Source organism: Oncorhynchus mykiss, chromosome 4, assembly GCF_057628025.1.
Source record: "Oncorhynchus mykiss isolate SJ-2025 chromosome 4, ASM5762802v1, whole genome shotgun sequence".
Taxonomy (NCBI): Eukaryota; Metazoa; Chordata; class Actinopteri; order Salmoniformes; family Salmonidae; genus Oncorhynchus; species Oncorhynchus mykiss.
Window position 1 is genome coordinate 88,718,268 of NC_143025.1, and position 72,089 is coordinate 88,790,356.

A 72,089-nucleotide genomic window follows, 5' to 3' on the forward strand; every position below is an offset into this window, starting at 1 on the left:
TCTCCTTGTCCTCTCCTTGCATGTCCACCTTGCCCTCTCTTTGTCCTCTCCTTGTCCTCTCCTTGCATGTCCACATTGTCCTCTCCTTGTCCTCTCCATGTCCTCTCCTGGCATGTCCACCTTGTCCTCTCCTTGCATGTCCACCTTGTCCTCTCCTTGCATGTCCACCTTGTCCTCTCCTTGTCCTCTCCTTGCATTTCCACCTTGCCCTCTCTTTGTCCTCTCCTTGTCCTCTCCTTGCATGTCCACCTTGTCCTCTCCTTGCATGTCCACCTTGTCCTCTCCTTGCATGTCCACCATGTCCTCTCCTTGCATGTCCACCTTGTCCTCTCCTTGCATGTCCACCTTGCCCTCTCTTTGTCCTCTCCTTGTCCTCTCCTTGCATGTCCACCTTGTCCTCTCCTTGCATGTCCACCTTGTCCTCTCCTTGCATGTCCACCATGTCCTCTCCTTGCATGTCCACCGTGTCCCCTCCTTGCATGTCCACCTTGTCCTCTCCTTGTCCTCTCCGTTGCATGTCCACCGTGTCCTCTCCTTGTCCTCTCCATGTCCTCTCCTGGCATGTCCACCTTAACCCTCCGACCAGAGAGCTGCTGCAGGAGAGGGAGCAGGACAAACACAGGGATAATCTACGAGGAGGAGCTGCTGCAGGAGAGGGAGCAGGACAAACACAGGGCTAATCTACGAGGAGGAGAGGCCTAAGAAGGCACACCGGGTTTCACTTTCACAGCGACAATCAGCAGTTTACATCATAGCAAAGCGTTTTCCTGCCCCTGTTTTGGTGAAAAGCCGGGGAGTGGGGCTGGGGAAAAAGAAAACTTGCACACCCTAGCTATCTTGAAGGATGGTTGCCACCCTGATATAAAATATTGCAACATTACAACCAAATATTTAGTCTTTACAAAATTATTCCCTCATTCAATGAATCAGGGATCAGCTGGATAAGGTAGACTACTTCAAAGCAAGGTATCTAAGACTAGACATATTTATACAGTTGAAGTCGGAAGTTTACACACACCTTAGCCAAATACATTTAAACTCAGTTTTTCACAATTCCTGACTTTTAATCCTAGTAAAAATTAGGTCAGTCTTAGATCAGTTAGGATCACCACTTTATTTTAAGAATGTGAAATGTCAGAATAATAGTAGAGATAATGATTTATTTCAGCTTTTATTTCTTTCATCACATTCCCAGTGGGTCAGAAGTTTACATACACTCAATTAGTATTTGATAGCATTGTCTTTAACTTGGGTCAAACGTTATGGGTAGCCTTCCACAAGCTTCCCACAATAAGTTGGGTGAATTTTGACCCATTCCTCCTGACAGAGCTGGTGTAACTGAGTCAGGTTTGTAGGCCTCCTTGCTCGCACACGCTTTTTCAGTTCTGCTCACAAATTTTCTATAGGATTGAGGTCAGGGCTTTGTGATGGCCACTCCAATACCTTGACTCTGTTGTCCTTAAGCCATTTTGCCACAACTTTGGAAGTATGCTTGGGGTCATTGTCCATTTGGAAGACCCATTTGTGGCCAAGCTTTAACTTCCTGACTGATGTCTTGAGATGTTGCTTCAATATATCCACATAATTTTCCTGCTCATGATGCCATCTATTTTGTGAAGTGCACCTCCTGCAGCAAAGCACCCCCACAACATGACGCTGCCACCCCTGTGCTTCATGGTTGGGATGGTGTTCTTCGGCTTGCAAGCCTCCCCGTTTTTCCTCCAAACATAACGATGGTCATTAAGGCCAAACATTTCTATTTTTGTTTCATCAGACCAGAGGACATTTCTCCAAAAAGTACAATCTTTATCCCCATGTGCAGTTGCAAACCGTAGTCTGGCTTTTTTTATGGCGGTTTTGGAGCAGTAGCTTCTTCCCTGCTGTGCGGCCTTTCAGGTTATGTAGGACTCGTTTTACTGTGGATATAGATACTTTTAGCCTATCAGAAGCCATGACATTTTCTAGAATTTTCCAAGCTGTTTGATTGCACAGTCAACTTAGTGTATGTGAACTTCTGACCCACTGGAATTGTGATACAGTGAATTATAAGTGAAATAATCTGTCTGTAAACAATCGTTGGAAAAATGACTTGTGTCATGCACAAAGTAGATGTCCTAACAGACTTGCCGAGTGGTTGAAAAATGAGTGTTAATGACTCCAACCTAAGTGTATGTAAACTTCCGACTTCAACTGCATGTTGTGTCTGTTTTGTGTTATAATCTGTTATATCTGTGCTGTACCTGTTATATCGGTGTTGTATCTGTTATATCTGTGCTGTGCCTGTTATATCTGTGTTAAATATGTTATATCTGTGCTGTAACCGTTAAATCTGTGATATCTGTGTTGTCCCGTGTTGTCCTGTCACCAAAAACTCTGAAATCTCCATCCCTAACTACAAAATTTTCAGACAAGATAGAACGGCCAAAGGGGGCGGTGTTGCAATCTACTGCAGAGATAGCCTGCAGAGTTCTGTCCTACTATCTAGGTCTGTACCCAAACAATTTGAGCTTCTACTTTTAAAAATCCAACTCTCTAAAAACAAGTCTCTCACCGTTGCCGCCTGCTATAGACCACACTCTGCCCCCAGCTGTGCTCTGGACACCATATATGAACTGATAGTCCCCCATCTATCTTCAGAACTCGTGCTGCTAGGCGACCTAAACTGGAACATGCTTAACACCCCAGCCATCCTACAATCTAAGCTTGATGCCCTCAATCTCACACAAATTATCAATGAACCTGCCAGGTACCACCCCAAAGCCATTAACACAGGCACCCTCATAGATATCATCCTAACCAAATTGCCCTCTAAATGCAGCTCTGCTGTTTTCAACCAAGATCTCAGCGATCACTGCCTCACTGCCTGCATCCGTAATGGGTCAGCGGTCAAGCGACCTCCACTCATCACTGTCAAACTCTACCTGGAACACTTCAGCGTACAGGCCTTTCTAATCGACCTGGCCCGGGTATCCTGGAAGGATATTGACCTCATCCCGTCAGTAGAGGATGCCTGGTTAGTTTTAAAAAAATGCCTTCCTCACCATCTTAAATAAGCATGCCCCATTCAAGAAATGTAGAACCAGGAACATATATAGCCCTTGGTTCTCTCCAGACCTGAATGCCCTTAACCAACACAAAAACATCCTATGGCGTTCTGCATTAGCATCGAACAGCCCCCGTGATATGCAACTTTTCAGGGAAGTTAGAAACCAATATACACAGGCAGTTAGAAAAGCCAAGGCTAGCTTTTTCAAGCAGAAATTTACTTCCTGCAACACAAACTCAAAAAGGTTCTGGGACACTGTAAAGTCCATGGAGAATAAGAACACCTCCTCCCAGCTGCCCACTCCACTGAGGATAGGAAATTATGTCACCACCGATAAATCCACTATAATTGAACATTTCAACAAGCATTTTTCAACGGCTGGCCATGCTTTCCACCTGGCTACCCCAGTTAACTGCACTGCACCCCCCACAGCAACTCGCCCAAGCCTTCCCCATTTCTCCTTCTCCCAAATCCAGTCAGCTGATGTTCTGAAAGAGCTGCAAAATCTGGACCCCTACAAATCAGCCAGGCTAGACAATCTGGACCCTTTCTTTCTAAAATTATCTGACGAAATTGTTGCAACCCCTATTACCAGCCTGTTCAACCTCTCTTTCGTGTCGTCTGAGATTCCCAAAGATTGGAAAGCAGCTGCGGTCATCCCTCTCTTCAAAGGGAGAGACACTCTAGACCCAAACTGCTACAGACCTATATCTATCCTACCCTACCTTTCTAAGGTCTTCGAAAGCCAAGTCAGCAAACAGATTACCGACCATTTCGATGCCCACCGCACCTTCTCCGCTATGCAATCTGGTTTCAGAGCTGGTCATGGGTGCACCTCAGCCACGCTCAAGGTCTTAAACGATATCTTAACCGCCATCGATAAGAAACAATACTGTGCAGCCGTATTCATTGACCTGGCCAAGGCTTTCGACTCTGTCAATCACCACATCCTCATCAGCAGACTCGATAGCCTTGGTTTGTCAAATGATTGCCTCGCCTGGTTCACCAACTATTTCTCTGATAGAGTTCAGTGTGTCAAATCGGAGGGCCTGTTGTCCGGGCCTCTGGCAGTCTCTATGGGGGTGCCACATGGTTCAATTCTTGGGCCAACTCTCTTATCTGTATACATCAATGATGTCTCTCTTGCTGCTGGTGAGTCTCTGATCCACCTCTACGCAGACGACACCATTCTGTATACTTCTGGCCCTTCTTTGGACACTGTGTTAACAACCCTCCAGACGAGCTTCAATGCCATTCAACTCTCCTTCCGTGGCCTCCAACTGCTCTTAAATACAAGTAAAATTAAATGCATGCTCTTCAACCGATCGCTGCCTGCACCTGCCAGCCCGTCAAGCATCACTACTCTGGACGGTTCTGACTTAGAATATGTGGACAACTGCAAATACCTAGGTGTCTGGTTAGACTGTAAACTCTCCTTCCAGACTCACTTCAAACATCTCCAATCCAAAGTTAAATCTAGAATTGGCTTCCTATTTCGCAACAAAGCATCCTTCACTCATGCTGCCAAACATACCCTCGTAAAACTGACCATCCTACCGATCCTTGACTTCTGCGATGTCATTTACAAAATAGCCTCCAATACCTTACTCAATAAATTGGATGCAGTCTATCACAGTGCCATCTGTTTTTTCACCAAAGCCCCATATACTACCCACCACTGCGACCTGTACGCTCTCGTTGGCTGGTCCTCGCTTCATACTCGTCGCCAAACCCACTGGCTCCAGGTCATCTGCAAGACCCTGCTAGGTAAAGTCCATCCTTATCTCAGCTCTCTGGTCACCATAGAAGCACCCACCTGTAGCACGCGCTCCAGCAGGTATATTTCTCTGGTCACCCCCAAAACCAATTCTTCCTTTGGTCGCCTCTCTTTCCAGTTCTCTGCTGCCAATGACTGGAATGAACTACAAAAATCTCTGAAACTGGAAACACTTATCTCCCTCACTAGCTTTAAGCACCTGCTGTCAGAGCAGCTCACAGATTACTGCACCTGTACATAGCCCATCTATAATTTAGCCCAAACAACTACCTCTTTCCCTACTGTATTTATTTATTTTGCTCCTTTGCACCCCATTATTTCTATCTCTACTTTGCACATTCTTCCACTGCAAATCTACCATTCCAGTGTTTTACTTGCTATATTGTATTTACTTCGCCACCATGGCCTTTTTTGCCTTTACCTCCCTTATCTCATCTCACTTGCTCACATTGTATATAGACTTATTTTTCTACTGTGTTATTGACTGTGTGTTTGTTTTACTCCATGTGTAACTATTGTGTTGTTGTATGTGTCGAACTGCTTTGCTTTATCTTGGCCAGGTCGCAATTGTAAATGAGAACTTGTTCTCAACTGGCCTACCTGGTTAAATAAAGGTGAAATAAAATAAAAAATAAAAAATGTGTGTACTCACCCAGAGGGCTACAGCAGTACTCACCCAGAGGGCTACAGCAGTACTCACCCAGAGGCCTACAGCAGTACTCACCCAGAGGGCTACAGCAGTACTCACCCAGAGGGCTACAGCAGTACTCACCCAGAGGGCTACAGCAGTACTCACCCAGAGGGCTACAGCAGTTCTCAGACAGAGGGCTACAGCAGTACTCACCCAGAGGGCTACAGCAGTACTCACCCAGAGGGCTACAGCAGTACTCACCCAGAGGGCTACAGTACTCACCCAGAGGGCTACAGTACTCACCTAGAGGGCTACAGTACACAGACAGAGGGCTACAGCAGTACTCACCCAGAGGGCTACTGTACTCACCCAGAGGGCTACAGCAGTACTCACCCAGAGGGCTATAGCAGTACTCACCCAGAGGGCTACAGCAGTACTCACCCAGAGGGCTACAGCAGTACTCACCTAGAGGGCTACAGCAGTACTCACCCAGAGGGCTACAGCTGTACTCACCCAGAGGGCTACAGCAGTACTCACCCAGAGGGCTACAGCAGTACTCACCCAGAGGGCTACAGCAGTACTCACCCAGAGGTCTACATCAGTACTCACCCAGAGGGCTACAGCAGTACTCACCCAGAGGGCTACAGCAGTACTCAGACAGAGGGCTACAGCAGTACTCACCCAGAGGGCTACAGCAGTACTCACCCAGAGGGCTACAGTACTCACCCAGAGGGCTACAGTACTCACCTAGAGTGCTACAGTACACAGACAGAGGGCTACAGCAGTACTCACCCAGAGGGCTACAGTACTCACCCAGAGGGCTACAGCAGTACTCACCCAGAGGGCTATAGCAGTACTCACCCAGAGGGCTACAGCAGTACTCACCCAGAGGGCTACAGCAGTACTCACCTAGAGGGCTACAGCAGTACTCACCCAGAGGGCTACAGCAGTACTCACCCAGAGGGCTACAGCTGTACTCACCCAGAGGGCTACAGCAGTACTCACCCAGAGGGCTACAGCAGTACTCACCCAGAGGGCTACAGCAGTACTCAGACAGAGGGCTACAGCAGTACTCACCCAGAGGGCTACAGCTGTACTCACCGAGAGGGCTACAGCAGTACTCACCCAGAGGGCTACCGTTGTACTCACCCAGAGGGCTACAGCAGTACTCACCCAGAGGGCTACGGCAGTACTCACCCAGAGGGCTACAGCTGTACTCACCTAGAGGGCTACAAAACATCCCCACAGCATCATGCTGCCACCACCATGCTTCACAGTAGGGATGGTGCCTGGTTTCTCCATACCACAAAGGCCTGATTGGCGGAGTGCTGCAGAGATGGTTGTCCTTCCGGAAGGTTCTCCCATCACCACAGAGGAACTCTGGATCTCTATCAGAGTGACCATTGGGGTCTTGGTCGCCTCCCCGACCATGGCCCTTCTCCCCCTGATTGGTCAGTTTGGCCGGGTGACCAGCTCTAGGAAGAGTCTTGGTGGTTCCAAACTTCTTCCATTTAAGAAGTAAGTACAGTAAGTATCATGTTAATGTCATATTGTGAGGTCCCTGGCAATTCCCAGCCCTAGTTCATATGGCATACAGTTTTATCTGTATTCTTTAAAGACCTATTGGGACATCATAGGATCACTGTAGAAAATACATGTCCTTACCGTTTTTTTATTTTAGTTTTATTACCCCTTTTTCCTCCCCAATTGGTAGTTACAGTCTTGTCCCATCGCTGCAACTCCTGTACGGACTCGTGAGAGGCGAAGGTCGAGAGCCGTGCATCCTCCGAAACACAACTCAGCCAAGTAGCACTACTTCTTGACACAACGCCCGCTTAACCCGGAAGCACCAATGTGTCGGAGAAAACACCTGGTGACCTGGTAAGAGTGCATTGCGCCCGGCCCGTCACAGGAGTCGATAGTGCGCGATGGGAGAAGAACATCCCTGCCGGCCAAACCCTCCCCGAAACCCGGACGATTGTGCGCCTTCCCATTGGTCTCCCAGTCGTGGCCGGCTGTGACAGAGCCTGGACTCAAACCAGGATCTCCAGTGGCACAGATAGCACTCGGGAGGCCCGTCCTTACCTTCTGAGATGCTCCGGTTCAGGAAGCAGGCATCACAGACCCGTACGGGGGCGAGCCCCCGGCCCCTCTCAGGAACAGGACGGTTCTTGGTGGAGCAGCCGTCACAGAAGCCCTCTCCACAGGCACGGCAGTGGTGCTTAGTATCGTTGTCCTGGAACACCTCACTGCACATAGAACATTTCTGTTACAGAGACATAGAGACACAGAGACACAGAGACACAGAGAACACAGAGAACACAGAGAGCACAGAGAGCACAGAGACACGGAGAACACAGAGACACAGAGAACACAGAGAACACAGAGAACACAGAGACACAGAGACACAGAGAACACAGAGACACAGAGACACAGAGAACACAGAGACACAGAGAACACAGAGACACAGAGACACGGAGAACACAGAGAACACAGAGACACAGAGAACACAGAGACACGGAGAACACAGAGACACAGAGAACACAGAGACACAGAGAACACAGAGAACACAGAGACACGGAGACACGGAGAACACAGAGAACACAGAGAACACAGAGACACAGAGAACACAGAGACACAGAGAACACAGAGAACACAGAGACACAGAGACATGGAGAACACAGAGAACACAGAGAACACGGAGACACGGAGAACACAGAGACACAGAGAACACAGAGACCACAGAGACACAGAGAACACAGAGACACAGAGACACGGAGAACACAGAGACACAGAGACACAGAGACACAGAGAACACAGAGACACAGAGACATGGAGACACGGAGACACGGAGAAACAGAGAACACAGAGACACAGAGAACACAGAGACCACAGATAACACAGAGAACACAGAGAGCAGAGACACAGAGAACACAGAGAACACAGAGACACAGAGACACAGAGAGCACAGAGACACAGAGAGCACAGAGAGCACAGGGCACAGAGCACAGAGAACACAGAGAACACAGAGACACAGAGAACACAGAGAGCACAGAGAGCACAGAGAGCACAGAAACACACAGAGCACAGAGAGCACAGAGAGCACAGGAGAGAGATTAAATCACAGGCTGAAAACAAGCACACGTAGAAGCAATGGACAGTCTTTACACAGTCATAGGAGCAATGGACAGTCTTTACACAGTCATAGGAGGACTGGACAGTCTTTACACAGTCATAGGAGCAATGGACAGTCTTTACACAGTCATAGGAGCAATGGACAGTCTTTACACAGTCATAGGAGCAATGGACAGTCTTTACACATTCATAGGAGGACTGGACAGTCTTTACACAGTCATAGGAGGACTGGACAGTCTTTACACAGTCATGGGAGCAATGGACAGTCTTTACACAGTCATGGGAGCAATGGACAGTCTTTACACAGTCATGGGAGCAATGGACAGTCTTTACACAGTCATGGGAGCAATGGACAGTCTTTACACAGTCATAAACAATAAACCTTGACAGCATGGACATGTCTAAAGATGTTGACTGCACAGCTGAGGCTTGAGAATTTAGGGAATCACTGGGTTGGAATGAAGTACATCTGACTGCCCTGCATACCTCTTCATAAAAGAGTGAGAGAGAAAGAGAGAGAGAAAGAGAGGGAGAGAAAAAGAAGGAGAGAAAAAGAGGGAGAAAGAGAGAAAGAGAGGGAGAGAAAAAAAGGGAGAAAGAGAGAGAGAGAGAAAGAGAGGGAGTAAGAAAAAGGGATAAAGAGAGAGGGAAAGAGTGAGAAAGACAGAAAGAGACAGATACTGCATTACAACCCTCAAAATAACCTTCATTGCCAGTGAGTCACTGCATCTCCATGTTTGTTCTGAAAATGCATATGTCAGCCATGTTGGATCCATGCTGTGTCTATATCAGTATGACCAGATGGCTTTGAGGACCACGTACCAGGATGAGGGAGTTGGGTTTCCAGTAGGCCGGGGCGATCTGGTCGGTGAGCCAGGAAGTGACAGCTTTGGCAGGTTTCACAGGTTTCACCGACACACTCTGGGAGATGTAGTTCACACCATCCAACAGTCTCTGAGCTGCATTGTTGTTGTCCTTCAGAAAACCATCTGACTGGAGAGAGGAGAGAGAGTGGAAGACGTGAGAGAGAGGGGAAAGAGAGAGAGAGATAGAAAGGGAGAGAAGGGAAGGGAGGAGAGTGGAAGGATTGAGACAGGGAGAGAGGGGAAAGAGAGAGAGAGAGATAGACAGAGGGGAGAGAGAGAGAAAAGAGAGAGAGAGAGAGAGAGAGAGAGAGAGAGGGGAAAGAGAGAGAGAGGAAAGAGAGAGAGAAAAGAGAGAGACAGAGACAAAGAGAGAGAGATAGACAGAGAGAGAGAAAGGGAGAGAGAGAGAGAGAGAGAGAGAGAGAGAGAGAGAGAGAGAGAAGGGCAGTAATATGAGTGACAGAGAAGTCAGCACGTTCTTAACTGACTTGCCTGGTTAAATAAAGGTTAAATAAAAGTTGCCAAACTGAAAGAACCAGTGGCTGCTCTGGTATGTTGTCGACCACATGTCAATGTAAAAAAGCTTCTAGAATAATCCAGACGAGGGGCCATAGCCTCTCAGAGGAGGAATGCTGATCACTTTTGCCTCTCAGATCACAATGAATAAGATGACGTGAACAGAGGGAATTCAGAGGGAAATCAGTCCTGACCACTTGGTCCTGGTTCCCTCCTCTCTTGTTCTTACCCCAGGTCAGATGTGCTGTATCTCAGTCCTGACCACTGGGTCCTGGTTCCCTCCTCTCTTGTTCTTACCCCAGGTCAGATGTGCTGTATCTCAGTCCTGACCACTGGGTCCTGGTTCCCTCCTCTCTTGTTCTTACCCCAGGTCAGATGTGCTGTATCTCAGTCCTGACCACTGGCTCCTGGTTCCCTCCTCTCTTGTTCTTACCCCAGGTCAGATGTGCTGTATCTCAGTCCTGACCACTGGGTCCTGGTTCCCTCCTCTCTTGTTCTTACCCCAGGTCAGATGTGCTGTATCTCAGTCCTGACCACTGGGTCCTGGTTCCCTCCTCTCTTGTTCTTACCCCAGGTCAGATGTGCTGTATCTCAGTCCTGACCACTGGGTCCTGGTTCCCTCCTCTCTTGTTCTTACCCCAGGTCAGATGTGCTGTATCTCAGTCCTGACCACTGGGTCCTGGTTCCCTCCTCTCTTGTTCTTACCCCAGGTCAGATGTGCTGTATCTCAGTCCTGACCACTGGGTCCTGGTTCCCTCCTCTCTTGTTCTTACCCCAGGTCAGATGTGCTGTATCTCAGTCCTGACCACTGGGTCCTGGTTCCCTCCTCTCTTGTTCTTACCCCAGGTCAGATGTGCTGTATCTCAGTCCTGACCACTGGGTCCTGGTTCCCTCCTCTCTTGTTCTTACCCCAGGTCAGATGTGCTGTATCTCAGTCCTGACCACTGGGTCCTGGTTCCCTCCTCTCTTGTTCTTACCCCAGGTCAGATGTGCTGTATCTCAGTCCTGACCACTGGGTCCTGGTTCCCTCCTCTCTTGTTCTTAGCCCAGGTCAGATGTGCTGTATCTCAGTCCTGACCACTGGGTCCTGGTTCCCTCCTCTCTTGTTCTTACCCCAGGTCAGATGTGCTGTATCTCAGTCCTGACCACTGGGTCCTGGTTCCCTCCTCTCTTGTTCTTACCCCAGGTCAGATGTGCTGTATCTCAGTCCTGACCACTGGGTCCTGGTTCCCTCCTCTCTTGTTCTTACCCCAGGTCAGATGTGCTGTATCTCAGTCCTGACCACTGGGTCCTGGTTCCCTACTCTCTTGTTCTTACCCCAGGTCAGATGTGCTGTATCTCAGTCCTGACCACTTGGTCCTGGTTCCCTCCTCTCTTGTTCTTACCCCAGGTCAGATGTGCTGTATCTCAGTCCTGACCACTGGGTCCTGGTTCCCTCCTCTCTTGTTCTTACCCCAGGTCAGATGTGCTGTATCTCAGTCCTGACCACTGGGTCCTGGTTCCCTCCTCTCTTGTTCTTACCCCAGGTCAGATGTGCTGTATCTCAGTCCTGACCACTGGGTCCTGGTTCCCTCCTCTCTTGTTCTTACCCCAGGTCAGATGTGCTGTATCTCAGTCCTGACCACTGGGTCCTGGTTCCCTCCTCTCTTGTTCTTACCCCAGGTCAGATGTGCTGTATCTCAGTCCTGACCACTGGGTCCTGGTTCCCTCCTCTCTTGTTCTTACCCCAGGTCAGATGTGCTGTATCTCAGTCCTGACCACTGGGTCCTGGTTCCCTCCTCTCTTGTTCTTACCCCAGGTCAGATGTGCTGTATCTCAGTCCTGACCACTGGGTCCTGGTTCCCTCCTCTCTTGTTCTTACCCCAGGTCAGATGTGCTGTATCTCAGTCCTGACCACTGGGTCCTGGTTCCCTCCTCTCTTGTTCTTACCCCAGGTCAGATGTGCTGTATCTCAGTCCTGACCACTGGGTCCTGGTTCCCTCCTCTCTTGTTCTTACCCCAGGTCAGATGTGCTGTATCTCAGTCCTGACCACTGGGTCCTGGTTCCCTCCTCTCTTGTTCTTACCCCAGGTCAGATGTGCTGTATCTCAGTCCTGACCACTGGGTCCTAGTTCCCTCCTCTCTTGTTCTTACCCCAGGTCAGATGTGCTGTATCTCAGTCCTGACCACTGGGTCCTGGTTCCCTCCTCTCTTGTTCTTACCCCAGGTCAGATGTGCTGTATCTCAGTCCTGACCACTGGGTCCTGGTTCCCTCCTCTCTTGTTCTTACCCCAGGTCAGATGTGCTGTATCTCAGTCCTGACCACTGGGTCCTGGTTCCCTCCTCTCTTGTTCTTACCCCAGGTCAGATGTGCTGGATCTCAGTCCTGACCACTGGGTCCTGGTTCCCTCCTCTCTTGTTCTTACCCCAGGTCAGATGTGCTGTATCTCAGTCCTGACCACTGGGTCCTGGTTCCCTCCTCTCTTGTTCTTACCCCAGGTCAGATGTGCTGTATCTCAGTCCTGACCACTGGGTCCTGGTTCCCTCCTCTCTTGTTCTTACCCCAGGTCAGATGTGCTGTATCTCAGTCCTGACCACTGGGTCCTGGTTCCCTCCTCTCTTGTTCTTACCCCAGGTCAGATGTGCTGTATCTCAGTCCTGACTACTGGGTCCTGGTTCCATCCTCTCTTGTTCTTACCCCAGGTCAGATGTGCTGTATCTCAGTCCTGACCACTGGGTCCTGGTTCCCTCCTCTCTTGTTCTTAGCCCAGGTCAGATGTGCTGTATCTCAGTCCTGACCACTGGGTCCTGGTTCCCTCCTCTCTTGTTCTTACCCCAGGTCAGATGTGCTGTATCTCAGTCCTGACCACTGGGTCCTGGTTCCCTCCTCTCTTGTTCTTACCCCAGGTCAGATGTGCTGTATCTCAGTCCTGACCACTGGGTCCTGGTTCCCTCCTCTCTTGTTCTTACCCCAGGTCAGATGTGCTGTATCTCAGTCCTGACCACTGGGTCCTGGTTCCCTCCTCTCTTGTTCTTACCCCAGGTCAGATGTGCTGTATCTCAGTCCTGACCACTGGGTCCTGGTTCCCTCCTCTCTTGTTCTTACCCCAGGTCAGATGTGCTGTATCTCAGTCCTGACCACTGGGTCCTGGTTCCCTCCTCTCTTGTTCTTACCCCAGGTCAGATGTGCTGTATCTCAGTCCTGACCACTGGGTCCTGGTTCCCTCCTCTCTTGTTCTTACCCCAGGTCAGATGTGCTGTATCTCAGTCCTGACCACTGGGTCCTGGTTCCCTCCTCTCTTGTTCTTACCCCAGGTCAGATGTGCTGTATCTCAGTCCTGACCACTGGGTCCTGGTTCCCTCCTCTCTTGTTCTTACCCCAGGTCAGATGTGCTGTATCTCAGTCCTGACCACTGGGTCCTAGTTCCCTCCTCTCTTGTTCTTACCCCAGGTCAGATGTGCTGTATCTCAGTCCTGACCACTGGGTCCTGGTTCCCTCCTCTCTTGTTCTTACCCCAGGTCAGATGTGCTGTATCTCAGTCCTGACCACTGGGTCCTGGTTCCCTCCTCTCTTGTTCTTACCCCAGGTCAGATGTGCTGTATCTCAGTCCTGACCACTGGGTCCTGGTTCCCTCCTCTCTTGTTCTTACCCCAGGTCAGATGTGCTGGATCTCAGTCCTGACCACTGGGTCCTGGTTCCCTCCTCTCTTGTTCTTACCCCAGGTCAGATGTGCTGTATCTCAGTCCTGACCACTGGGTCCTGGTTCCCTCCTCTCTTGTTCTTACCCCAGGTCAGATGTGCTGTATCTCAGTCCTGACCACTGGGTCCTGGTTCCCTCCTCTCTTGTTCTTACCCCAGGTCAGATGTGCTGTATCTCAGTCCTGACCACTGGGTCCTGGTTCCCTCCTCTCTTGTTCTTACCCCAGGTCAGATGTGCTGTATCTCAGTCCTGACTACTGGGTCCTGGTTCCATCCTCTCTTGTTCTTACCCCAGGTCAGATGTGCTGTATCTCAGTCCTGACCACTGGGTCCTGGTTCCCTCCTCTCTTGTTCTTAGCCCAGGTCAGATGTGCTGTATCTCAGTCCTGACCACTGGGTCCTGGTTCCCTCCTCTCTTGTTCTTACCCCAGGTCAGATGTGCTGTATCTCAGTCCTGACCACTGGGTCCTGGTTCCCTCCTCTCTTGTTCTTACCCCAGGTCAGATGTGCTGTATCTCAGTCCTGACCACTGGGTCCTGGTTCCCTCCTCTCTTGTTCTTACCCCAGGTCAGATGTGCTGTATCTCAGTCCTGACCACTGGGTCCTGGTTCCCTCCTCTCTTGTTCTTACCCCAGGTCAGATGTGCTGTATCTCAGTCCTGACCACTGGGTCCTGGTTCCCTCCTCTCTTGTTCTTACCCCAGGTCAGATGTGCTGTATCTCAGTCCTGACCACTGGGTCCTGGTTCCCTCCTCTCTTGTTCTTACCCCAGGTCAGATGTGCTGTATCTCAGTCCTGACCACTGGGTCCTGGTTCCCTCCTCTCTTGTTCTTACCCCAGGTCAGATGTGCTGTATCTCAGTCCTGACCACTGGGTCCTGGTTCCCTCCTCTCTTGTTCTTACCCCAGGTCAGATGTGCTGTATCTCAGTCCTGACCACTGGGTCCTGGTTCCCTCCTCTCTTGTTCTTACCCCAGGTCAGATGTGCTGTATCTCAGTCCTGACCACTTGGTCCTGGTTCCCTCCTCTCTTGTTCTTACCCCAGGTCAGATGTGCTGTATCTCAGTCCTGACCACTGGGTCCTGGTTCCCTCCTCTCTTGTTCTTACCCCAGGTCAGATGTGCTGTATCTCAGTCCTGACCACTGGGTCCTGGTTCCCTCCTCTCTTGTTCTTACCCCAGGTCAGATGTGCTGTATCTCAGTCCTGGCCACTGGGTCCTGGTTCCCTCCTCTCTTGTTCTTACCCCAGGTCAGATGTGCTGTATCTCAGTCCTGACCACTGGGTCCTGGTTCCCTCCTCTCTTGTTCTTACCCCAGGTCAGATGTGCTGTATCTCAGTCCTGACCACTGGGTCCTGGTTCCCTCCTCTCTTGTTCTTACCCCAGGTCAGATGTGCTGTATCTCAGTCCTGACCACTGGGTCCTGGTTCCCTCCTCTCTTGTTCTTACCCCAGGTCAGATGTGCTGTATCTCAGTCCTGACCACTGGGTCCTGGTTCCCTACTCTCTTGTTCTTACCCCAGGTCAGATGTGCTGTATCTCAGTCCTGACCACTGGGTCCTGGTTCCCTCCTCTCTTGTTCTTACCCCAGGTCAGATGTGCTGTATCTCAGTCCTGACCACTGGGTCCTGGTTCCCTCCTCTCTTGTTCTTACCCCAGGTCAGATGTGCTGTATCTCAGTCCTGACCACTGGGTCCTGGTTCCCTCCTCTCTTGTTCTTACCCCAGGTCAGATGTGCTGTATCTCAGTCCTGACCACTGGGTCCTGGTTCCCTCCTCTCTTGTTCTTACCCCAGGTCAGATGTGCTGTATCTCAGTCGTGACCACTGGGTCCTGGTTCCCTCCTCTCTTGTTCTTACCCCAGGTCAGATGTGCTGTATCTCAGTCCTGACCACTGGCTCCTGGTTCCCTCCTCTCTTGTTCTTACCCCAGGTCAGATGTGCTGTATCTCAGTCCTGACCACTGGGTCCTGGTTCCCTCCTCTCTTGTTCTTACCCCAGGTCAGATGTGCTGTATCTCAGTCCTGACCACTGGGTCCTGGTTCCCTCCTCTCTTGTTCTTACCCCAGGTCAGATGTGCTGTATCTCAGTCCTGACCACTGGGTCCTGGTTCCCTCCTCTCTTGTTCTTACCCCAGGTCAGATGTGCTGTATCTCAGTCCTGACCACTGGGTCCTGGTTCCCTCCTCTCTTGTTCTTACCCCAGGTCAGATGTGCTGTATCTCAGTCCTGACCACTGGGTCCTGGTTCCCTCCTCTCTTGTTCTTACCCCAGGTCAGATGTGCTGTATCTCAGTCCTGACCACTGGGTCCTGGTTCCCTCCTCTCTTGTTCTTACCCCAGGTCAGATGTGCTGTATCTCAGTCCTGACCACTGGGTCCTGGTTCCCTCCTCTCTTGTTCTTACCCCAGGTCAGATGTGCTGTATCTCAGTCCTGACCACTGGGTCCTGGTTCCCTCCTCTCTTGTTCTTACCCCAGGTCAGATGTGCTGTATCTCAGTCCTGACCACTGGGTCCTGGTTCCCTCCTCTCTTGTTCTTACCCCAGGTCAGATGTGCTGTATCTCAGTCCTGACCACTGGGTCCTGGTTCCCTCCTCTCTTGGTCTTTATTCAATTGTATTTATTAAAGGGTGGTAGATCAGCTTTAATATTGCAGATAGATTGTAGCCTCCATCAATGTAACTGTCTGCATCATTTTCAATACCCCATACATTTTTTTTTGTAAATAAACACAGTACCAGTCAAAATATTGACCAAGGAGAGTGATGGAATGCTGCATGACCTGGCCAGATGACCTGGCCTCCACAATCACCCGACATCAACCCAATTGAGATCGTTTGGGATGAGTTGGACCACAGAGTGAAGCAAAAGCAGCCAACAAGTGCTCAGCATATGTGGGAACTCCTTCAAGACTGTTGGAAAGCATTCCTCATGGAGCTGGTTGAGAGAATGCCAAAGAGTGTCAAAAGCTGTCATCAAGGCAAAGGGTGGCTACTTTGAAGAATCTCAAATATATTGTGATTTGTTTAACACTTTTTTGGTTACTTCATGATTTCGTAAGTGTTATTTCATAGTCTCCACATCTTCACTATTATTCTGCAATGTAGATGACTGTAAGAATAAAGAAAACCCCTTGAATGAGTAGGTGTGTCCAAACATTTGACTGGTACATTATATATATATATATATATATATATATATATATATATATATATATATATATATATATATATATATACATACAGTGGGGCAAAAAAGTATTTAGTCAGCCACCAATTGTGCAAGTTCTCCCACTTAAAAAGATGAGAGAGGCCTGTAATTTTCATCATAGGTACACTTCAACTATGACAGACAAAATGAAGGGGAAAAAAATCCAGAAAATCACATTGTAGGATTTTTTATGAATTTATTTGCAAATTTTGGTGGAAAATAAGTATTTGGTCAATAACAAAAGTTTATCTCAATACTTTGTTATATACCGTTTGTTGGCAATGACAGAGGTCAAACGTTTTCTGTAAGTACATAAATCGTACATATCTTAATTTATTTCCACAATTAAGGAATAATATGTAATGAAATGTTGGCATTTCATACGAAGGATTGTTACATACAACCAGGATCGGCATTACAAAAATAATTATTTTTGGCAAGCAATTATTGTGACTCATCCTGTATTGTCCCTAACATCATTACCCCATAGCAACAGATGTGGGGGACGGACACACACGGACACACACACTCCACCCTTCCCCTGCAAACAACCAAAATCTCAGATGTTCACCAGTTGTTCCATCCCCAGGCCCAACTCAAGAGAAGACTTGATGTGTGAATACATACAGTGTATACAGTTGTTTCAGAAGACATGCAAAATTGAGCAAGAATGGGGAGATTTGATGAACCAATGCTCCTCTTGTTCTTGTTCTTACCCCAGGCCAGACGTGTTCTATTTCAGTCCTGACCACTGTGTCCACTGGGTCCTGGTTCCCGTACCAGTACTGCCTGCTTCTGTAGATAACCCCACAGTTGGGACACTCTATCACATACCTGTAATCAACACCACCACTACTTTAGTTTAAAATGTTTGGAAACACCTACTCATTCCAGGGTTTTTCTTTATTTTTACTATTTTCTACATTGTAGAATAATAGTGAAGACATCAAAACTATGAAATAACACATATGCAGTAACCAAAAAAGTGGTAAACAAATCAACATATATTTTATATTTGAGATTCTTCAAAATATCCACCCTTTGTCTTGATGACAGCTTTGCACACTCTTTGGCATTCTCTCAATCAGCTCAATCTGCCAGGACCTAGGATCAAGGGAGACATTCAAGTTTTTTAATACCATATCTCTTGACACAATGATGAAAATAATCATGGCCTCTAAACCTTCAAGCTGCATACTGGACCCATTTCCAACTAAACTACTGAAAGAGCTGCTTCCTGTGCTTGGCCCTCCTATGTTGAACATAATAAACGGCTCTCTATCCACCGGATGTGTACCAAACTCACTAAAAGTGGCAGTAATAAAGCCTCTCTTGAAAAAGCCAAATCTTGAACCAGAAAATGTAAAAAATGATCAGCCTATATCGAATCATCCATTCCTCTCAAAATACAATTTAAAAGCTGTTGCACTGCAACTCACTGCCTTCCTGAAGACAAACAATGTATACGAAATGCTTCAGTCTGGATTTAGACCCCATCATAGTACTGAGACAGCACTTGTGAAGGTAGTACATTTTAACTGTGTCAGACCAAGGCTCTGCATCTGTCCTCATGCTCCTAGACCTTAGTGCTGCTTTTGATACCATCAACACATTCTTTTGGAGAGATTGGACATCCAAATCGGTCTACACGGACAAGTTCTGGCCTGGTTTAGACCTTATCTGTCAGAAAGATTACATAATGTTAACTTTAACTGCTATGAGGACGACACACAGCTGTACATTTCAATGAAACATGGTGAAGCCCCAAAATTGCCCTCGCTAGAAGCCTGTGTTTCAGACGTAAGGAAGAGGATGGCGGCAAATGTTCTACTTTTAAACTCGGACAAAACAGAGATGCTAGTTCTAGGTCCCAAGAAACAAAGAGATCTTCTGTTGGATCTGACAATTAATATTGATGATTGTACAGTCTTCTCAAATAAAACTGATGGACCTCGGCGTTACTCTGGACCCTGATCTCTCTTTTGATGAACATATCAAGAATATTTAAAGGACAGATTTTTTTCTATCTTCGTAACATTGCAAAAATCAGAACATTTATGTCCAAAAATTATGCAAAAAAATGTATCCATGCATTTGTCACTTCTAGGTTAGACTACTGCAATGCTCTACTTTCCAGCTACCCGGATAAAGCACTAAATAAACTTCAGTTAGTGCTAAATACGGCTGCTAGAATCCTGACTAGAACCAAAACATTTTACCATATTACTCCAGTGCTAGCCTCTCTACACTGGCTTCCTGTTAAGGCAAGGGCTGATTTCAAGGTTTTACTGATGACCTACAAAGCATTACATGGGCTTGCTCCTACCTATCTTTCCGATTTGGTCCTACCGTACATACCTACACGTACACTACGGTCACAAGACGCAGGCCTCCTAATTGTCCCTAGAATTTCTAAGCAAACAGCTGGAGGCAGGGCTTTCTCCTATAGAGCTACATTTTTATGGAATGGTCTGCCTATCTATGTGAGAGACGCAGACTCGGTCTCGACCTTTAAGTCTTTATTGAAGACTCATCTCTTCAGTAGGTCATATGATTGAGTGTAGTCTGGCCCAGGAGTGGGAAGGTGAACGGAAAGGCTCTGGAGCAACGAACTGCCCTTGCTGTCTCTGCCTGGCCGGTTCCCCTCTCTCCACTGGGATTCTCTGCCTCTAACCCTATTACAGGGGCTGAGTCACTGGCTTACTGGTGCTCTTCCATGCTGTCCCTAGGAGTGGGTTGAGTCACTGACGTGATCTTCCTGTCCGGGTTGGTCTGTTTTGGACTCTCTCTCTACTGCACCTGCTGTCTCTAACTCTTAATGATCGGCTATGAAAAGCCAACTGACATTTACTCCTGAGGTGCTGATCTGCTGCAACCTCTACAACCACTGTGATTATTATTATTTGACCATGCTGGTCATTTATGAACATTTGAACATCTTGGCCATGTTCTGTTATAATCTCCACCCGGCACAGCCAGAAGAGGACTGGCCACCACTCATAGCCTGGTTCCTCTCTAGGTTTCTTCCTAGGTTCTGGCCTTTCTAGGGAGTTTTTCCTCATCACCGTGCTTCTACATCTGCATTGCTGTTTGGGGTTTTAGGCTGGGTTGCTGTTTGGGGTTTTAGGCTGGGTTTCTGTTTGGGGTTTTAGGCTGGGTTTCTGTTTGGGGTTTTAGGCTGGGTTTCTGTTTGGGGTTTTAGGCTGGGTTGCTGTTTGGGGTTTTAGGCTGGGTTTCTGTTTGGGGTTTTAGGCTGGGTTTCTGTTTGGGGTTTTAGGCTGGGTTTCTGTTTGGGGTTTTAGGCTGGGTTGCTGTTTGGGGTTTTAGGCTGGGTTGCTGTTTGGGGTTTTAGGCTGGGTTGCTGTTTGGGGTTTTAGGCTGGGTTGCTGTTTGGGGTTTTAGGCTGGGTTGCTGTTTGGGGTTTTAGGCTGGGTTGCTGTTTGGGGTTTTAGGCTGGGTTGCTGTTTGGGGTTTTAGGCTGGGTTGCTGTTTGGGGTTTTAGGCTGGGTTGCTGTTTGGGGTTTTAGGCTGGGTTTCTGTTTGGGGTTTTAGGCTGGGTTTCTGTTTGGGGTTTTAGGCTGGGTTGCTGTTTGGGGTTTTAGGCTGGGTTGCTGTTTGGGGTTTTAGGCTGGGTTTCTGTTTGGGGTTTTAGGCTGGGTTTCTGTTTGGGGTTTTAGGCTGGGTTTCTGTTTGGGGTTTTAGGCTGGGTTGCTGTTTGGGGTTTTAGGCTGGGTTTCTGTTTGGGGTTTTAGGCTGGGTTGCTGTTTGGGGTTTTAGGCTGGGTTGCTGTTTGGGGTTTTAGGCTGGGTTGCTGTTTGGGGTTTTAGGCTGGGTTGCTGTTTGGGGTTTTAGGCTGGGTTGCTGTTTGGGGTTTTAGGCTGGGTTGCTGTTTGGGGTTTTAGGCTGGGTTGCTGTTTGGGGTTTTAGGCTGGGTTTCTGTTTGGGGTTTTAGGCTGGGTTTCTGTTTGGGGTTTTAGGCTGGGTTTCTGTTTGGGGTTTTAGGCTGGGTTTCTGTTTGGGGTTTTAGGCTGGGTTTCTGTTTGGGGTTTTAGGCTGGGTTGCTGTTTGGGGTTTTAGGCTGGGTTTCTGTTTGGGGTTTTAGGCTGGGTTTCTGTTTGGGGTTTTAGGCTGGGTTTCTGTTTGGGGTTTTAGGCTGGGTTGCTGTTTGGGGTTTTAGGCTGGGTTGCTGTTTGGGGTTTTAGGCTGGGTTTCTGTTTGGGGTTTTAGGCTGGGTTTCTGTTTGGGGTTTTAGGCTGGGTTGCTGTTTGGGGTTTTAGGCTGGGTTGCTGTTTGGGGTTTTAGGCTGGGTTGCTGTTTGGGGTTTTAGGCTGGGTTGCTGTTTGGGGTTTTAGGCTGGGTTGCTGTTTGGGGTTTTAGGCTGGGTTGCTGTTTGGGGTTTTAGGCTGGGTTTCTGTTTGGGGTTTTAGGCTGGGTTGCTGTTTGGGGTTTTAGGCTGGGTTTCTGTTTGGGGTTTTAGGCTGGGTTTCTGTTTGGGGTTTTAGGCTGGGTTTCTGTTTGGGGTTTTAGGCTGGGTTGCTGTTTGGGGTTTTAGGCTGGGTTGCTGTTTGGGGTTTTAGGCTGGGTTTCTGTTTGGGGTTTTAGGCTGGGTTTCTGTTTGGGGTTTTAGGCTGGGTTGCTGTTTGGGGTTTTAGGCTGGGTTTCTGTTTGGGGTTTTAGGCTGGGTTGCTGTTTGGGGTTTTAGGCTGGGTTGCTGTTTGGGGTTTTAGGCTGGGTTTCTGTTTGGGGTTTTAGGCTGGGTTTCTGTTTGGGGTTTTAGGCTGGGTTGCTGTTTGGGGTTTTAGGCTGGGTTGCTGTTTGGGGTTTTAGGCTGGGTTTCTGTTTGGGGTTTTAGGCTGGGTTTCTGTCTGGGGTTTTAGGCTGGGTTGCTGTTTGGGGTTTTAGGCTGGGTTGCTGTTTGGGGTTTTAGGCTGGGTTTCTGTTTGGGGTTTTAGGCTGGGTTTCTGTTTGGGGTTTTAGGCTGGGTTTCTGTTTGGGGTTTTAGGCTGGGTTTCTGTTTGGGGTTTTAGGCTGGGTTGCTGTTTGGGGTTTTAGGCTGGGTTTCTGTTTGGGGTTTTAGGCTGGGTTGCTGTTTGGGGTTTTAGGCTGGGTTTCTGTACAGCACCTTTTTTTTTTTACATCAGCGATGTCACAAGGGCTTTATAAATACATTTGATGGATTGATGATTGAATTTCTATGTTATTACTGTGCTGTTCTTACAGCCAGACCTGACAGGAAAAGGGTTAGTACATAGTGTTAAATTACTTTGCTATTACTGTACCAAAGCTGAAAGAAAGGCAGAGAAACATTATGGCTGTAGAAAACAAGCATACTATTGTTCTATTCTGTTTGAGATGCTATTTTAATGTAATTATCAGGTAATTACTACCGATTTGTAATAAGTATGTAAGTTCAATGTAATACACATTCATCATTAAATAACAAAATAACAAGTAACTATTGGACTGTAATAGAAAACTGTGTAAACTGAGCCATCACACAACTAAGGCTAATTCACCATGTAAATTATAAACACAAAACAATTGTGACTATTGGACTGTAATAGAAAGCAGAACTGGAGACAGAGAATACAGTTTTAGGTAACACAGCTGAGACAGATACTGGAGCAGGTGAAGAACTAACCCACAGCTGAGATAGATACTGGAGCAGGTGAAGAACTAACCCACAGCTGAGACAGATACTGGAGCAGGTGAAGAACTAACCCACAGCTGAGACAGATACTGGAGCAGGTGAGGAACTAACCCACAGCTGAGACAGATACTGGAGCAGGTGAAGAACTAACCCACAGCTGAGACAGATACTGGAGCAGGTGAAGAACTAACCCACAGCTGAGACAGATACTGGAGCAGGTGAAGAACTAACCCACAGCTGAGACAGATACTGGAGCAGGTGAAGAACTAAGCCACAGCTGAGACAGATACTGGAGCAGGTGAAGTATTCATGAGGGAAGAAAGATTTACTGGCCAGGTACTCTTCTGGGATATCCCCACTGAAACGTTCACTCAGGGCCTAGAAGGGAGAGAGAGAGAGAGAGAGAGTAGAGAGGGAGAGAGCAGGGGAGAGTAGAGAGAGGGAGAGAGCAGGGGAGATTAGAGAGAGGGAGAGCTTTGCAAAAGGTGTTGACAATGTCATTCACTGCTTACACACACACACACACACACACACAGACACCCTGCAGGAACGTGGTGAGCGAATAGTGTTGTTATCTAACTGTTGCTCCAGGCTCTGGGGAGGGGGGGGGGGGGGGGGGGGGGTTGTAAAGGTTCGAGTCCCGCGATACTGGATGGAGCTGAAGGCCTCGGGAAACAGACCCACCTTCCTGAAACGCTCCTGGAGCAGACGCTCTGCAGACTCTGATGGGCTGTCTGGAGAGAGGGGGAGCGGGCGAGATGTAGAGAAGAGAGGGAGAAAGAGAGAGAGATGTAGAGGAGAGAGGGGAAGAGAGAGAGATGTAGAGAGAGAGAGAGAGAGAGAGAGAGAGAGAGAGAGAGAGAGAGAGAGAGATGTAGAGGAGAGAGAGAGCAGTGGATGAAGAAGAGAAAAGAGGGGAAGACAGTCTTGATGTTAGAGAGTGATGATTGTAAGTAGAGGTGAATGGACTAGGCTATGACAAGTTATTTCCACTTTCTAAACTGAAAACTGAATTGAGGGCAATCCTGCTATGGCCTCTGTCTCAACCCCTGAGCCCCAACCTGAACCCAGCTCTTTGTCTGTCTGACCCCTGACCCTGTCCCCCAACCTGAACCCAGTGAGGGGGTTGATTAGTGTCTACAGTGAGGGGGTTGATTAGTGTCTAGTGAGGGGGTTGATTAGAGTCTACAGTGAGGGGGTTGACTAGAGTCTACGATGAGGGGGTTGATTAGTGTCTACGGTGAGGGGGTTGATTAGAGTCTACAGTGAGGGGGTTGATTAGAGTCTACAGTGAGGGGGTTGATTAGAGTCTACAGTGAGGGGGTTGATTAGAGTCTACAGTGAGGGGGTTGACTAGTGTCTACAGTGAGGGGGTTGATTAGAGTCTACAGTGAGGGGGTTGATTAGAGTCTATGGTGAGGGGGTTGATTAGTGTCTACAGTGAGGGGGTTGATTAGAGTCTACAGTGAGGGGGTTGATTAGAGTCTACAGTGAGGGGGTTGATTAGAGTCTACAGTGAGGGGGTTGATTAGTGTCTACGGTGAGGGGGTTGATTAGAGTCTACAGTGAGGGGGTTGATTAGAGTCTACAGTGAGGGGGTTGATTAGAGTCTACAGTGAGGGGGTTGATTAGTGTCTAAAGTGAGGGGGTTGATTAGAGTCTACAGTGAGGGGGTTGATTAGAGTCTACAGTGAGGGGGTTGATTAGAGTCTACAGTGAGGGGGTTGACTAGTGTCTGCAGTGAGGGGGTTGACTAGTGTCTACAGTGAGGGGGTTGATTAGAGTCTACAGTGAGGGGGTTGACTAGTGTCTACAGTGAGGGGGTTGATTAGTCTCTACAGTGAGGGGGTTGATTAGAGTCTACAGTGAGGGGGTTGATTAGTGTCTGCAGTGAGGGGGTTGATTAGTGTCTACAGTGAGGGGGTTGATTAGTGTCTACAGTGAGGGGGTTGATTAGTGTCTACAGTGAGGGGGTTGATTAGAGTCTACAGTGAGGGGGTTGATTAGTGTCTGCAGTGAGGGGGTTGATTAGTGTCTACAGTGAGGGGGTTGATTAGTGTCTACAGTGAGGGGGTTGGTTAGAGTCTACAGTGAGTTGATTAGAGTCTACAGTGAGGGGGTTGATTAGAGTCTACATTGAGGGGGTTGACTAGTGTCTACAGTGAGGGGGTTGACTAGTGTCTACAGTGAGGGGGTTGACTAGTGTCTACAGTGAGGGGGTTGATTAGAGTCTACAGTGAGGGGGTTGATTAGAGTCTATGGTGAGGGGGTTGATTAGTGTCTACAGTGAGGGGGTTGATTAGTGTCTACAGTGAGGGGGTTGATTAGAGTCTACAGTGAGGGGGTTGATTAGAGTCTACAGTGAGGGGGTTGATTAGTGTCTACAGTGAGGGGGTTGATTAGTGTCTACAGTGAGGGGGTTGACTAGTGTCTACAGTGAGGGGGTTGATTAGTGTCTACAGTGAGGGGGTTGACTAGTGTCTACAGTGAGGGGGTTGATTAGTGTCTACAGTGAGGGGGTTGATTCGTGTCTACAGTGAGGGGGTTGATTAGTCTACGGTGAGGGGGATGATTAGTGTCTACGGTGAGGGGGTTGACTAGAGTCTACAGTGAGTTGATTAGTGTCTACAGTGAGTTGATTAGAGTCTACAGTGAGGGGGTTGATTAGATTCTACATTGAGGGGGTTGACTAGTGTCTACAGTGAGGGGGTTGATTAGTGTCTACAGTGAGGGGGTTGATTAGTGTCTACAGTGAGGGGGTTAATTAGTCTCTACAGTGAGGGGGTTGATTAGAGTCTACAGTGAGGGGGTTGACTAGTGTCTACAGTGAGGGGGTTGATTAGTGTCTACAGTGAGGGGGTTGATTAGTGTCTACAGTGAGGGGGTTAATTAGTCTCTACAGTGAGGGGGTTGATTAGAGTCTACAGTGAGGGGGTTGATTAGTGTCTACAGTGAGGGGGTTGATTAGTGTCTACAGTGAGGGGGTTGACTAGTGTCTACAGTGAGGGGGTTGACTAGTGTCTACAGTGAGGGGGTTGATTAGTCTCTACAGTGAGGGGGTTGATTAGTCTCTACAGTGAGGGGGTTGAGTATGACTGTGGGGCCTGGTCAAAAATAAGTACACTATAAAGGGAACAGGGTGCCACTTGGGATGCATTCAAGCACACAATATGTCATCTCCTCCTTCTCATCCACCAGTAAGAAGCTGCACACCTTCTCCAGTTTTGCTTTCAGGGCCTCCATCTCCCCTCCATCCCCAACCTCCAGGCTACTATCCTGTGCTTTCACCGGAGGAGGGTAGAGGGTCACAGGGTGCTTCCTATTGTTCACCCCGCTGTGGCTCCGCTTCTGGCAGTCCAAACAGAGGTTACTCTTACAGCCCTGGGAGCGCACCACTGCCCTCAGCCTGCCCCTGTTCACTCCAAAGCCGCGGTTGTCCCCTTTACAGGAGTCACAGAAAGGGACGTGACCTAGGGCGATGCGGACCCTGTCATGGTTCCTCATGCGTTCCTGACGATGGAGCTCTAGCTCGCAGAGGACGCACTGCAGGCTGCCGCACTCGTCGCATTCGAAGTCGGCGTCGTCTGAGCTGCCGCAGGCGTAGCCCTCCTGACACACCAGGGTGGTGTTGATCCCTTTATCTACAGACGGACCTTGACCACTCATAATTAACACTTCGGTGTGGTACTGCTAACAAGTGTGCCTTTATGCCTAAAGTCTGTGCCTAAGGAACTGTTGCTGAAGAGTCGAAAACTACACTCGGGATAACGATACCAGACCGATGTAGAATATGTTTATGGCTATAGTCTATAAGGTGTTAAAGATTTAAATGTTTTCTTCTTTAGTACGTTATGGTAGTAGTGCCTCACGGTTGTCAATTTCTACTCTCAAAATCACTTAGCCATATATATAAAGAAAACACTAACATATTTGTCAGTTACTCCACATCAACTGAAACGGCCCATTTCTCAAGAACCAACCCATCAACAAAAGCCTTCATCATGCCAAAAATATGGACCGAGCTTAGTTTGCCCAGATATTTCCTAACCTAAACGTTTTTTCCACCTTCTACACACAAAACAACGCAATACTCTTTTAATAAACAAACATGGTATGCAATGTCAATCACAAAGATACCGTTGTGTATAGATATATCTCTCTTATAAGGATAATTTCGCTGCCCAACAGCTAGACGTTGTTCACAGTTTCATCAGCTGATCGGCTTGTTTTTATCCAGAGGTCAAAAGTTATAGACCGCTAAGCATCCTGGGAAATGGAGTTGTTGTTTGGAATAGCTTACTTTCCCCACAATGCACCTCAACGTTTGTAGCTTGCCAGTTCGGTCAAAGAGGTTTTCTCATCGATGTTGACCTAGTTTTGTGCAATTAATAGTCAATATTGAGAGGAAGTGCATTTCCGGATTCACGTATTTGCTGGCTTTGAAGTAAACTAGTAACCTAGCGTATGAAAATATGTTAGTTATTGTTAATTGTTTTTAAATTGTTTATTCAGTCTCCACATTGTTAGCTATAAGCTCACTGGAGACGTTAGAGCTAGCCTACATTAGCTAGACATCACTCCAGTTCCAGCTATTGATATTCAGTCATCTAGAGTTTATGCAGAACGGTGACCAGCATTACAGCATGGAAGATGAAACCTACACGGACATCGACGGCAAGGCCATCTCTCTGGAGTGTCAAAGTCACTCGGGTTTCTGCAGGGAGTTCACGGTTAGCTCGGCTAAAGTCTCCATAGGCAGAGTGATGGCTTACACTTGCGCCGTCTGGCTATCGGCCTACATCATATTCTTCGTCACTGAGGTAAGGAGACTAGGGTTTAGTCCCAAATGGCACCCTATTCGCTATACAGTCTAATAGTTTTGACCGTGGCACCTGCGTCACTGGTCAACAATCCAGTTCCCGGGAAGCTACTGGGTGTGCAGGATTTTGTTCCAGCCCGACACTAACACATCTGATTCAACCAACTGCTCAGCAGGTGTTGTGTGGTTGTATCGGTGGTGTTAGTGCAGGTCTAGAACAAAAGCGTGCCCCTATAGCGCTTTAGGGCCAGTGTCGGTAACCCACTAAGCTAGATTAATCATTTAATAATATAGCTAAGTATTATTGTTGTTGTTGTTGTGGTTCAATCAGTTCAATGCTGGTCTCTTTTCAAAGTCGCTGTATGTGGAGCACCCTGAGTCTACAGAGACATTAAAACTTTTTTTGTTTTATTTTTTTTACTTCAATGCCATTCTCTTCATCTCTCTCCAGAACACAGCCGTTCTCTCCAGTGCCATAATCATCACCCTGGTCGGTATGATGGTTCACATCCACTTTGTGAAGGTGGACCATGAGACGCTGCTCATCATTGGTTCCCTGGGTGTCCAGGTGTCTTCTAGCTACGCCTCCGGCAGGGAGTCTACAGACTTCATAGAGATGGGCAAGATCAAAGACATAGTAATTAATGAAGCTATTCACATGGTGAGGAAAATCAAAGACATAGTAATTAATGAAGCTATTCACATGGTGAGGAAAATCAAAGACATAGTAATTAATGAAGCTATTCACATGGTGAGGAAAATCAAAGACATAGTAATTAATGAAGCTATTCACATGGTGAGGAAAATCAAAGACATAGTAATTAATGAAGCTATTCACATGATGAGGAAGATCAGACATAGTAATTAATGAAGCTTCACATGGTGAGGAAGATCAAAGACATAGTAATTAATGAAGCTATTCACACGGTGAGGAAATAGAAGGATACTGAGCTGATGAAGGTACATTTCCACAGTTGATTTGATCGTCACTAAAGGCGTTGACTGCTTCTCGTTCAGATGAAGTTCAATGGATCCTGCTATAACTTATCTGATGATCGTAGGACAGTGAACAATGCATGACTGAAAGTCGCTTTGGATAAAATAGTCTGATAAATGGTATATACAGTATTATTATATAGTATCTTATGATGTTGTTGTTTTTCAGCAAACAGTCATCTACTATCTTTGCATCCTCTTGAAGGACCCCTCAGATCCAGAGGCAGTGTCTAGCGTGGTCCCGCTGTTTCAGGTGAGCTTCGGGATCATTATGGATCTAACATACTGTTTAAAATGCATGTCTGTATCTAAATCAAATCAATATTTATTTATACATCACATTTCGGACATGTGAAATGTCCTGTGTTCTTCACATGAAAAAAAAAAAATAATAATAATAATAAATAAAACCTTTGGATCTGATGTAGTTTTACCCTGTGTTGAAGACTAACCCTGTGTGTTGAAGACTAACCTTGTGTGTTGAAGACTAACCCTGTGTGTTGAAGACTAACCCTGTGTGTTGAAGACTAACCCTGTGTTGAAGACTAACCCTGTGTGTTGAAGACTAACCCTGTGTGTTGAAGACTAACCCTGTGTTGAAGACTGACCCTGTGTTGAAGACTGACCCTGTGTTGAAGACTGACCCTGTGTGTTGAAGACTGACCCTGTGTGTTGAAGACTGACCCTGTGTGTTGAAGACTAACCCTGTGTGTTGAAGACTAACCCTGTGTGTTGAAGACTAACCCTGTGTGTTGAAGACTAACCCTGTGTGTTGAAGACTAACCCTGTGTTGAAGACTGACCCTGTGTTGAAGACTGACCCTGTGTGTTGAAGACTAACCCTGTGTGTTGAAGACTAACCCTGTGTGTTGAAGACTAACCCTGTGTGTTGAAGACTAACCCTGTGTGTTGAAGACTAACCCTGTGTGTTGAAGACTAACCCTGTGTGTTGAAGACTAACCCTGTGTGTTGAAGACTAACCCTGTGTGTTGAAGACTAACCCTGTGTGTTGAAGACTAACCCTGTGTGTTGAAGACTAACCCTGTGTTGAAGACTAACCCTGTGTGTTGAAGACTAACCCTGTGTGTTGAAGACTAACCCTGTGTGTTGAAGCCTATAACCCTGTGTGTTGAAGCCTATAACCCTGTGTGTTGAAGCCTATAACCCTGTGTGTTGAAGCCTAACCCTGTGTGTTGAAGACTAACCCTGTGTGTTGAAGACTAACCCTGTGTTGAAGCCTATAACCCTGTGTGTTGAAGACTAACCCTGTGTTGAAGCCTAACCCTGTGTGTTGAAGCCTTTCTGACCTCTACATTCACCTGTCTGATTATAATTTACCTTTCATTCCTCTTTCAGAGCTCAAAACCAAGGCTGAACTGCCTGGTCAAAGTGTACAAGAGCTGCCAGGAGATTCTAGCCAAGTGCTGATGGTGATGATGTCATTTGGTAAACCGTCTGGGTGAACCACACTGACGCCATGTTGGAAAAGCACAGTCGCTGACATCACCGCATACCGACGCTTCAAACTACTGACATCACCGCATACCGACGCTTCAAACTACTGACTTCACCGCATACCAAGTCATGCAACATGTTTTGAATGTTTTCTCTGATTGTGTTAACAATTCCCGATGGAAAGAAAAACTGATGATACACCTATTATTGTTTTATCTACTTTTGTCTTTTTAAAAAATATATATATTTTCAGGTCATTTTCCACACACCAGTTTTTAGTAATGCAAGACAATATCCATGAGGTCATCCCACTAAAATATACTATACTCTTAAGATTCTCAGTAAGAGAGTAGTTTATGAATGTAAGTTCTTATTTAGTGTTACCTAATGTTGTTATTTACTTGTATGTCTTAGAATCTACTTGAACAGTGTTTACCTGGAACTATGTCCCTACTTGATAAGCTCGATAACTTTTAAGGATTTCCTGTTGCAACTATGAATTTAGAAATAACCTCTTCTTTTCTCCTTAGATGCAAATTTTTATATTATTATATATTTACAAATATTGTATTCAAATTGAAGAGTTAATAGTATTTATCATGTAATTTAAATAAGAATTTGTTCTTAAAACTGACTAGTTAAATAAATAAATAAAAATATAAAAAAATGTGCTGTCACTAGCTGCTATTCTTTCCATCGCCAGTAGAGGGCAGGACCTACCACCTTTAACTCTAAACAGAACCATGTCCACCTGTCGCCATTGCTGTCGGCTAATGGGGATCCTACTGCTGCCATTATTTACTTGGACAGCCGGCAGTCCTGCAATAAGTTAAGCAATACAAATCGTAAAATCTGATTTTTAAACTTAACCCTAACCTTAAACGCACTTCTTATCTTATGCCTAACCCTATATTTTTAAGACCCAAAAGCTAATTTTTTTGTTTTGTTTCTGACATAATGGCCTACAGCCAAATTATGCAGACGGTTGGTAAAGGAACATATTAAAGATGAGCCTGAACCCAGCTGATCTAGACAGACACTGTGTTATGTGGTCTAGATCTTCCATAACGGGGTCAATACGGACCGCAGGTATCATATAAACACACATAAGACATTGGAAGAATGCATAGAATTGCAGGAAATTAGCTTTAAAACAGCTACAAAATATATCTGCCCCATGCAAAATGTGTAGAATTGTCGGGGAAATTAGCTTTAAAACTGCAACATTTGCTCTCCGCCAACAATAGGGGTGGGAACAGTTCGGGCTGGCATGGGTTGTGATGTGGGTTTGTTACTACGCCTAAAAATGATCCATTCGGACTAAAAGTAGTTGGGTTTTAAATTTACATATACTACCGGTCAAAAGTTTGGACACAACTACTCATTCCAGGGTTTTTCTTTATTTTTTACTATTTTCTACATTGTATAATAATAGTGAAGACATCGACACTATGAACTAACACATGGAATCATGTAGTAAACCAAAATTTTAGATTTGAGATTCTTCAAATAGCCACCTTTTGCCTTGATGACAGCTTTGCACACTCTTGGCATTCTCTCAACTAGCTTCACCTGGAATGTTTTTTCAACAGTCTTGAAGGAGTTCCCACATATGCTGAGCACTTGCTGGCTGCTTTTCCTTCCCACTGCGGTCCAACTCATCCCAAAACATCTAAATTTGGTTGAGGTCGGGGGAGGCCAGGTCATCTGATGCAGCACTCCATCGTTCTCCCTCTTGGTGTTGAATGCTGAGCTATAGTCGATGAACAGCATTTTTACAAAGGTAATCCTCTTGTCCAGGATATGGCTGTGTGCAGTGCAGTGGCGATTGCATCATCTGTGGATCTATTGGGGCGGTAAGGAAACTGAAGTGGGTCTAGGGTAACAAGTAAGGTAGAGGTGATATGATCCTTGACGAGTCTCTCAAAGCACTTTATGATGACAGAAGTTAGTCAGGGCGAAAGTCATTTAGTTAAGTTACCCTTGCCTTATTGGGTACAGAAACAGTTGTGGCCGTCTTGAAGCATGTGGGGACAGCAGACTGGGATATGGGAGAGATTGAATATGTCTGTAAACACAACAGCCAGCTGGTCTGCGCATGCTCTGAGGCCGCGGCTAGGGATGCTCTCTTGGCCGGCAGCCTGGCAAGGGTTAACACGCTTAAATGTATTTCGTCAGCCACGGAGACGGAGAGCTCACAGTTCTTGTTAGTGGGCCGTGTCAATGGCACTGTGTTATCCTCAAAGCGAGTGAAGAAGGTGTTTAGCTTGTCCGGAAGCGTGACGTCGCGTCCGTGACGTGGCTGGCTTTCTTTTTATAGCCTGTGATTGTCTGTAGACCCTGCAGCATACGTCTTGTGTCTGAGCCGTTGAATTGCGACTCCACTTTTGTCTCTATACTGACGTTTTGCCTGTTTGATTGCCTTGCGGAGTGAATAACTACAGTGTTTATATTCAGCCATATTCCCAGGTACCTTGCCATGGTTAAATGCGGTGGTTCGCGCTTTCAGTTTTGCGTGAATGCTGCCATCTATCCACGGTTTCTGGTTAGGGTAGGTTTTAATAGTCACAGTGGGTACAACGTCTCCTATACACTTCCTGATAAACTCACCGTATCAGTATATTCATTCTTATTATTCTCGGAAGCTATCCGGAACGTATCCCAGTCCGCGTGATCAAAACAATCTGGAAGCGTGGGATTCCGATTGGTCAGACCAACGTTGAATAGTCCTTTGGACGGGTACTTCCTGTTTGAGTTTCTGCCAACAGGAAGGGAGGAGCAAAACGAAGTCGTGGCCAGATTTGCCGAAAGGAGAAAGACACTTTCATATGATCTAGATAGACACTGTGTCATATGGTCTAGATAGACACTGTGTCATATGGTCTAGATAGACCCTGTGTTAAATGGTCTAGATAGACCCTGTGTCATATGGTCTAGATAGACACTGTGTCATATGGTCTAGATAGACACTGTGTCATATGGTCTAGATAGACACTGTGTCATTTGGTCTAGATAGACACTGTGTCATATGGTCTAGATAGACACTGTGTCATATGGTCTAGATAGACACTGTGTCATATGGTCTAGATAGACACTGTGTCATATGGTCTAGATAGACACTGTGTCATATGGTCTAGATAGACACTGTGTCATATGGTCTAGATAGACACTGTGTCATATGGTCTAGATAGACCCTGTGTCATATGGTCTAGATAGATCTAGATAGACACTGTGTCATATGGTCTAGATAGACACTGTGTCATATGGTCTAGATAGACACTGTGTCATATGATCTAGATAGACACTGTGTCATATGGTCTAGATAGACACTGTGTCATATGGTCTAGATAGACACTGTGTCATATGGTCTAGATAGACACTGTGTCATATGGTCTAGATAGACACTGTGTCATATGATCTGGATAGACACTTTGTCATATAATCTAGATCAGTGGAGGCTGCTGGGGGGAGGACGGCTCATAATAATGTCTGGAATGGAGTCAATGCAGTGGTATCAACCAGATGGAAACCACCTCTTAGATGTGGTTGATACCATTCCGTTGACTCCATTCCATCCATTATTATGAGCTGTCCTCCCCTCAGCAGCCTCCACTGATCTAGATTATATAGCTACTGGTGGGTCAGCCAGTGCATCACTTTGTGATTTCGTTATGCAATATATTTTCTTTCAGGAAATGTTTTCTGTCCAAACTGTCCTCTCGGTGTGGTAGTTTTGCATCCGTTCAGTACTGAGCTTATCTCCCCCAGGGGATCCAGAGATAAACACTGTCTCCCAAATGGCACCCTATTCCCTATATAGTGCACTACTGTTGATCAGAGCCCTATGGCATTCCCTATATAGTGCACTACTGTTGATCAGAGCCCTATGGCATTCCCTATATAGTGCACTACTGTTGATCAGAGCCCTATGGCATTCCCTATATAGTGCACTACTGGTTTTTCCTGTCTCCTCCCCTTCATCTTTAACCTGTCTCCTCCCCTTCATTTTTAACCTGTCTCCTCCCCTTCATCTTTAACCTGTCTCCTCCCCTTCATCTTTAACCTGTCTCCTCCCCTTCATTTTTAACCTGTCTCCTCCCCTTCATCTTTAACCTGTCTCCTCCCCTTCATCTTTAACCTGTCTCCTCCCCTTCATTTTTAACCTGTCTCCTCTCCTTCATCTTTAACCTGTCTCCTCCCCTTCATCTTTAACCTGTCTCCTCCCCTCCAGCTTTAACCTGTCTCCTCTCCTTCATCTTTAACTTGACTCCTCCCCTTCATCATTAACCTGACTCCTCCCCTTCATCTTTAACCTGACTCCTCCCCTTCATCTTTAACCTGTCTCCTCCCCTTCATCTTTAACCTGACTCCTCCCCTTCATTTTTAACCTGACTCCTCCCCTTCATCTTTAACCTGTCTCCTCCCCTTCATCTTTAACCTGTCTCCTCCCCTTCATTTTTAACCTGACTCCTCCCCTTCATCTTTAACCTGTCTCCTCCCCTTCATCTTTAACCTGTCTCCTCCCCTTCATCTTTAACCTGACTCCTCGCCTTCATCTTTAACCTGTCTCCTCCGCTTCATCTTTAACCTGTCTCCTCCCCTTCATTTTTAACCTGACTCCTCCCCTTCATCTTTAACCTGTCTCCTCCTGTTCTCTCCTGTTGGAAAGAGCAGGTGTTCCTAATGTTTTGTAGACTCAGTGTAGTGCACCACTACTATCTACTAAAGATGTGCACTACACTGAATAGGATGCAATTTGGGAAGCAACCCTTTATTTTGATCTCTACCGTCACGGTTGGCTGTCTGATATAATGCCTGAAGAGAAGCTCAGTGCCATTTAACAATGTTTTTTCAGTTGAGCGTATGTTTTTCTGTCCCACGCCTCAACACTCCCTTTAAACAGTCTCTCCATCTGTTCTGTTGCATATAAAGCCATTGAAGCGGTTACTCAGGTTTGCCTCCTTTATTAGAAGCTCTTCTTATCTGCGCTCCATCACTGCTATATAGGAAATATTTATTTCCCGGGTAACTTTCACTTGAAAAGATACCTTTTTATTCAACTAGGCGAGTCCGTTAAGAACACATTCTTATTTACAATGACGGCCTACCAGGGAACAGTGCCTGCCTTGTTCAGGAGCAGAATAATATAGTTTTACCTTGTCAGCTCGGGGGATTCGATCTAGCAACCTCGTATTTACTAGCCCAATGTGTTAACCACTAGGCTACCTGCCACCCCATTTGTTCAAGGGAACTTCTTCGTCCAACAGAATTGGTAGGAACCACAACACCCATGTAGCACATCAGAGCAGGAATAGGCCTGATACTGTAACACCACTCAGCTCAAAGGTCAAAGTTCAACAAACCTCATTAACTTTCTCAACAGGGGCTTTCCCTCTATCCTGTGGACCATTTGTAGCCCTCCAGGCCTGTGAACCCAGACCCCCTCCCTACTTCCCCCTGTCCTCCCCCTGTGTCAACCCCCCGCCCCTATTTTCCAGTCCTGCTCCAGGGGTGTTAAAACAAGCAGAAGAGTGTGAGTTGATACCTGACAGTACACGTCTAATCTGCCCCCTGCTTGGGAAAGCCCCTCTCCTCTGCCCTCCCAGCCCCTCTGCCCTCCCCAGTCCTAACCCCCCTGCTGGTTCTGAAATAAGATCAGCGGGTGTCTGTAGTTTACGGTGCCCGTTCAGAGGTCCTGAGGTGTGGGGAGGTGTTGGTCGGTCACTCCCAGGTTATTGCCTCTGGGCCTGGTCCCTCGGGTTCCTGACAGTTTCACACCTCCACCACCTCCTCCTCCTCCCCCACCTCCTCCTCCACCACCTCCTCCTCCGCCTCCTCCACCACCTCCTTCTCCACCACCTCCTCCTCCACCACCACCACCTCCGCCTCCTCCACCACCTCCTCCTCCACCTCCTCCTCCTCCCCCACCTCCTCCTCCACCACCTCCTCCTCCACCACCACCACCTCCGCCTCCTCCACCACCTCCTCCTCCCACACCTCCTACACCACCTCCACCTCCTCCTCCTCTCTTTCGTCGTGGGTTCTATTATTCTGTCAGAGACCTCCTTCTCACAGCAGCGTAACACACCATCACCGCCCCACCAACTCACATACAGTGTGAACTCAACACGCTGCTCCGTCATTTTACACACACACACACACACACACACACACACAGCGGCCCATCAACTCACACCTTGCTGCTCGTTTTGATGGCCCCCCCAAATACATCAAATTAAGCAATATGGACGCTGTAACCTATGAAGAAATATTACGGTGTAATCGTCCATATTGTTGTTTACTTGTGTTACTGTTCAGATTGGTAGTGATATGGTTGGTAGTGATATGGTTGGTAGTGATATGGTTGGTAGTGATATGATTGGTAGTGATGTGATTGGTAGTGATGTGATTGGTAGTGATATGATTGATAGTGATGTGATTGGTAGTGATATGATTGGTAGTGATGTGATTGGTAGTGATATGATTGATAGTGATGTGATTGGTAGTGATATGATTGGTAGTGATGTGATTGGTAGTGATATGATTGATAGTGATGTGATATGATTGGTAGTGATGTGATTGGTAGTGATGTGGTTGATAGTGATGTGATTGGTAGTGATGTGATGTGATTGGTAGTGATGTGATTGGTAGTGATATGATTGATAGTGATGTGATTGGTAGTGATATGATTGGTAGTGATGTGATTGGTAGTGATATGATTGATAGTGATGTGATATGATTGGTAGTGATGTGATTGGTAGTGATGTGGTTGATAGTGATGTGATTGGTAGTGATATGATTGATAGTGATGTGATTGGTAGTGATATGATTGGTAGTGATGTGATATGATTGGTAGTGATGTGATTGGTAGTGATATGGTTGATAGTGATGTGATTGGTAGTGATATGTCATCTCTGCTGTGACATCTTTCTGAGGTGATGCTTGTTGTCCGGCTCAGTGCTAAGCTATACATACCGTGTCAGTCCCCAGCCGACAGACCACACATAGACCTGAGGGGTTTGGGGTATTTTTTTCAAAGGAGTTCATGTCTCTTGTTTTCTATGGAGTCCCACCTACCCCAGATTGACAGGTTAGTAGGCAGTAGGTGGTTGGTGGGCTAGACTATGAGTGCCCCAGGGTTGAGTTGGTTTGGATTGAGATTCGGGAGACTTAGTACCCCCTCCCCCCACCAGACACACACCCTCACCACATCCTAAGGGCATTCCCTCTGTGTGACATTTGCAGGCTGTGAGCCAAGCTGAGCAACAGGGTAGGAACCCAATGGTGACAGGGCAGGAACAGGGCAGGAACAGGGTAGGAACAGGGCAGGAACAGGGTAGGAACAGGGTAGGAACAGGGCAGGAACAGGGTAGGAACAGGGCAGGAACAGGGTAGGAACAGGGTAAGGGCAGGAACAGGGTAGGAACAGGGCAGGAACAGGGTAGGAACAGGGTAGGAACAGGGCAGGAACAGGGTAGGAACAGGGCAGGAACAGGGTAGGAACAGGGTAGGAACAGGGCAGGAACAGGGTAGGAACAGGGCAGGAAACAGGGTAGGAACAGGGGAGGAACAGGGCAGGAACAGGGTAGGAACAGGGCAGGAAACAGGGTAGGAACAGGGGAGGAACAGGGCAGGAAACAGGGTAGGAACAGGGGAGGAACTCTCCTATCCACTCTGCCGTCACTTTACGAGGAGCAGGAGTCAAGAGACACGGCGTCATATGTTCTAGATCAGTCAAGAGACACGGTGTCATGTGTTCTAGATCAGTCAAGAGACAAGGTGTCATATGTTCTAGATCAGTCAAGAGACACGGTGTCATATGTTCTAGATCAGTCAAGAGACAAGGTGTCATATGTTCTAGATCAGTCAAGAGACACGGTGTCATATGTTCTAGATCAGTCAAGAGACACGGTGTCATATGTTCTAGATCAGTCAAGAGTAGACACTGCAGGAGTGAAAGCGGAATTATGTTATGGTAGAATCTCTCTCTCTGTCTCTCTCTCTCTCTCCTGTCTCTCTCTCTCTCTCTCTCTGTCTCTCTCTCTCTCTCTCTCTATCTCTCTGTCTCTCTCTCTCTCTCTCTCTCTCTCTCTCTCTCTCTCTGTCTCTCTCTCTCTCTCTCTCTCTGTCTCTCTCTCTCTCTCTCTCTCTCTCTCTCTGTCTCTCTCTCTCTCTCTCTCTCTCTCTCTCTCTTTGTCTCTGTCTCTCTCTCTCTCTCTCTCTCTCTCTCTCTCTCTCTCTCTCTCTCTCTCTCTCTCTCTCTCTCTCTCTCTCTCTCTGTCTCTCTCTCTCTCTCCTCTCTCTCTCTCTCTCTCTTCTCTCTCTCTCTCTCTCTCTCTCTCTGTCTCTCTCTTTCTCTCTTTCTCTGTCTCTCTGTCTGTCTCTCTCTCTCTCTCTCTCTCTCTCTCTCTCTCTCTCTGTCTCTCTCTCTCTCTCTCTCTCTCTCTCTCTCTCTCTCTCTGTCTCTCTCTCTCTCTCTCTCTCTCTCTCTCTTTCTCTCTTTCTCTCTTTCTCTGTCTCTCTGTCTCTGTCGCTGTCTCTCTCTCTCTCTCTCTCTCTCTCTCTCTCTCTCTCTCTCTCTCTCTGTGTTTGTCTCTCTGTCTTTCCAGTCTATCATGTCTATTAAACGTGTATAAATCAATTCACTAATATGCTCATTGTCTTAGTAGTTTCCATCAGCATGTGGTGACTGTAGTCTTGACTCATGATGACACATGGAATTGTTTATTAATTAGAAAATCCTGTAAACCAAATCTTTGCCTCCCTCCTTCGTGTTCCAAGTGTACCTGGATGTCCGTTTGATATTTGGCTCAGTTATTATTGTATCTCTAAACTAATCTCCTTGCTTCACTGAGTATGAGTGGGTGGGTTATTGTATTGTACACACTATATACACAGGTTACTCTCTCACTTTCTCTGTCTGTCTGTCTGTCTGTCTGTCTGTCTGTCTGTCTGTCTGTCTGTCTGTCTGTCTGGATCTGTCTGTCTGTCTGTCTGTCTGTCTGTCTGTCTGTCTGTCTGTCTGGATCTGTCTGTCTGTCTGTCTGTCTGTCTGTCTGTCTGTCTGTCTGTCTGTCTGGATCTGTCTGTCTGGATCTGTCTGTCTGTCTGTCTGTCTGTCTGTCTGTCTGTCTGTCTGTCTGTCAATTAAATTCTATTTGCTTTATTGGCATGACGTGAAAATGTACATATTGCATATTGGTTCTGCTGTTGTGCAGTGGTTGCACAGCCTTTCCTCTACAGGGAGCCAGGTTTTCCTGTGTCTACCCTTCTCAATGGCAAGGCTGTGCTCGCTGAGCCTGTACTTTGTCAAGGTTTTTCTAAGGTTTTGATCAGTAACCATGGTCAAATAGTTAGCCACCTTGTACTGTCGAATTAGGGCCAGATAGCACTGCTTTTTGCTTTGTGCTTGTGATTGTGTTTCCCAATCTTTGCTCAGCTCTTGGCATTGCAGGGCTTGGTAATGATATGAGAGGGGGTCACTGTATTTTAGATGTTTCCAAAACTTAATTACTCTTTTTTGAGTTTTTATTATTAGTGGATATTGGCCTAATTCTGCCCTGCATGTATTGTTTTGCAAGTGGACCCCACACCTCGCTGCCATAAAGTGCAATTGGTTCAATGACACATTCAATTAGTTTTAGACTCATTTTAATAGGTATTTCAATTAGAATTAGTTTTTTAATGGTGTAGAATTCCCTGCGTGCTTTCTCTCTCTGTTCATTCACTGACTCATTAAGGTGTCCAGTTGAGCTTATTTTTAAACCTAAGTAATTGTAGTGTGTGCAGTGCTCTATATATTTTGTACCAATTGAGAACTTTGTTCTAACTCCCTGAGATCTGGATCTTCTCTGGAAAATCGTTGTTTTAGTCCTTTGGGGTTTACTGCCAGGGCCCAGGTCTGGCAGTACTGCTCTAGTAGGTCCAGGTTCTGCTGTAGGCCATGTGCTGTGGGGGTTTACTACCAGGGCCCAGGTCTGACAGTACTGCTCTAGTAGGTCCAGGTTCTGCTGTAGGCCATGTGCTGTGGGGGTTTACTACCAGGGGCCAGGTCTGGCAGTACTGCTCTAGTAGGTCCAGGTTCTGCTGTAGGCCATGTGCTGTGGGGGTTTACTACCAGGGGCCAGCAGTCTGGCAGTACTGCTCTAGTAGGTCCAGGTTCTGCTGTAGGCCATGTGCTGTGGGGGTTTACTACCAGGGCCCAGGTCTGGCAGTACTGCTCTAGTAGGTCCAGGTTCTGCTGTAGGCCATGTGCTGTGGGGGTTTACTACCAGGGGCCAGCAGTCTGGCAGTACTGCTCTAGTAGGTCCAGGTTCTGCTGTAGGCCATGTGCTGTGGGGGTTTACTACCAGGGCCCAGGTCTGGCAGTACTGCTCTAGCAGGTCCAGGTTCTGCTGTAGGCCATGTGCTGTGGGGGTTTACTACCAGGGGCCAGCAGTCTGGCAGTACTGCTCTAGTAGGTCCAGGTTCTGCTGTAGGCCATGTGCTGTGGGGGTTTACTACCAGGGGCCAGCAGTCTGGCAGTACTGCTCTAGTAGGTCCAGGTTCTGCTGTAGGCCATGTGCTGTGGGGGTTTACTACCAGGGCCCAGGTCTGGCAGTACTGCTCTAGCAGGTCCAGGTTCTGCTGTAGGCCATGTGCTGTGGGGGTTTACTACCAGGGGCCAGCAGTCTGGCAGTACTGCTCTAGTAGGTCCAGGTTCTGCTGTAGGCCATGTGCTGTGGGGGTTTACTACCAGGGGCCAGCAGTCTGGCAGTACTGCTCTAGTAGGTCCAGGTTCTGCTGTAGGCCATGTGCTGTGGGGGTTTACTACCAGGGGCCAGCAGTCTGGCAGTACTGCTCTAGTAGGTCCAGGTTCTGCTGTAGGCCATGTGCTGTGGGGGTTTACTACCAGGGCCCAGGTCTGGTAGTACTGCTCTAGCAGGTCCAGGTTCTGCTGTAGGCCATGTGCTGTGGGGGTTTACTGCCAGGGCCCAGGTCTGGCAGTACTGCTCTAGTAGGTCCAGGTTCTGCTGTAGGCCATGTGCTGTGGGGGTTTACTGCCAGGGCCCAGCAGTCTGGCAGTACTGCTCTAGTAGGTCCAGGTTCTGCTGTAGGCCATGTGCTGTGGGGGTTTACTACCAGGGGCCAGCAGTCTGGCAGTACTGCTCTAGCAGGTCCAGGTTCTGCTGTAGGCCATGTGCTGTGGGGGTTTACTGCCAGGGCCCAGGTCTGACAGTACTGCTCTAGCAGGTCCAGGTTCTGCTGTAGGCCATGTGCTGTGGGGGTTTACTACCAGGGCCCAGGTCTGGCAGTACTGCTCTAGCAGGTCCAGGTTCTGCTGTAGGCCATGTGCTGTGGGGGTTTACTACCAGGGCCCAGGTCTGGCAGTACTGCTCTAGTAGGTCCAGGTTCTGCTGTAGGCCATGTGCTGTGGGGGTTTACTGCCAGGGCCCAGGTCTGGCAGTACTGCTCTAGTAGGTCCAGGTTCTGCTGTAGGCCATGTGCTGTGGGGGTTTACTACCAGGGGCCAGCAGTCTGGCAGTACTGCTCTAGTAGGTCCAGGTTCTGCTGTAGGCCATGTGCTGTGGGTGTTTACTGCCAGGGCCCAGGTCTGGCAGTACTGCTCTAGTAGGTCCAGGTTCTGCTGTAGGCCATGTGCTGTGGGGGTTTACTACCAGGGGCCAGCAGTCTGGCAGTACTGCTCTAGTAGGTCCAGGTTCTGCTGTAGGCCATGTGCTGTGGGGGTTTACTACCAGGGGCCAGGTCTGGCAGTACTGCTCTAGCAGGTCCAGGTTCTGCTGTAGGCCATGTGCTGTGGGGGTTTACTGCCAGGGCCCAGGTCTGGCAGTACTGCTCTAGCAGGTCCAGGTTCTGCTGTAGGCCATGTGCTGTGGGGGTTTACTACCAGGGCCCAGGTCTGGCAGTACTGCTCTAGTAGGTCCAGGTTCTGCTGTAGGCCATGTGCTGTGGGGGTTTACTGCCAGGGCCCAGGTCTGGCAGTACTGCTCTAGTAGGTCCAGGTTCTGCTGTAGGCCATGTGCTGTGGGGGTTTACTACCAGGGGCCAGCAGTCTGGCAGTACTGCTCTAGCAGGTCCAGGTTCTGCTGTAGGCCATGTGCTGTGGGTGACAGCAGGCATAGGTCATCTGCGAAGAGTAGGCATTTAACCTCTGAATTGTGGAGACTAACACCATCTCTCTCTCTGTCTCTCTCTCTCTCTCTCTCTCTCTCTCTCTCTCTCTCTCTCTCTCTCTCTCTCTCTCTCTCTCTCTCTCTCTCTCTCTGTCTCTCTCTCTCTCTCTCTGTCTCTCTCTGTCTCTCTCTGTCTCTCTCTGTGTCTCTCTCTCTGTCTCTCTCTGTCTCTGTCTCTCTCTGTGTCTCTCTCTCTGTCTCTCTCTGTCTCTGTCTCTCTCTGTGTCTCTCTCTCTGTCTCTCTCTTTCTCTCTTTCTCTGTCTCTCTCTCTCTCTCTCTCTATCTCTCTCTCTCTCTCTCTCTCTCTCTCTCTCTCTCTCTCTCTCTCTCTCTCTCTCTCTCTCTCTCTCTCTCTCTCTCTCTCAAGTCACCTGAGCCTTGTGTATTCAAATAAACTTCTAACTGCCATCTTTGTAATCTATTGTTCTCTTTTTCTTTCTTCACAATCTCTCTCCTTCACAAAATACATTTCCTCCCTCACAATTTCTAATAATGCTTCTCTATTTCTCTGTCTCTTTCTCCCTCCTCCTTCCACCTCCTATTTCTCTGTCTCTTTCTCCCTCCTCCTTCCACCTTGTCTTCTTTGTCTCCATTCTGACTGTGTTTGTCAGGCTTTTCTAGTCCAGTGTGATCTGTCGGTAACATCAGTCCTCGGTGTCCTAGTGAACTGCACTCTCACCCAAAAAGAAAGCTCTACATTCTCTTTATTCAGATGATGCACCTGCTCCTCAACGTCTCAGAGGGCATCGTCCCTCCGGGTCTTTAGGTCTGGTGAATCAACATTGACAATAGAAGCGTTAGAGGAGACGGGTGAGGATGTTGAAATATTAACGTGTGATGACGTCATCGTTCCCAGACGGTACCTTACATCCAGACAACATACAGTTTGTCGTCATGTTAGGCTTTAGCTCATCAGGATAGCACAGTCTTTTGGTGCACAGTAGACCTGTGTTGAATCCCAATGGGGCACATTGGGCCACACAGCTGTAGGATCTTAATTTGATCACCCCAGGGAAATGTAAAACTTGTCGTGTATTTGAGGTTTGAAAAGGCTTCTGAAGTTTGTATTTTCCACTTGTAAATTTCAGACTTGATTTGCCCTCACAACAAATGTAGCAGAAAATGTCAGTTGATTATACTCCACATAATGCATCACATTTCCTGTTGCTGCAGGATTATTTTCCTTCTGCAGCAATCCGGATCAAATTAAGATCCTACATCTGTAGCCAATGTTATGTCAGTGATTGAGAGATTTAGTTTTTCAGTGGACAAATTGTTTACAGAAAGCGTAGGCCGTATGTGTGTGTATAGGGCTTCTGTATATCCATCTACACACACTCACAACATTCCAGCCCCTTACCAGCACAATAACCTAACAACACTGGCTTGGATCTTAACCAGGGTGTTTCTAGTCCTGTTTTATTTAATCAGTTGACAGGGGATTTGGTTTATGTTTACCCAGAGACGGGTTCCCTTCCCTGGGCAGGACAGGAAAGTCCGGTGGCCTCCACTCATCCCCTCATACGTACATGTCAGTCTCAGTGTTAGTCAATGCGGGCGGATGTTGCCATATTTACCCAGGGTTCTCTGTTCAAACCTCTCAGCCTCAGCCTGCTCCTCCCACAGTGTCTGATGTCTAAAGTCGACCATTCGTTAAGAAGTGTGTGACAAGACTCTACTATACATATTGTGGTTGTTTGCCCTTGTAATTGAGTATGTCTATGATCACGGTGTAACCTCTGCACGTCCAGTCATTATCCAACGTAGTACGTTCAATGTAACTGCCTACTTTTTGAATGTAAATGACGTTGAAATGAAACCCTTGTAAAATAAGCTGCTCGGCCTCTTTCCCACGCCCGCCCTCCCTCTCCAGTGAGGTGTGCTAGTCAGTGCTACCTGTCAGACTGGCTGTGGTGCCTCTGTGACTCTCTGTTCTACCAGCTTTGGGATGGATTTCACTTTACTCAGCCTGCCCAGCCTGTCTGGTGAGCATGCAGCAACAAGGGGCAATAGGGATAGCATCATTCTCCATTAGTTTCTATTTGTAGGAGGCTAATGCTTCTGCTAGCCAGATTAAGTATAGAACTGTGTGTGTGTGTGTGTGTGCATGATACAGACCTCCATAGGAACTCTGTCTTCCCCCAGCAGTCTCATTGAGAATAGCAGGACTACTCACCTGTGCAGGTACTTAAGGTGTAGTAAGCAGAGGCGTGATTAAGGGCCATAAAACCCCAGTCACTCTGTGAAGAAGTATTGCCTCATGTAAAGCAGTGTGCCTGGTCCGATCACTGCATTCTGTCAGAGTGTAGGACGTTATATCATTGGTGCTGGCTGGTGTGTTTACGGACATATTCAATCGCCTCCTATCCCAGTCTGTTGTACCCACATGCTCCAAAACCCTGACAAACCTCTACAGATGCACAATCGAGAGCATCCTGTCGGGCTGTATCACCGCCTGGTACGGCAACTGCTCCGCCCACAACCGTAAGGCTCTCCAGAGGGTAGTGAGGTCTGCACAACGCATCAAACTACCTGCCCTCCAGGACACCTACACCACCCGATGTCACAGGAAGGCCAAAAAAAAGATCATCAAGGACAACAACCACCCGAGCCACTGCCTGTTCACCCCGCTATCATCCAGAAGGCAAGGTCAGTACAGGTGCATCAAAGCAGGGACCGAGAGACTGAAAAACAGCTTCTATCTCAAGGCCAACACTGTTAAACAGCCATCACTAACTCAGAGAGGCTGCTGCCTACATTGAGACCCAATCACTGGCCACTTTAATAAATGAATCACGAGTCAACTTTAAACAATGCCACTTTAATCATGTTTAGATATCTTACTTTACTCATATCACATGTATATACTGTATTTTATACCATCTATTGTACCTTGCTTATGCCGCTCTGCCCTCGCTCATCCACATATATATGTACATATTCTCATTCACCCCTTTAGATGTGTGTATTAGGTAGTTGTTGGGGAATTGTTAGATTACTCGTTGGTTATTACTGCATTGTCGGAACTAGAGGCACAAAGCATTTCGCTACACTCACATTGACATCTGCTCACCATGTGTACGTGACAAATAAAATTTGATTTGATTTGCCATGGTGTCTGTCTTTGCATCCTCTTCCCTATAGCGCTCAGTAGTGACTGTATAGGGATGCATCCTCCTCCCTACAGCTCTCAGTAGTGACTGTATATAGGGATGCATCCTCTTCTCTATAGCGCTCAGTAGTGACTGTATAGGGATGCATCCTCTTCCCTATAGCGCTCAGTAGTGACTGTATAGGGATGCATCCTTTTCTCTATAGCGCTCAGTAGTGACTGTATAGGGATGCATCCTCTTCCCTACAGCTCTCAGTAGTGACTGTATAGGGATGCATCCTCTTCCCTACAGCTCTCAGTAGTGACTGTATAGGGATGCATCCTCTTCCCTGTAGCTCTCAGGAGTGACTGTATAGGGATGCATCCTCTTCCCTACAGCTCTCAGTAGTGACTGTATAGGGATGCATCCTCTTCCCTGTAGCTCTCAGTAGTGACTGTATAGGGATGCATCCTCTTCCCTGTAGCTCTCAGGAGTGACTGTATAGGGATGCATCCTCTTCCCTGTAGCTCTCAGTAGTGACTGTATATAGGGATGCATCCTCTTCTCTATAGCGCTCAGTAGTGACTGTATATAGGGATGCATCCTCTTCCCTGTAGCTCTCAGTAGTGACTGTATATAGGGATGCATCCTCTTCCCTGTAGCTCTCAGGAGTGACTGTATAGGGATGCATCCTCTTCCCTGTAGCTCTCAGTAGTGACTGTATATAGGGATGCATCCTCTTCTCTATAGCGCTCAGTAGTGACTGTATATAGGGATGCATCCTCTTCCCTGTAGCTCTCAGTAGTGACTGTATATAGGGATGCATCCTCTTCTCTATAGCGCTCAGTAGTGACTGTATATAGGGATGCATCCTCTTCCCTGTAGTGCTCAGTAGTGACTGTATAGGGATGCATCCTCTTCTCTATAGCTCTCAGGAGTGACTGTATAGGGATGCATCCTCTTCCCTGTAGCTCTCAGTAGTGACTGTATAGGGATGCATCCTTTTCTCTATAGCGCTCAGTAGTGACTGTATAGGGATGCATCCTCTTCTCTATAGCGCTCAGTAGTGACTGTATAGGGATGCATCCTCTTCCCTGTAGCTCTCAGTAGTGACTGTATATAGGGATGCATCCTCTTCTCTATAGCGCTCAGTAGTGACTGTATATAGGGATGCATCCTCTTCCCTGTAGTGCTCAGTAGTGACTGTATAGGGATGCATCCTTTTCTCTATAGCGCTCAGTAGTGACTGTATAGGGATGCATCCTCTTCTCTATAGCGCTCAGTAGTGACTGTATAGGGATGCATCCTCTTCTCTATAGCGCTCAGTAGTGACTGTATAGGGATGCATCCTCTTCTCTATAGCGCTCAGTAGTGACTGTATAGGGATGCATCCTCTTCTCTATAGCGCTCAGTAGTGACTGTATAGGGATGCATCCTCTTCTCTATAGCGCTCAGTAGTGACTGTATAGGGATGCACCCTTTGCCTTGAGACAGCCACTGCCAAGAATGACTTTGACACCAAATGACATCGTTGGCTATGATGAAACCATGATTGATTACTTTTTTGAGCATAACAGTTGAAAAGAGGGAGATTTTTTTTTTTTGGGGGGGGAGTTTTGTTGTCCCGATAGTGTTTTTTTTTTATTAATGACCCGTACAGACAGGTATGATCATGACACAACCAGCAGACAGAAAACCCACGTGAGGTATTTACTTCCTGTTGAACAGGAAGTGACCATTGTTACTGATGCTGCTTTATAATGGCGACTCTCCCCCCATAATGTAGGAATATCCTTATATATTAACATACTTGCTATAAACATTTATAACCAAGCACGTCGTCTCATTACCGTATTTTATAAATGTATAGGAAGAGCTTCGAAATGCAGTCATAATGTGTTCCTCACAGGATCACACACAGGAAGTTTACAGATAATGTTCCTGGCCTGGGACTTCTTTCGCCTAGTGTAGGGGTGGGCAACTCCAGTCCTCGAGAGCCTGATTGGTCTCACGCTTTGTCTCCATCCCTAGCAAACACAGCTGATTAATCAAATGTCATTCTAAACTGAACATCATGATTAGGTGATTATTGGTGTGTTAGCTGGGGCCTTGAGGCAAAAGTGTGACTCCAATCAGGCTGCTGAGGACTGGAGTTGCCCATCCCTGATCTCGTGTACCAGGGATGTTTTGGAGGTTTCCTTCCCTGGCCACCCGGTCTTCTGACCGTTGGCTGTCAGTGACGTCACACGTAGCGTGTATTACGTATGTAACACAAGTATTTTCTGGAGCTATAGGTGTGTTTTTAATACGGGTGAAGCGAAACCCTCCCCTAATCTATCAAACATAACATCATTCAGTGTCCCGTAACAACTGAAGACCGACTAGACAGACTTCACAGAGGTTTTGCGTACTTTTTCCACTCTGAGACATAATGGTACAGACAGTTAAAGACGAGACAGGTGGCATGAACAGGATGAGAGGAACTTACTACATTGTGTAATTAAGAACGCCATGCTCAACATCGCTGGAAAATTACAATGATTATAAGAAAGAGACTATCAATGGAATGCAAACACTGAACTAAACTGAGCTGTTGTGGAATATCTGACGTGGAAAAATGGCAGATGAATGTTGGGGGATTTTGCCTGCTACAGTGGGGCAACAAAAAGTATTTAGTCAGCCACCAATTGTGCAAGTTCTCCCACTTAAAAAGATGAGAGAGGCCTGTAATTTTCATCATAGGTACACTTCAACTATGACAGACAAAATGAGGAAAAAATCCAGAAAAATCCAGAAAATCACATTGTAGGATTTTTAATTAATTTATTTGCAAATTATGGTGGAAAATAAGTTTTTAGTGAGTCATTTAACAGACTCTCTGATCCAGAGAGACTTACAGTAGTGAGTCATTTAACAGACTCTCTTATCCAGAGAGGCTTACAGTAGTGAGTCATTTATCAGACTCTCTTATCCAGAGAGACTTACAGTAGTGAGTCATTTAACAGACTCTCTTATCCAGAGAGGCTTACAGTAGTGAGTCATTTATCAGACTCTCTTATCCAGAGAGACTTACAGTAGTGAGTCATTTAACAGACTCTCTTATCCAGAGAGGCTTACAGTAGTGAGTCATTTAACAGACTCTCTTATCCAGAGAGGCTTACAGTAGTGAGTCATTTATCAGACTCTCTTATCCAGAGAGACTTACAGTAGTGAGTCATTTAACAGACTCTCTTATCCAGAGAGACTTACAGTAGTGAGTCATTTAACAGACTCTCTGATCCAGAGCCACTACAGTAGTGAGTCATTTAACAGACTCTCTGATCCAGAGACACTACAGTAGTGAGTCATTTATCAGACTCTCTGATCCAGAGACACTACAGTAGTGAGTCATTTAACAGACTCTCTGATCCAGAGCCACTACAGTAGTGAGTCATTTATCAGACTCTCTGATCCAGAGCCACTACAGTAGTGAGTCATTTATCAGACTCTCTTATCCAGAGAGACTTACAGTAGTGAGTCATTTAACAGACTCTCTGATCCAGAGCCACTACAGTAGTGAGTCATTTAACAGACTCTCTGATCCAGAGCCACTACAGTAGTGAGTCATTTAACAGACTCTCTTATCCAGAGAGACTTACAGTTGTGAGTCATTTAGCAGACTCTCTTATCCAGAGAGACTTACCGAAGCAATTAGGGTAAAGTGCCTTGCTCAAGGGCACATCAACTGATTTTCCACTCGTATCGGGATTCGAACCAGTGACCTTTCAGCTATTGGCCCAACACTCTTAAACGCTAGGATACCCGCTGCCCCTGTGCACTGGTAAAGGAATCTCCTTCTGTCTAGACGCTACAGCTTCCCAGCTTTGACCTGTGGGGGCTCTCTCTCTCTCTCTCTCTCTCTCTCTCTCTCTCTCTCTCTCTCTCTCTCTCTCTCTCTCTCACTCTCACTCTCACTCTCACTCTCTCACTGACTGTGTGGTTATGTTAGAGTAAGCTGTATGAGAATGCAAAGAGATCAGACAACAAAGTATTCTATTCAAGTCTAGTCTATTCTGATGACCTGTATTGTATTTAAATTGCCTGCCTGTTGACCATCTAGTGAGATACAAACGAGATATTATTATACTGTAAGCTCTGGAAAAGTGTCTACTAAATGTAAATGTAATTATATAATACAACAAAATACAGAGGCTTTAGATTTTCTCACCTCACCAATCATGACAGATGCAGAGACAGATGCAGAGACAGAGACAGAGACAGAGACAGAGACAGATGCAGAGACAGAGACAGAGACAGAGACAGATGCAGAGGCAGAGACAGAGACAGAGACAGATGCAGATGCAGAGACAGAGACAGATGCAGAGACAGAGACAGATGCAGAGACAGAGACAGAGACAGATGCAGAGACAGAGACAGATGCAGAGACAGAGACAGATGCAGAGACAGAGACAGATGCAGAGACAGAGACAGAGACAGATGCAGAGACAGATGCAGAGACAGAGACAGAGACAATGACAGAGACAGATGCAGAGACAGAGACAGATGCAGAGACAGATGCAGAGACAGAGACAGAGGGCATGAATCAACCACTGGGATATAGTATAACAGACTGTAAGACATGAATCAACCACTGAGATATAGTATAACAGACTGTAAGACATGAATCAACCACTGGGATATAGTATAACAGACTGTAAGACATGAATCAACCACTGGGATATAGTATAACAGACTGTAAGACATGAATCAACCACTGGGATATAGTATAACAGACTGTAAGACATGAATCAACCACTGGGATATAGTATAACAGACTGTAAGACATGAATCAACCACTGGGATATAGTATAACAGACTGTAAGACATGAATCAACCACTGGGATATAGTATAACAGACTGTAAGACATGAATCAACCACTGGGATATAGTATAACAGACTGTAAGACATGAATCAACCACTGAGATATAGTATAACAGACTGTAAGACATGAATCAACCACTGGGATATAGTATAACAGACTGTAAGACATGAATCAACCACTGAGATATAGTATAACAGACTGTAAGACATGAATCAACCACTGGGATATAGTATAACAGACTGTAAGACATGAATCAACCACTGGGATATAGTATAACAGACTGTAAGACATGAATCAACCACTGAGATATAGTATAACAGACTGTAAGACATGAATCAACCACTGGGATATAGTATAACAGACTGTAAGACATGAATCAACCACTGGGATATAGTGTAACAGAACATGAATCACCCACTGGGATATAGTATAACAGACTGTAAGACATGAATCACCCAGAGCAATAGGATGTCCTATGACTAATGTCCACTTCATCGAGTCAGTCACAACGTGTCATAACATGTCTTTAGGAGTCTGTCGTGGGAAAGCTGATCTGTAGCACAAACTAATACCCACCGAGACTAACCTCTGTGTATCAACAAACGCTCCTGTCAATGTCATCAATGTCTCTCACTGTTGGGAAAGGAGGTGTGTGTGTGTGTGTGTGTGTGTGTGTGTGTGTGTGTGTGTGTGTGTGTGTGTGTGTGTGTGTGTGTGTGTGTGTGTGTGTGTGTGTGTGTGTGTGTGTACTCACTTGGAACGATGTTGGTTGTTTTGGTGGTGGCGGCATCATGTCCTCACTTGCCCTTGCGCCACTTATCTAACGTGTGTCTTGTGTTTGTCACAACACACACACACACACACACACACACACACACACACACACACACACACACACATATCCCCCAGTGTGAGAACATCACCCCCACCTGATTCCCAGACAAGGACACTCCTACTCTGGGATCTTCCAGCCAATCAGTTTTTCTCTGTCATTTTTCATGAAACCAAGGATCCCACAGGTATAGAGCTCTACTGTCCTGTCACAATAGTTCCCTATCCTCATCTCCTCATCCCACAGGTATAGAGCTCTACTGTCCTGTCACAATAGTTCCCTATCCCCATCTCCTCATCCCACAGGTATAGAGCTCTACTGTCCTGTCACAATAGCTCCCTATCCTCATCTCCTCATCCCACAGGTATAGAGCTCTACTGTCCTGTCACAATAGTTCCCTATCCTCATCTCCTCATCCCACAGGTATAGAGCTCTACTGTCCTGTCACAATAGTTCCCTATCCTCATCTCCTCATCTCCTCATCCCACAGGAGCTTTACTGTCTTGTCACAATAGCTCCCTATCCTCATCTCCTCATCACCTTTCCTTCATTACTTCTGGTCTAAATGGACAAGATGACTGAAATAGAAAACCATGATGTAAAAGCGTGACCTTTGACCTACAGTAGCAGTGGTCATGGGAAGAACAAACCTCAAGGAAAGAAGACCATTTCTGTAGTTTGGGAGAATTTGACATTTAACATGGAGAACAATGGTGCTACACAGACAACGTTCTGTTGATAACACAGTAGGAGGAGTCTTTCTCCTAATCAACAGCAATCAGTGTGTATCTGACACCTAGGTGATGATGAAGCAATGACCATCTGGTGTCAGGCTCCGGACAGAACACATTCTCTCTCTCAATTCAATTCAATTCAATTCAAGGGCTTTATTGGCATGGGAAACGTGTTGACATTGCCAAAGCAAGTGAGGTAGATAATATACAAAAGTGAAATGAACAATACAAATGAACAGTAAACATTACACATACAGAAGTTTCAAAACAATAAAGACATTACAAATGTCATATTATATATATATATATATATATATATATATATATATACAGTGTTGTAACAATGTACAAATAGTTAAAGTACACAAGGGAAAATAAATAAGCATAAATATGGGTTGTATTTACAATGGTGTTTGTTCTTCACTGGTTGCCCTTTTCTTTTCTCTCTCTCTCTCTCTCTCTCTCTGTCTCTCTGTCTCTCTCTCTCTCTCTCTCTCTCTCTCTCTCTCTCTCTCTCTCTGTCTCTCTCTCTCATCACAATGTCAGTATTTACATTCAAACTCTGTCCACACATCAGACTCCACTACATCTGTTGTTAGAACAATATCTCTGTCCACACAGACGGAGACGAGCGTTCTTAGAGCTGGGTTTGTCTCTGACTCTCACACCTCGCTCTCTGAGGTGTCTGTAGGTCAACAATGACAACGATCGTTAATCAGTGATCTGCTCTGTAAAACATGTGGAGTGGTTTAAATGCGTCCTCTGGATTGGCTGATAATAATGGTGGTAATAATGGCGCTGCTTTGTATTCACCATATCTAATGATAACACTAAGGGGTTCTCATCGTTATATACTACCTGTTGTACGTTGGATACATAGCACTATACCATAGCACTATACCATAGCATTATACCATAGTATTATACCATAGCATTATACCATAGCATTATACCATAGCACTATACCATAGCACTATACCATAGCATTATACCATAGTATTATACCATAGCACTATACCATAGCATTATACCATAGCATTATACCATAGTATTATACCATAGCATTATACCATAGTATTATACCATAGTTATATACCATAGCATTATACCATAGCATTATACCATAGTATTATACCATAGCATTATACCATAGCATTATACCATAGTATTATACCATAGTATTATACCATAGCACTATACCATAGCATTATACCATAGTATTATACCATAGTATTATACCATAGCACTATCCCATAGTTATATACCATAGCATTATACCATAGCATTATACCATAGAACTATACCATTATAGTATTATAAATAAATAAATAAATTATAGCATTATAAAATCCACCCAAAATATATTCAAGTTGTTATTGTTAACCTAATAGGTTCTGATGAGGGCTGCAGCAGACTGTCTGTATATAGTACTGTAGTAGTCTGTCTGTATATAGTACTGTAGTAGTCTGTCTGTGTATAGTACTGTAGTAGCCTGTCTGTATATAGTACTGTAGTAGCCTGTCTGTATATAGTACTGTAGTAGACTGTCTGTATATAGTACTGTAGTAGTCTGTCTGTATATAGTACTGTAGTAGCCTGTCTGTATATAGTACTGTAGTAGCCTGTCTGTATATAGTACTGTAGTAGTCTGTCTGTATATAGTACTGTAGTAGACTGTCTGTATATAGTACTGTAGTAGTCTGTCTGTATATAGTACTGTAGTAGCCTGTCTGTATATAGTACTGTAGTAGACTGTCTGTATATAGTACTGTAGTAGTCTGTCTGTATATAGTACTGTAGTAGCCTGTCTGTATATAGTACTGTAGTAGTCTGTCTGTATATAGTACTGTAGTAGACTGTCTGTATATAGTACTGTAGTAGTCTGTCTGTATATAGTACTGTAGTAGCCTGTCTGTATATAGTACTGTAGTAGCCTGTCTGTATATAGTACTGTAGTAGACTGTCTGTATATAGTACTGTAGTGGTCTGTCTGTATATAGTACTGTAGTAGCCTGTCTGTATATAGTACTGTAGTAGACTGTCTGTATATAGTACTGTAGTAGTCTGTCTGTATATAGTACTGTAGTAGTCTGTCTGTATATAGTACTGTAGTAGCCTGTCTGTATATAGTACTGTAGTAGCCTGTCTGTATATAGTACTGTAGTAGTCTGTCTGTGTATAGTACTGTAGTAGCCTGTCTGTATATAGTACTGTAGTAGCCTGTCTGTATATAGTACTGTAGTAGACTGTCTGTATATAGTACTGTAGTAGTCTGTCTGTATATAGTACTGTAGTAGCCTGTCTGTATATAGTACTGTAGTAGTCTGTCTGTGTATAGTACTGTAGTAGCCTGTCTGTATATAGTACTGTAGTAGTCTGTCTGTGTATAGTACTGTAGTAGTCTGTCTGTATATAGTACTGTAGTAGCCTGTCTGTATATAGTACTGTAGTAGACTGTCTGTATATAGTACTGTAGTAGACTGTCTGTATATAGTACTGTAGTAGCCTGTCTGTATATAGTACTGTAGTAGCCTGTCTGTATATAGTACTGTAGTAGTCTGTCTGTATATAGTACTGTAGTAGACTGTCTGTATATAGTACTGTAGTAGTCTGTCTGTATATAGTACTGTAGTAGACTGTCTGTATATAGTACTGTAGTAGCCTGTCTGTATATAGTACTGTAGTAGCCTGTCTGTATATAGTACTGTAGTAGCCTGTCTGTATATAGTACTGTAGTAGCCTGTCTGTATATAGTACTGTAGTAGACTGTCTGTATATAGTACTGTAGTAGTCTGTCTGTGTATAGTACTGTAGTAGCCTGTCTGTATATAGTACTGTAGTAGCCTGTCTGTATATAGTACTGTAGTAGTCTGTCTGTGTATAGTACTGCAGGTTAATTACATCACCTGGTAGCAGAATATACTTTATTTATTCCCTGAACGATGTCCTTCACAGCACCCTGTCCAAAACTATGATGAGTCGTGAGGGTGCTGTGTGTGTGTGTGTGTGTGTGTGTGTGTGTGTGTGTGTGTGTGTGTGTGTGTGTGTGTGTGTGTGTTGTGTGTGTGTGTGTGTGTGTGTGTGTGTGTGTGTGTGTGTGTGTGTGTGTGTGTGTGTGTGTGTGCGCGTGTGTGGGGGGGAGAGGGAGTGTGTGTGTGTGTGTGTGTGTGTGTGTGTGTGTGTGTGTGTGTGTGTGTGTGTGTGTGTGTGTGTGTGTGTGTGTGTGTGTGTGTGTGTGTGTGTGTGTGTGTGTGTGTGTGTGTGTGTGTGTGTGTGTGTGTGTGTGTGTGTGTGTGTGTGTGTGTGTGTGTGTGTGTGTGTGTGTGTGTGTGTGTGTGTGTGTGTGTGTGTGCGTGTGTGTATGTGTGTGTGCCTCGTGAAGCGTTGATATTGTCCTGAGTCCAGGCCAGGGTTGCCCAGGGTCGTCAGTGAGTGTGTGTAATGACTCTCTGATTGGTTGTTTGAAGTGGTAATCAGCTCATCAGCCTCTAGGTGTTAAATGTACTAGGCAATCTTGGTTGGTGCCATACTTAGAATTACTCTAACACTCCAGCACGACTCTGTTAAATGGCCAAGTATATAGCTTAGATGGCATAAATAACAAGATGACACTCTAGCATGATTTTGATGGGCGGGGGGGGGGGGGGTGATGATTCTAGGAAGGTGTTCCTAATGTTAGGTAAAGTCAGTGTATATTCCTCAACATTTTTATAGTTGAGGGGAGATCTAAAGATGAAATAACTAGCGTGGGATGCTAATATGACTAAGATAATGCCTAAGATAATGCCTTTGATAAGATAAGATAATGCCTTTGGCTGCTGGACAACGAAATAAAAGTTGAAAGAAAACAATAGATCGTATATGAGGAAGTCTTTTTAAAATATTTCACTTAACATTTCTATGGTGGGATTTTGTCTTTAGGCTACTTTGAAGCAAGGTAAGACATGTTATCTTTATCTTTATTTAACTAGGCAAGTCAGTTAAGAACAAATTCTTATTTTCAATGACGGCCTAGGAACAGTGGGTTAACTGCCTTGTTCAGGGGCAGAACGACAGATTTGTATGCCTCAATATAGGAACAGATAAAATATAGAGATAGTAATGATAGACCTAACTGTCTTCTGATAGATGGAAAGGCTTTCCCAAAAACCTTCTCTATTAAATGTTCACCAGCTACACAGTAGCCTATACTTACCTGTCAGACTGATATCATGACTACTTGCATCAATCCAGTGGCTGTTTTGTCTGGCAAACTCCATCTCATGTGTGTTACAGAAACACTGCTAACCCAACAACAGTACTAGGTGTCTGTACTACAGAAATACAGCTAACCCAACAACAGTACTAGGTGCCTGGACTACAGAAACACTGCTAACCCAACAACAGTACTAGGTGACTGTACTACAGAAACGCTGCTAACCCAACAACAGTGCTATGTGCCTGTACTACAGAAACACTGCTAACCCAACAACAGTACTAGGTGCCTGTACTACAGAAACACTGCTAACCCAACAACAGTACTAGGTGCCTGTACTACAGAAACACTGCTAACCCAACAACAGTACCAGGTGCCTGTACTACAGAAACACTGCTAACCCAACAACAGTACCAGGTGCCTGTACTACAGAAACACTGCTAACCCAACAACAGTACTAGGTGAATTAAATTGACTTGAATTAAAGGGTAACTACACAAAATAAATCAAATTTCTCGGACCTCAAAAGTGTTTTCCTGATGTGGTTTAAACAATGTTGTGGACTTGGAAAATCTCATTTTTGTATTTTTATTTTATTTACAAAGTGTGACTTTGAGAGCAAAAACCTCCCCAAAAAATGGTAAATTGGTGCATTTCTGCCTCAGTTGACAGGCTAATTGATCTATTTCAATTGTAGACCTACTATTAGCCGACCTGCACAGTACAGCTTGGGTTGGTCTGACTGTTTATAGACCAATATGGGATTGATCATTAGCTGACCTGCACAGTACAGCTTGGGTTGGCCTGACTGTTTATAGACCAATATGGGATTGATCATTTTAGGTCCTTCACAGTACAGCTTGGGTTGGCCTGACTGTTTATAGACCAATATGGGATTGATCATTAGCCGACCTGCACAGTACAGCTTGGGTTGGCCTGACTGTTTGCAGACCAATATGGGATTGATCAATTTAGGTCCTTCACAGTACAGCTTGGGTTGGCCTGACTGTTTAAAGACCAATATGGGATTGATCATTTTAGGTCCTTCACAGTACAGCTTGGGTTGGCCTGACTGTTTATAGACCAATATGGGATTGATCATTTTAGGTCCTTCACAGTACAGCTTGGGTTGGCCTGACTGTTTATAGACCAATATGGGATTGATCATTTTAGGTCCTTCACAGTACAGCTTGGGTTGGCCTGACTGTTTATAGACCAATATGGGATTGATCATTAGCTGACCTGCACAGTACAGCTTGGGTTGGCCTGACTGTTTATAGACCAATATGGGATTGATCATTTTAGGTCCTTCACAGTACAGCTTGGGTTGGCCTGACTGTTTATAGACCAATATGGGATTGATCATTTTCGGTCCTTCACAGTACAGCTTGGGTTGGTCTGACTGTTTATAGACCAATATGGGATTGATCATTTTAGGTCCTTCACAGTACAGCTTGGGTTGGCCTGACTGTTTATAGACCAATATGGGATTGATCATTTTAGGTCCTTCACAGTACAGCTTGGGTTGGCCTGACTGTTTATAGACCAATATGGGATTGATCATTTTAGGTCCTTCACAGTACAGCTTGGGTTGGCCTGACTGTTTATAGACCAATATGGGATTGATCATTAGCTGACCTGCACAGTACAGCTTGGGTTGGCCTGACTGTTTATAGACCAATATGGGATTGATCATTAGCTGACCTGCACAGTACAGCTTGGGTTGGCCTGACTGTTTATAGACCAATATGGGATTGATCATTTTCGGTCCTTCACAGTACAGCTTGGGTTGGCCTGACTGTTTATAGACCAATATGGGATTGATCATTTTAGGTCCTTCACAGTACAGCTTGGGTTGGCCTGACTGTTTATAGACCAATATGGGATTGATCATTAGCTGACCTGCACAGTACAGCTTGGGTTGGCCTGACTGTTTATAGACCAATATGGGATTGATCATTTTCGGTCCTTCACAGTACAGCTTGGGTTGGTCTGACTGTTTATAGACCAATATGGGATTGATCATTTTAGGTCCTTCACAGTACAGCTTGGGTTGGTCTGACTGTTTATAGACCAATATGGGATTGATCATTTTAGGTCCTTCACAGTACAGCTTGGGTTGGCCTGACTGTTTATAGACCAATATGGGATTGATCATTTTAGGTCCTTCACAGTACAGCTTGGGTTGGCCTGACTGTTTATAGACCAATATGGGATTGATCATTTTAGGTCCTTCACAGTACAGCTTGGGTTGGCCTGACTGTTTATAGACCAATATGGGATTGATCATTTTAGGTCCTTCACAGTACAGCTTGGGTTGGCCTGACTGTTTATAGACCAATATGGGATTGATCATTTTAGGTCCTTCACAGTACAGCTTGGGTTGGTCTGACTGTTTATAGACCAATATGGGATTGATCATTTTAGGTCATTCACAGTACAGCTTGGGTTGGCCTGACTGTTTATAGACCAATATGGGATTGATCATTTTCGGTCATTCACAGTACAGCTTGGGTTGGCCTGACTGTTTATAGACCAATATGGGATTGATCATTTTCGGTCATTCACAGTACAGCTTGGGTTGGCCTGACTGTTTATAGACCAATATGGGATTGATCATTTTCGGTCATTCACAGTACAGCTTGGGTTGGCCTGACTGTTTATAGACCAATATGGGATTGATCATTTTCGGTCATTCACAGTATAGCTTGGGTTGGCCTGACTGTTTATAGACCAATATGGGATTGATCATTTTAGGTCCTTCACAGTACAGCTTGGGTTGGCCTGACTGTTTATAGACCAATATGGGATTGATCATTTTAGGTCCTTCACAGTACAGCTTGGGTTGGCCTGACTGTTTATAGACCAATATGGGATTGATCATTTTAGGTCATTCACAGTACAGCTTGGGTTGGCCTGACTGTTTATAGACCAATATGGGATTGATCATTTTAGGTCATTCACAGTACAGCTTGGGTTGGCCTGACTGTTTATAGACCAATATGGGATTGATCATTTTCGGTCATTCACAGTACAGCTTGGGTTGGCCTGACTGTTTATAGACCAATATGGGATTGATCATTTTCGGTCATTCACAGTACAGCTTGGGTTGGCCTGACTGTTTATAGACCAATATGGGATTGATCATTTTCGGTCCTTCACAGTACAGCTTGGGTTGGCCTGACTGTTTATAGACCAATATGGGATTGATCATTTTAGGTCCTTCACAGTACAGCTTGGGTTGGCCTGACTGTTTATAGACCAATATGGGATTGATCATTTTCGGTCCTTCACAGTACAGCTTGGGTTGGCCTGACTGTTTATAGACCAATATGGGATTGATCATTTTAGGTCATTCACAGTACAGCTTGGGTTGGCCTGACTGTTTATAGACCAATATGGGATTGATCATTTTAGGTCCTTCACAGTACAGCTTGGGTTGGCCTGACTGTTTATAGACCAATATGGGATTGATCATTAGCCGACCTGCACAGTACAGCTTGGGTTGGCCTGACTGTTTGCAGACCAATATGGGATTGATCATTTTAGGTCCTTCACAGTACAGCTTGGGTTGGCCTGACTGTTTATAGACCAATATGGGATTGATCATTTTAGGTCATTCACAGTACAGCTTGGGTTGGCCTGACTGTTTATAGACCAATATGGGATTGATCATTAGCTGACCTGCACAGTACAGCTTGGGTTGGCCTGACTGTTTATAGACCAATATGGGATTGATCATTTTCGGTCATTCACAGTACAGCTTGGGTTGGCCTGACTGTTTATAGACCAATATGGGATTGATCATTTTCGGTCATTCACAGTACAGCTTGGGTTGGTCTGACTGTTTATAGACCAATATGGGATTGATCATTTTCGGTCATTCACAGTACAGCTTGGGTTGGTCTGACTGTTTATAGACCAATATGGGATTGATCATTTTAGGTCCTTCACAGTACAGCTTGGGTTGGCCTGACTGTTTATAGACCAATATGGGATTGATCATTTTCGGTCCTTCACAGTACAGCTTGGGTTGGCCTGACTGTTTATAGACCAATATGGGATTGATCATTTTCGGTCATTCACAGTACAGCTTGGGTTGGCCTGACTGTTTATAGACCAATATGGGATTGATCATTTTAGGTCCTTCACAGTACAGCTTGGGTTGGCCTGACTGTTTATAGACCAATATGGGATTGATCATTTTAGGTCCTTCACAGTACAGCTTGGGTTGGCCTGACTGTTTATAGACCAATATGGGATTGATCATTTTAGGTCATTCACAGTACAGCTTGGGTTGGCCTGACTGTTTATAGACCAATATGGGATTGATCATTTTAGGTCCTTCACAGTACAGCTTGGGTTGGCCTGACTGTTTATAGACCAATATGGGATTGATCATTTTAGGTCCTTCACAGTACAGCTTGGGTTGGCCTGACTGTTTATAGACCAATATGGGATTGATCATTTTAGGTCCTTCACAGTACAGCTTGGGTTGGCCTGACTGTTTATTAGACCAATATGGGATTGATCATTTTAGGTCATTCACAGTACAGCTTGGGTTGGCTTGACTGTTTATAGACCAATATGGGATTGATCATTTTAGGTCATTCACAGTACAGCTTGGGTTGGCCTGACTGTTTATAGACCAATATGGGATTGATCATTTTAGGTCCTTCACAGTACAGCTTGGGTTGGCCTGACTGTTTATAGACCAATATGGGATTGATCATTAGCTGACCTGCACAGTACAGCTTGGGTTGGCCTGACTGTTTATAGACCAATATGGGATTGATCATTTTCGGTCCTTCACAGTACAGCTTGGGTTGGTCTGACTGTTTATAGACCAATATGGGATTGATCATTTTCGGTCCTTCACAGTACAGCTTGGGTTGGCCTGACTGTTTATAGACCAATATGGGATTGATCATTTTAGGTCCTTCACAGTACAGCTTGGGTTGGCCTGACTGTTTATAGACCAATATGGGATTGATCATTTTAGGTCCTTCACAGTACAGCTTGGGTTGGCCTGACTGTTTATAGACCAATATGGGATTGATCATTTTAGGTCCTTCACAGTACAGCTTGGGTTGGCCTGACTGTTTATAGACCAATATGGGATTGATCATTTTAGGTCATTCACAGTACAGCTTGGGTTGGCCTGACTGTTTATAGACCAATATGGGATTGATCATTTTAGGTCCTTCACAGTACAGCTTGGGTTGGCCTGACTGTTTATAGACCAATATGGGATTGATCATTTTAGGTCCTTCACAGTACAGCTTGGGTTGGCCTGACTGTTTATAGACCAATATGGGATTGATCATTTTAGGTCCTTCACAGTACAGCTTGGGTTGGCCTGACTGTTTACAGACCAATATGGGATTGATCATTTTCGGTCCTTCACAGTACAGCTTGGGTTGGCCTGACTGTTTATAGACCAATATGGGATTGATCATTTTCGGTCCTTCACAGTACAGCTTGGGTTGGCCTGACTGTTTATAGACCAATATGGGATTGATCATTTTCGGTCCTTCACAGTACAGCTTGGGTTGGCCTGACTGTTTACAGACCAATATGGGATTGATCATTTTCGGTCCTTCACAGTACAGCTTGGGTTGGCCTGACTGTTTATAGACCAATATGGGATTGATCATTTTAGGTCCTTCACAGTACAGCTTGGGTTGGCCTGACTGTTTATAGACCAATATGGGATTGATCATTTTCGGTCCTTCACAGTACAGCTTGGGTTGGCCTGACTGTTTATAGACCAATATGGGATTGATCATTTTCGGTCCTTCACAGTACAGCTTGGGTTGGCCTGACTGTTTATAGACCAATATGGGATTGATCATTTTAGGTCCTTCACAGTACAGCTTGGGTTGGCCTGACTGTTTATAGACCAATATGGGATTGATCATTTTAGGTCCTTCACAGTACAGCTTGGGTTGGCCTGACTGTTTATAGACCAATATGGGATTGATCATTTTCGGTCCTTCACAGTACAGCTTGGGTTGGTCTGACTGTTTATAGACCAATATGGGATTGATCATTTTAGGTCCTTCACAGTACAGCTTGGGTTGGCCTGACTGTTTATAGACCAATATGGGATTGATCATTTTAGGTCCTTCACAGTACAGCTTGGGTTGGTCTGACTGTTTATAGACCAATATGGGATTGATCATTTTAGGTCCTTCACAGTACAGCTTGGGTTGGCCTGACTGTTTATAGACCAATATGGGATTGATCATTTTAGGTCCTTCACAGTACAGCTTGGGTTGGTCTGACTGTTTATAGACCAATATGGGATTGATCATTTTAGGTCCTTCACAGTACACGTAAGTGTTTCTCATATCATTTTTTGGAAACAGGGCCGTTTGAGAATAACATTAAAACAATGACAGTCTACCCACTTCTCCGGGCACAACTTCACCACTGATTGATACAAATCATGTAAAATCACCTTGTTCATCACTTATCCAGAGTTAATGTGCGCATCGTCAATGTGTTGTGTCTTAAATGTGTTACGTATGTTAGATTGAGATTGACATTTACATTGAATTGTTTTGTTTTGTTCGCATTAATCACACACATGAAAACTGTTCCCATGTATTCATTCAAAGACACCACTTCAATGACGACAGAAAACAACCGTTTTAAACCACGCCAGCCTCTGTCGAAACTCGGGTTCTGTTCATCGGAGAGGGAGAGGGAGAGAGAGAGAGAGAGAGAGAGAGAGGGGAAGAGGGGGAGAGAGGGGGTAGAGATAGGGTCAAGAGGGAGAGAGACAGAGGGAGAGAGAGAGAGAGAGAGAGAGGGAGAGGGGGGGTAGAGAGGGTCAAGAGGGAGAGAGACAGCGGGAGAGAGAGAGAGAGAGGGAGAGAGAGAGAGAGAGAGAGAGAGAGAGGGGGGGGTAGAGATAGGGTCAAGAGGGAGAGAGACAGCGAGACAGCGAGAGAGAGAGAGAGAGACAGAGAGAGGGAGAGGGGGGGTAGAGAGGGTCAAGAGGGAGAGAGACAGCGGGAGAGAGAGAGAGAGAGGGAGAGAGAGAGAGAGAGAGAGAGAGGGGGGGTAGAGATAGGGTCAAGAGGGAGAGAGACAGCGGGAGAGAGAGAGAGAGAGAGAGAGAGAGAGAGGGAGAGAGAGAGAGAGAGAGAGAGAGAGAGAGAGAGTGGGGGTAGAGATAGGGTCAAGAGGGAGAGAGACAGAGGGAGAGAGAGAGAGAGAGAGAGAGTGGGGGAAGAGATAGGGTCAAGAGGGAGAGAGACAGAGGGAGAGAGAGAGAGAGGGAGAGAGACAGAGAGAGAGAGCGAGAGAGAGAGAGAGAGAGAGAGAGAGAGAGAGGGAGAGAGATCGGCGTGTGTGGGAAAATAATGAGAAGTGATTGCCTTCAGGCACAGTATGTCTTCCCATGGGCAATTAGTCAGAGAGACAAAACTGACGGTTTACAGTTGACTAGTTTTCACGTTGCTACTATTGTAGATACGACTGATAGGTTGGCTTGTTTTACGTCTTTGTTGGTTTGTCTTCCTGAAATAAAACTCTGGTGCCAATTTGAGTACAGTAGGGATTTTCAGATGGCTTTTTATAAGAATAGACACATTTGTAACTTCCTAACATATCCGGTAGAAGTAACGTAACTGCACAGAAATGGCCCGAAACCTATCTCTACATCTGGGCAGGTAAACTTTCCACCCAAATTAGCAGTGAACCACTGTGGGTCCCTCCTCCCCTCAGATAACGACACAAAACAGTTACATCTTGCCACAAAAAAAAAAACGGTTTGTTCGATGTCTCTTTGTGAGAAAGTGACATTATAGGTGACAGCTAATGCCATGTCAAGTCAAGTCATAACAGTGTCTATAGGGCATAACCGTAACGGTGGATTTGGATAGCTGGGTAGTGGTTTAGGTAATAGGTAATTAGCCAATCATCTGGAGCCATCTTTAGATTGACTTTGTTGTCTGGCAGACGATGACTGGAGTGAAACTAGAGTTTCACACACAACATGCACACGAGTGAAACTGGCATGTGGCCAGAGGATGCAATGAACCCTGGGAAGAGAGAAAGAAGGATGGCCTCCCCTTGAGAAAGAGGGAGATACTCATGGGAACGGAAAACCTGTCCGACTTGGCCTTGATTGCTCAATGCACATGTCTGTAATAGTATTGTTACCGTCAACATTAAAGCATGAGTGTCATTATCAGAGTTGATATCTTATCAGTGTTGATATCTCTGTGATATTCCTCCAAGAACCATTCAGCAGGACATCATTTACCCTCTCACCCCCTTCAGACAACAGGACATAGCTGTCAGGGCTCCAGGCATAAGCCACATCAAATACAATTGTATTTGTCAGGTGTGCTGAATACAACATGTGTAGACCTTAATTAACCAACAATGCAGTTCAAGAAATAGAGTTGAGAAAATATTTACAAAATAAAACAAAGTAAAAAATGAAATACAAGTAACACAATAAAATAACAATAATATACAGTGGGAAAAGGTGCTGAGTCAATGTGCAGGTGTACAGGTTAGTCAAGGTACTCTGTACATGTAGGTGGGGGTGAAGTGACTTTGCATAGATAATGAACAGCGAGTAGCAGCAGTGTAAAAACAAAGGGGGGGTCAATGTAAATTGTCCGATGGTGATTGTATTAATTGTTCAGTCGTCTTATGACTGGGGGTGTAGAAGCTGTTAAGGAGCCTTTTGGTCCTAGACTTGGTGCTCCGGTACCGCTTGCCGTGCGGTAGCAGAGAGAACAGTCTATGACTTGGGTGACTGGAGTCTTTGACCATTTTTTGGGCCTTCCTCTGACACCACCTAGTATATAGGTCCTGGATGGCAATTAGCTTGGCCCCAATGATGTACTGGGTTGTACGCACTGCCCTCTGTAGCGCCTTACGGTTGGAGGATGAGCAGTTGCCATACCAGGAGATGAGGAAACTGGTCAGGATGTTCTCGATGGTGGAGCTGCAGAACTTTTCGAGGATCTGGGGATCCATGACAAACATTTCCAGTCTCCTTCAGTCGTGGCCTCTTCACAATTGTCTTGGTGTGTTTGGACCATGATAGTTTGTTGGTCATGTGGACACCAAGGAACTACAGCCCCATCGATGTGAATGAGGGAGTGTTTGGCCCTCCTTTTCCTGTAGTCCATGATTAGCTCTTGCTCACGTTGAGGGAGAGGTTGTTGTCCTGGCACCACACGGACAGGTCTCTGACCTCCTCCCTATAGGCTGTTTCATCGTTTTCGATGATCAGGCCTACCACTGTTGTGTCGTCAGCAAACGTAATGATGGTGTTGGAGTCGTGCTTGTCCACGCAATCGTGGGTTAACAGGGAGTACAGGAGGGGACTAAGCAAGCACCCCTGAGGGGTCCCCGTGTTGAGGATCAGCGTGCCAGATGTGTTGTTACCTACCCTTACCACCTGGGGGCGGCCCGTCAGGAAGTCCAGGATCCATTTGCAGAGGGAGGTGTCAGATCCCAGGGTCCTTAGCTTAGTGATGAGCTTTGTGGGCACTGTTGAACGCTGAGCTGTAGTCAAATTAACAGCACTGTCACATAGGTGTTCCTTTTGTCCAGGTGAGAAAGGGCAGTGTGGAGTCTGTTGGAGGCGGTATGTGAATTGGAGTGGGTTTAGGATATCTGGGATGATGGTGTTGATGTGAGCCATAACCAGCCTTTCAAAGCACTTACAACATGAGTGCTACAGGGCGATAGTCATTTAGACAGGTTGCCTTCGCTTTCTTGGGCACAGGGACTATGGTGGTCTGCTTTAAACATGTAGGTATTACAGACTCGGTCAGGGAGAGGTTGAAAATGTCAGTGAATATACTTGCTAGTTAGTCCCCACATGCTCTGAGTACATGTCCTGGTAATCCGTCTGGCCCTGTGGTCTCGTGAATGTTGACCTGTTTAAAAGGTCATGCTCACGTAAGCTACGGTGAGTGTGATCGCACAGTCATCCGGAACAGCTGGTGCTCTCATGCATACTTCAGTGTTGCTTGCCTTGAAATGAGCATTAAAGTCATTTAACTTGTCTGGCAGGCTAGCATTACTGGGCATCTCGCGGCTGGGTTTCCTTTTGTAGTCCGTAATAGTTTGCAAGCCCTGCCACATCCGACGAGTGTCAGAGCCATTGTAGTACAATTCAATCTTCAGTCCTGTATTGACCCTTTGCCCGTTTGATGGACGACTCCAAAAAAATATAGATTAAAACTCTCTTGGTAGATAAGTGTGTTCTACAGCTTATCATGGTACTCTACCCCAGGCGAGACTTCTTTAAAATAATATTAGACATGGCGCACCAGCTAGCTGTTCTGTCCTGCCGATGTACGGAAAACCCAGCCAACTGTACATTATCCGTGTCGTTGTTCAGCCATGACACGGTGAAACAAGATATTACAGTTTTTAATGTCCCGTTGGTAGGATAGTCTCGAACAGAGATCATCCCGTTTATTCTCCAGTGATTCCAAGTTGGCCAAGAGAACGGATGATAGAGGCGCGCTACCCACTCGCCCACAAATTCTCACAAGGCACCCCTATCTCCGCCCCTTGCATTTCCATCTTTTCTTCACGCAAATGACTGGGATTTGGGCCTTGTAGAAGCAGTATATCCTTTACGTCTCATTCATTTAAGAGAAAATCCTTGGTGAGTTCTGTTCTGATATCCAGAAGATATTTTCGGTCCTAAGAGACTGTAACAAGTACAGTTGGTGAGGAGCCCGTAAAATGGCAGCCATCCCCTCTGGCGCCATTATAAATTGCTTAGGGTCCCTGACCACCCCCCCCCCCCCCCCCCCAAAAAATAATTGTACATTTGTATTTTTATTTTAGGAACTGTTGAGAGTAACAATAGTAGAATACACCAGGTGCAAGTTAGAAATATGGTTGTGCATCAGCAGTTTTTCCTCTTGCTTTGTCACTAGTCTCAGAAGGGTCGTTAAAAACCGGATATTCCGGTTTTCAAGGGAAATGGAAGAGAGTCTGCGACGTGATTTCCATTTTCATTAACGTCTTTTACTCCTCTACATTTACTGGATTGGTTGAACACGAGAGAACCTTCCCCGACAGAATGTGGATCTAGTTTCAGGTGTTTCTTTTATGACTGCTACATTAGGTCACTGACAGTAACTCAATTAGCGATGTCAGCTAACAACATTTTTTTTTTTATTGGTAAGGTAGTCTAGCCACTTTTCAAAATTTGTAGTAATCATATACGAATACTGACCCGGTGTGCAGGGCACATGCCCAGGGGCCCTGACCTCCAGGGTGGCCCTCATTTGATTTTGTGAGTCACTCTAACTCAGATATCATTAACATGGCATACATACAGTACCAGTCAAAAGTTTGGACACACTTACTCATTCAAGGGTTTTTCTTTATTTTACATTGTAGAATAATAGTGAAGACATCAAAACTATGAAAAAACATATATGGAATCATGTAGTAACCAAAAAAGTGTTAAACAAATCTGTCATATTCGTGTGTATAGGTGGCAGAGAAGTCAGGCGCAGGAGAATCAAACTGAATGAAATGGAGTTGTTTATTGACTGTAAACAAAACTCCAAAACTAAGAATAATAATAAGACAAAGTGGGTACGAGGACCCATCGCCCAGCAACACAAACAACCTCTGAAAAAGACATGAGGGGAAACAGAGGGTTAAATACACAACAGGTAATGAATGGTGATTGATACCAGGTGTGTTGGAAGACAAGACAAAACCAATGAAAAATGGATCAATGATGGCTAGAAGACCGGTGACGTCGAACGCCGAGCACCTTCGGCTTCGACTTCGCCAGAAGTCGTGACACAAATCAACATATATTTTACATTTGAAATTCTTCAAAGTAGCCACCCTTTGCCTTGATGACAGCTTTGCACACTCTTGTCATTTTCTCAACCAGCTTCATGAGGTAGTCACCTGGAATGCATTTCAATTAACAGGTGTGCCTTGTTAAAAGTTGATTTGTGGAATTTCTTTCCTTAATGCGTTTGAGCCAATCCATTGTGTTGTGACAAGGTAGGGGTGGTATATAGAAGATAGCCCTATTTGGTAAAAGACCAAGTCCATATTATGGCAAGAACAGCTCAAATAAGTAAAGAGAAATGACAGTCCATCATTAGTTTAAGACATGAAGGTCAGTCAATCTGGAAAATTTCTAGAACTTTCAAAGTTTCTTCAAGTGCAGTTGCAAAAACCAACAAGAGCTATGGTGATACTGGCTCTCATGTGGGCCACCACAGGATAGGAAGACCCGGAGTTACCTCTGCTTTAGAGGATAAGTTAATTTGAGTTAACTGCACCTCAGATTGCAGCCCAAATAAATGCTTTACAGAGTTACAAGTAACAGACACATCTCAACGTCAACTGTTCAGAGGAAAACTTATTGACTCAAGACATTTTAGCTTTTCATTATTAATTAATTTGTTTAAAAAAAAAATAGAAAAACATCCTTCCACTTTGAAATTAAGGGGTATTGTGGGTAGGCCAGTGAAAAAAAAATATCTCAATTGAATCCAAATTCAGGTTGTAACAACAAGCAACATGTGGAAAAAGTCGAGGGGTGTGAATACTTTCTGAAGGCTCTGTATCTCTCCATAAAATTCCCCTGGAGTTGATTTGCAGGTGTTTTTACAGTCTTATCGCCAACAACAACAAAAAATACAACTATTTTTTCTTTTTAAATCAGAACTTGTGGGGTCCAAATAAAAGTGACCCGCGGGCCACCAGTTGGGGAACCCTGTCCTAAGGTAATGTGATGGTCCAGGTATAAGGAATCTGGGGTGTTGGTACAGAATACTCAGAACCTCCCAATGCTAAAAGCCCATCAGACTCCAGTAGGGTTCTCCCTAAACAGACCTTCATATCATTCAGAGGTGCTAGACATGGTTTTAGGAGTCTCTGGAGCCACACAATGGAATGTCAATATACATTTTTTTTTTTATTAAAATATATCAGTGATAAATGATGACAAAAATAATATTCATTTGGATTTGTTTAAATTATTTATTTCCATCGCTTCATTCAAACACAGTATGAAAAAGCAAAGTATTGACAGAGGGTTTGGTTTAGAAGATTAGTGACAGAAATATGCGATTCCCCAAAGGTAAACAGTTCACAGCTTTTAGAAGCATTATGGTGAAAATTCCTTGTCACCTGTAACATTGCAGACAAAAAAAAAAAAACATTTGATGAACTGTTTAAAACAAACAGAAATATATATCAAATTCACATGAGCTCTTCCACGAGAAGCATAACCAGCATATAGCCTGGATGCCAACCCTCGTCTCTATAAACAAGCTAGGACTGACAGTCACCATCGGTCTGGCAATAACATCCCTGTCCAATAAACCACAGAGCTAGACGGGCACCCAGGCTATTTAAAGTGAGTGTTAACATTCAAGCAGGAGTTATTTTAGCCTACTATAATGTACACAGTGTATTCTATAGAGCAGTAGGGTTGAATCGGCTGGAGATAGAGAGTGAGGAGTACAATCAGACGGAGACAAGTTAGGTGTTTCATTCACTGGAGGTTAAGGGAGCTGGGCGGTCTTGGGGTTTCTATTGCCTGGGGTTTTCTAGTCTCTACTCACTACCGATGTAAACAAAGAAAGGCTAAAACAGAGACAGTGGGCTGGGGATTTCTCCTGGGCCAGGGTATAGGAAGTGTATACTGGCTACGGCGTCTCAAGAGGGACAAAGTTTTTCAAGAAAAGGTATTTTAAGGGAGTATGTGAGGCACAGACATTCACTTCTCCTAGTGGAGAACTGTTAGGCTGCAAACGCAACAGAACATTCTGCAGAGGCATTTAGGCTGCAAACCCAACAGAACATTCTGCAGAGACATTTAGGCTGAAAACCCAACAGAACATTCTACAGAGGCATTTAGGCTGAAAACCCAACAGAACATTCTGCATTTAGGCTGAAAACCAAACAGAACATTCTGCAGAGGCTGAAACCCCAACAGAACATTCTGCAGAGGCATTTAGGCTGAAAACCCAACAGAACATTCTGCAGAGGCATGAACCTTGTCAGCTCGGGGGTTTGAACTTACAACCTTGCGTTTATTAGTCCAACTCGCTACCCTGCCGCTCCGGCATCGAAGCTTAATAATTGAACTCATTCATTTGGTGGGTGTTTATATTTGTCCTGTTTCCTATTAGTCCTATGTGGGTTTTTGGCACATCCCAACTCTCCCTGAGACACCCTCGGAGAGTGGGGTCGCGACCCTGGAGCAATTATTGCCTATTTATTGCCTTACGCCATTTGCACACACTGCGTCTAGACTTTTTCTATTGTGTTATTGACTGTACGTTTGTTTATTCCAGGTGTAACTCTGTTGTTGTTGTTGTTGTTGTTTGTGTCATACTGATTTTGCTTTATTTTGGCCATGTCCCAGTTGTAACTTGTTCTCAACTGGCCTTAACTGGTTAAATAAAGGCGAAATAAAAAATAAAATCAATAAAAAAGTGCCGTGTGATTTTTTTTACCTCGTCGGTGGCTGGCCCAATGCCCTAACCGCTAGGCTACGTGCCACCCTAACCAACACAATGGCCTGTGGAAGCCATTTCCAGGTCACACACAGGTAAGAAGGTAGCACCTAGCCTAGCGCTGTGACTTCAGCCTACGTACACCGTTGAATATGAATAGGCCTTGTTTTGTGTGGCTGGGCAGCAAAAATGCAAATGAGAAAAGGCTAACAACCAACCCCTGACGACCTAAAAAAAACATCCTTCTCTCTCACAACCCACTGACTCTCTGACTATCACACAGAGGCAGCGCAGCAAGCTCTCAGGTTAGAAAAGACACCAATCCAGACCATGCAAAGGAATTCACACCATTTACATGACAGCCTTGTCCCACTGACAAGATGTACTCAATGTCCTTGGTTTTAAATTTCTCTTGTCTTCATTACGCTTCAGTACCTGTTCTTACTTGGTTACCTGCAATGGCTAGTGAAACCTGCAATGGCTAGTGAAGTACGCTATACCACTCTACCACTGTCTTCAGTCCAGGACTCCAGTAGAACTCAGTTCATTTACCAATTCTGGGACGATTCCAAAGCTACAAGTTCTTAGTAAGTCTTCATAAGTTAATAAATAATAATAGTCATTATTCTGTCCAGGACCCATGGGATCTCATCTCAGATAAAACAGAATAATTTCTTCCAGCTGCATTTAGAGAAGGCCTTGCTGCGTCTGTCCGACAGCTGCCTCTTCTTCTCCTTCCTGGTCTTGTGTTTGATGGCAGCAAAGATGGCCGCGTCGAACGCCTCTTTTAAGTTCTTCTGCGTCAACGAAGAACACTCGACATAGTCCGCCGCTCTGATCTTCACCGCCACGCTCCGCGCCCGATTGGTCAGCACCGGTTTGACCCCGCAGCGGGCCAGGTTGATCAGGACGTTGACGTCCAGCAGGAGGTCGGACTGGGTGCCCACGAGGATGATGGGAGCTGAGGGGTTGCAGGCTCGGATCTCTGGGATCCACTTGTTGGTGACATTGTGGAAGGAGGTGGGGTTGACCACACTGAAGCAGAGCAGAAAGACGTCCGTGTGGGAGTAGGAGAGGGAGCGGAAATCGTCAAACACCTCCTGGAAATGTCAAGGTAGAGAGAGATAGAGGAGGGGCGGGGTAGGGGGCAAAGAGAAAGAGAGAGAGGGGTCAGCTTAGCTGATTCAGCAGTGTGTGAATGTGAATGCTGTCTGGGGGTCAGAACAACAACAACAATGGACGCCGGTGACAGAGAGAGACGATGACTCACACAGTATGACATGTAGTGGCCTTTAGAACCAAACTACTGCTGCTACATGTGAAAGACTGAATGCTTTCCTGTCAGCTACATATCTTTTGTCACGTTTGTGACTGATTCTACAAAGCAGACGTGTCTAATTCATTTCAAAATTACATCCCAACATGTTTCAAACCGTTGTCATTGAATTGGACTGACGAGATTCAAGAATAGACTATTCATTATGGATGATATAATGTTCTTATATATATATATATATATATATATATAATTTTTTTTAAAGAGTCTGATATTGTTACCTGTCCAGCTGTGTCCAGTAGTTGTATTCTGACTGAGGCTCCTCCTACTTGGACCTGACCTGTTGAAGAGAACACAAGAATACAATTATTTTATAACTCAAGTTTGTTAGTAGTTTGAGTTTGTAAATCAACAATACATTTAGTTGTGTAATTCTTATAAATAAGGATATTATACGGTTATAAACTTAGGCTATACAGTTATTTTTCTGAAATGTATTTCCAGTAATTGAAAGGTTCTCACCTGAAAAGACATCAAAGCCGGTCTGTTTGTATTCCGTGGGGTATCCATTGCTGGTGTAACTGACTATCATGCTTGTCTTTCCCACCGCCCCGTCCCCCACCAGCATACAGCTGATAGCCGCTGACTCCC

General features: G+C 45.6%; 2 protein-coding genes and 1 pseudogene across 3 annotated transcripts in view; 1 reads left to right on the forward strand and 2 right to left on the reverse strand.

Annotated features, from left to right (window-relative positions):
* Nucleotides 1-25,586: 25,586 nt before the first annotated feature.
* On the reverse strand, nucleotides 25,587-26,746 carry LOC149984176 (zinc finger FYVE domain-containing protein 1 pseudogene; annotated as a pseudogene). Its single transcript, XR_016495491.1, has one exon. The product of XR_016495491.1 is annotated as a zinc finger FYVE domain-containing protein 1 pseudogene (transcript).
* A 136-nt stretch (nucleotides 26,747-26,882) lies between these two features.
* Nucleotides 26,883-30,432, forward strand: pigh (phosphatidylinositol glycan anchor biosynthesis, class H). Its single transcript, NM_001160586.2, is given in 4 exon segments — nucleotides 26,883-27,323; nucleotides 27,774-27,983; nucleotides 28,488-28,571; nucleotides 29,674-30,432. Coding segments are annotated over 4 exon segments (570 nt in total). The 5' UTR covers nucleotides 26,883-27,119; the 3' UTR covers nucleotides 29,746-30,432.
* Nucleotides 30,433-68,658: 38,226 nt separating this feature from the next.
* The window catches only part of LOC110522615 (rho-related GTP-binding protein RhoV), a 5,079-nt gene continuing 1,648 nt past the window's right edge, over nucleotides 68,659-72,089 (reverse strand). The window contains exons 1-3 of the mRNA XM_021601078.3: nucleotides 71,961-72,089; nucleotides 71,720-71,778; nucleotides 68,659-71,262 (exon numbers count right to left, since the gene is read on the reverse strand). The exon at nucleotides 71,961-72,089 is cut by the window's right edge and continues 1,648 nt beyond it. Coding sequence (XP_021456753.2) covers nucleotides 70,816-71,262; nucleotides 71,720-71,778; nucleotides 71,961-72,089 — 635 coding nt within the window. The 3' untranslated portion in view covers nucleotides 68,659-70,815. The remainder of the gene's footprint in view (nucleotides 71,263-71,719; nucleotides 71,779-71,960) is intronic.